The 72,089-nt window shown below is 42.6% G+C and overlaps 2 protein-coding genes across 5 annotated transcripts; one reads left to right on the top strand and one right to left on the bottom strand.

Annotated features, from left to right (window-relative positions):
• Positions 1-24,444: 24,444 nt before the first annotated feature.
• On the top strand, positions 24,445-44,838 carry rnft1 (ring finger protein, transmembrane 1). The gene is made up of 9 exons (XM_021623543.3): positions 24,445-24,879; positions 26,501-26,976; positions 27,071-27,147; positions 28,961-29,061; positions 29,262-29,415; positions 42,678-42,836; positions 42,971-43,036; positions 43,246-43,347; positions 43,547-44,838. The coding sequence occupies exons 1-9, from the start codon at positions 24,854-24,856 to the stop codon at positions 43,679-43,681; spliced, it is 1,296 nt and encodes a 431-aa protein (XP_021479218.3). The 5' UTR covers positions 24,445-24,853; the 3' UTR covers positions 43,682-44,838.
• Positions 44,839-46,595: 1,757 nt separating this feature from the next.
• Positions 46,596-58,205, bottom strand: rps6kb1a (ribosomal protein S6 kinase b, polypeptide 1a). 4 transcript variants are annotated; one of them, XM_090192301.1, is made up of 15 exons: positions 57,942-58,136; positions 57,095-57,138; positions 56,552-56,672; positions 56,375-56,443; positions 54,652-54,799; positions 54,135-54,196; positions 53,935-53,992; positions 53,412-53,603; positions 51,443-51,533; positions 51,186-51,293; positions 50,965-51,027; positions 50,795-50,872; positions 50,565-50,672; positions 50,131-50,243; positions 46,596-49,927 (listed from the first exon to the last, which is right to left on the bottom strand). In XM_090192301.1, exons 7-15 carry the CDS (start codon positions 53,976-53,978, stop codon positions 49,657-49,659), a joined length of 1,068 nt encoding a protein of 355 aa, XP_090048427.1. In that variant the 5' UTR covers positions 53,979-53,992; positions 54,135-54,196; positions 54,652-54,799; positions 56,375-56,443; positions 56,552-56,672; positions 57,095-57,138; positions 57,942-58,136; the 3' UTR covers positions 46,596-49,656. The 4 variants fall into 4 exon arrangements, with proteins under 4 accessions (XP_090048427.1, XP_090048425.1, XP_021479220.1 ...); XM_090192299.1 differs by lacking the exon at positions 54,135-54,196 and adding an exon at positions 57,225-57,289 and having other exon boundaries at positions 57,942-58,087; XM_021623545.3 differs by lacking the exon at positions 54,135-54,196 and having other exon boundaries at positions 57,942-58,205.
• Positions 58,206-72,089: the final 13,884 nt, after the last annotated feature.

Genomic DNA, 72,089 nt, shown 5'->3' on the forward strand with positions numbered 1-72,089 from the left:
GATTATCTAGTGATTATCTAGTGATTATCTTAGTGAGAGAGGAAAACAACTGGTATTCATTCGACTGGTGGTAGACAGGCACATACACACACACACACACACACGACTGTGTGGTCAAAGAAACATCATTAGGAAGTGTGTACTAAACTTCAAATTAACATTCATAAAATATTGTTTGATAATTAAAACAGTTGTTGTGGTTACTTCAGATAAGAGTTACTGCTTTGTAAACAAATGATACTGTGAATGCGGTTGTCATGGTATCCAGTGCGCAATCTGTTTGGCACAGCTATTGCACATGAACAACATGGGACTCTCTTAGGTATTAGTATGCAACTCAGTTGGGAAAATGTTTGATACTCACATGGGACTTGAGTTGAAGTTGTCTTCAAAACAGCTTATCAAAATTTCCACAATCCATCTCCACAAGTATCTTTTTAATTCAGCAAGGCATTAATCAAACACAACAAATTGCATACTTTCAGTTCATATGTAATAAAACAAGTATATTGGCACTGTATTTTGGCACATCAGTATGTACTATGATAATGTTATCAGAGCTGATTAAAATCCAGGTGGAGGAGGATATATCCCCTGGGGGCTTGGGGAGAGAAGCTGAAAAGCCTGTTTATATCATCTGCATCCAGTCTAATCCATCACAGTGTGTGTGTGTTTCGATGTGCGTCGTGTCTGTGCACTCCAGGGCCCTGGGGAATTGGTACTCCTGCCCAGAGAGGGAAGACGCCAAAGTCTGTTGAGTAAACATGTTTTCATTAAACAAAAACAGAGAGAGAAAGAGAGAGAGAGGAAAAGGGAGAGACAGAGGGAGAGAGAGAAGGGGTGAGAGAGGGGTGAAGATCTGTTTAGATGATTTACACTCGCTAGTGTTTGTATTAGGACATGAACAGTCTCCTCTTTTGGTCTTCTTCTCTACGGGTGTAACAGGCATCATATACTCCCTTCACACCGCTGTAAATCCGTACCAACAGAGAGATTACATCATAGTTAGCAGTGGATGTTACTTTAACATAACATATACTGTACATGGGTTTCAGAATAACAGAGGCAAATACACTCCTACATACGACACCTCACTTCCTTTCATCAGCTTTAAAAGCGTAATTATGAGACGTGGATAATAAGAGGGCGAGGTATATAGATAAGCAGTCTGTCATCACACCTCCCTGTCTTGACCTGTCTCTCTTCTCCTCTGGCGGTGCAGCAACACAGTCACCGGATAGGGGTGTAGTGTGTATCTGTACGGCAGCAGGCATCGCTGCTCAGCCTGTTTGAGCTGTGGTCCTCCCACTCCTCTGGGCCTCGCTGGGCCACACAGCACTCATCTGCTGCAGTAATTAAACACAGCTCATCACGCAAACACACACACACATACACACACAATTTCTCCCTCTAGCACACACACACACACACTAATCACAGATAGGAGGATACCCGCCCATTACAGGCCAAATTAAAGTAATCAATTGAGGTGAGTGACCAGTAGTAAGAGAGAAAAGAGAAGACCGCAGGCCACTTCCTACAGTCCAGTCCAGATTACTTCAGTCTGCTATCTGTGTGTGGGCCACGTCAGCGCAAAAACCACACTAGAGCCATTACTATTGACAAGACTCTATCAATCAAGCAGTCAATAACTCACCATGAGAGACATAATCTGCATTCACAAAATCTGCCCCACAACTAACACCCCAGCTAGCACATAACGTTCTGAGAACCATATGTTGAGATATGGTGAGAGTGTAGTTTTTCTATGCTTATTTTGCAATACAACTTTCCCATAACTTTCTGGGAATGGTGCAGGATAGTTGATTGGCTTTGGAACATTCTCAGCACATTTCAAATCAAATCCCCCAAAAATGTATTGGTCACATACACGTGTTTAGCAGATGTTATTGCGGGTGTAGTGAAATGCTTGTGTTTCTAGCTCCGACAGTGCAGTAATATCTAACAAGTAATATCTAACAATTTCACAACATATACCCAACACACACAAATCTAAGTAAAGGAATGTAATTAAGAATATATAAATATATGGACTAGCAATGGCGAAGCGGCATAGACTAAGATACAGTAGAATAGTATGGAATACAGTATATACATATGAGACAAGTAATACAAGATATGTAAACATGATTAAAGTGACTAGGGCTCCGTTTATTAAAGCGGCCAGTGATGTCAAGTCTATGTATATAGGCAGCAGACTCTAGGTGCTAGTGATTGTTACGTTCCCCAGTTTCTGTGTTGTAGTTTGTGTAATTGAGAGTGTTTCAGGAGATGGCTTCCTGAAATCCCCCAGCAGCTGATTGGTCGACTCCACGATTAATTGGAGAGCTGACCCAGCCCCCTCATCAAAAAGCAGCTATCTCCAATTCCCATTCCTTCTGAAGCTATATAAAAGCCAGTGTTCTGTTCAGAAGAGAGATAATTTTGCTGGGAGGTCATTGGAGAGAGATTGATTGTGATCATTGCAGAATGCATTTGCTGAGAGAGGAGGCTGATGGCTGTGGGTAATTTACTATGTTAGTTGTTGGTAGCAGTTGGTATGTTCTGTGTGCGTTTGTTGCTCAGATAGAGCTTATTTGATGTCCTTTGTTTCTTAGGTTGTTTGAGAAATTGTTTGTTCTCCTGTTTTATTTGTTCCCAGGGGGGAAGGGGAAAGCACCTAGGGAGTGCTTAGGCAAGAGGCACGCCGGCATACATATACCCGTAGTATATTCACTGTCTAGGCACACTAGGTAAGACCTGGGCGGACCACCCCCTGTAATTTGGTTAGCGCACAAATTGGTGCTAAGTTAGATAGGTGGTGGGGCTTTGATATTTACTTTCTTTGCTTTGGTTCCGTCCAGACCCTTTTCCCCATATTACCGTGTTAAGGAATAAAATCCTAGTAACTCTTTTGCTTCACAGGGAGTTGAGTTGCAGCAGGGTGCAACACCCTCTTCATAGAGGCATGCGTAACAGTGATGGATATTTAACAGTCTGATGGCCTTGAGATAGAAGCTGTTTTTCAGTCTCTCGGCCCCAGCGTTGATGCACCTGTACTGACTTCGGCTTCTGGATGATAGGGTGGTAATAGTCCTTGATGATCTTTTTGACCTTCCTGTGACATCGGGTGCTGTAGGTGTCCTGGAGGGCAGGTAATTTGCACCCGGTGATGTGTTGGGCAGACCGCACCACCCTCTGGAGAGCCCTGCGGTTGCGGGCAATGCAGTTGCCATGGTGATACAAGTGGTGATACAGCCCGATAGGAGGCTCTCAATTGTGCATCTGTAAAAGTTTGTGAGGGTTTTTAGTGCCAAGCCAACTTTCTTCAGCCTCCTGAGGTTGAAGAGGCGCTGTTGCGCCTTCTTCACCCCACTGTCAGTGTGGGTGGACCATTTCAGTTTGTCAGTGATGTGTACACCCAGAAACTTGAAGAGTTTCACCGTCTCCACTGTGGTCCCATCAATTTGGATAGGGGGGTGCTCCCTCTGCTGTTTCCTGAAGTCCACAATCATCTTTTGTTGACATTGAGTAAGCACCTGGCACCACACTCACAGAGCCCTCACCTCCTCCCTGTAGGCTGTCTCGTCATTGTTGGTAATTAAGAGTACTACCAGTGTTGAGGATCAGCGAAGTGGAGGTGTTGTTTCCTACCTTCACAACCTGGGGATGGCCCATCAGGAAGTCCAGGACCCAGTTTCACAAGGCAGGGTTCAGACCCAGTGTCACGCCCTGACCTGAGATATCTCTGTTTTCTTTATATTTTGGTTAGGTCAGGGTGTGACTAGGGTGGGTACACTATGTTTTGTATTGTCTAGGGTTTTTGTATGTCTAGGGTTTTGTAGGTCTAGGGGTTTTTGTATTCTATGTTGGCCTGGTGTGGTTCCCAATCAGAGACAGCTGTTTATCATTGTCTCTGATTGGGGATCATATTTAGGTAGCCATTTCTCTTTTGTGTTTGTGGGATCTTGTCTATATGTAGTTTCCTGTCAGCACTCGTTTGTACAGCTTCACGGTTCGTTTTGTTATTTTGTTAGTTTGTTCAGTGTTTCATTCTTTAAATAATAAGAATGTATGCATACGACGCTGCGCCTTGGTCCGATCCTTATAACGAACATGACAGAAGATCCCACCACAAAAGGACCAAGCAGCGTGTACAGGAGGAATGGACTTGGGAGGAGATCCTAGATGGAGCAGGACCCTGGACGCAGGCGGGGGAGTATCGCCATCCGAAGGAAGAAATCGAGGCAGCGAAAGCGGAACAGCGACATTACGAGGAGTTATACAAACGAGGCAAGCACGAGAGGCAACCCCAAAACATTTCTTTGGGGGGGCACATGGGGAGATTGGCTGAGTCAGGTTGGAGACCTGAGCCAACCCTCGTGCTTACCGTGGGGAGCGTGTGACTGGTCCCCAGTTCGCATTCATAGCCCGGTGCGCTCTATTCCAGCTCCTCGCATTGGCCGGGCTAGAATGGGCATCCAGCCAGGACGGATGGTGCCGGCTCAGCGCTCCTGGTCTCCAGTACACCTCCTTGGACCAGGATATCCTGCGCCGGCACTGCACACTGTGTCTCCGGTGCGTCTGCACAGCCCAGTGCGTCCTGTGCCTCCTCTCCTCACTAGCCCTGAGGTGCGTGTCATCAGCCCGTCTGCCACCTGTGCCGGCACCACGCATCAGACCACCAGTGCGCCTCCACAGTTCACTACGTCCTGTGCCTCCTCCCCACACTCGCCCTGAGGTGCATGCCTTTAGCCTGGTACCACCAGTACCGGTCCCACGCATCAGGACTCCAGTGCGCCTCCACAGTCCAGAGCTTCTGGCGACAGTTCCCAGTCCAGAGCTTCCGACGACAGTTTCCAGTCCGGAACCTCCAACGACGGTCCACAGTCCGGAACCTCCAACGACGGTCCACAGTCCGGAACCTCCAACGACGGTCCACAGTCCGGAACCTTCAACGACGGTCCACAGTCCGGAACCTCCAAAGACGGTCCACAGTCCAGAACCTCCAAAGACGGTCCACAGTCCGGAACCTCCACCGACGGTCCACAGTAAATAATAAGAATGTATGTATACCACGCTGTGCCTTGGTCTGATCCTTATAACGAACGTGACACCCAGGGCCTCAAGCTTGATGAGGAGCTTGGAGGCTACTATGATGTTGAATGCTGAGCTATAGTCAATGAACAGCATTCTTACATAGGTATTCCTCTTGTCCAGATGGGATAGGGCAGTGTGCAGTGTGATTGCGATTGCATCGTCTGTGGATCTATTGGGGCGGTAAGCAAATTGAAGTGGGTCTAGGGTGTCAGGTAAGGTAGAGGTGATGTGATCCTTGACTAGTCTCTCAAAGTATTTCATGATGACAGAAGTGAGTGCTACGGCAATTGTAATTTAGTCCAATTACCTTTGCTTTCTTGGGTACAGGAACAGTGGTGGTCATCTTGATATGGAGACAGCATGTGGGGACAGCAGACTGGGATAGGGAGAGATTGAATATGTCCGTATACACTTCAGCCAGCTGATCTATGCATGCTCCGAGGGATGCCGTCTGGGCTGGCAGCCTTGCGAGGGTTAACACGGTTAAATGTCTTACTCGCATCAGACACGAAGAATGAGAGCCTACAGTCCTTGGTAGAGGGCCTTGTCGGGCACACTGTGTTATCCTCAAAGCGGGTGAAGAAGGTGTTTAGCTTATCCAGAAGAAAGATGTCAGTGTCCACAACGTGGCTGGTTTTCCTTTTGTAGTCCGTGATTGTCTGTAGACCCTGCCACATACGTCTCGTGCCTGAGCCGTTGAATTGCGACTCCACTTTGTCTCTATATTGATGGTTTGCCTGCTTGGTTGCCTTGCTTGTTTGTAATCTGCCATATTCCCAGTCACCGTGCCATGGTTAAATGCGGGGGTTCGCGCTTTCAGTTTTGCGCGAATGCTGCAAAAAAAATGCTGCACGGTTTCTGGTTAGGGTAGGTTTTAATAGTCAAAATGGGTACAATATCTCCTATACATTTCTTGATAAACTCAGTCACCGTGTCAGTATATACGTCAATGTTATTCTCTGAAGCTACCCGGAACAGATAAAAACAATCTTGAAGCGTTGATTCCAATTGGTCAGACAAGCGTTGGATAGTCTTTAGCACGGGTACTTCCTGTTTAAGTTTCTGCCTATGGGAAGGGGGGAGCATTTGTGGTCAGATTTGCCAAAAGGAGGGTGGGGGAGTGCCTTGTATGCATCCCGGAAGTTGGAGTAACAGGGATCGAGTGTTTTAGTAGCGCGAGTACTACAGTCGATATGTTGATAGAACTATGGCAGCCTTTCCTCAAATGTGCTTTTTTTAAATCCCCATAAAGCAGTCTCAGGATATGTGATTTCCAGTTCGCATAAAGTCCAGTAAAGTTCTTTGATGGCCGTCGTTTCCCATGCTTGTTCAATGAACCATAAACAATGAACATGCACCTGAGGAACGGTCACCTTAAGGGGGGATATACACGGTTGTGACTATAACCAAAGAAAATTATCTTGGGAGATAATATGGTCGGCATTTGATTATGAGGTATTATGTCGGGTGAACAAAAGGACTTGAATTCCTGTTATCACAACTACACCATGAGTCATTAATCATGAAACATACACCCCCGCCCTGCTTCTTCCCTGACAAATATTTAATCCTGTCAGTTTGATGAACTGAGAACCCAATTGGCTGGACCGACTCAGACAGTATATCCCGACAGAGCCATGTTTCCGTGAAACAGAGTATGTTACAATCCATGATATCTCGCTGGAAAGAAGCCCTCACCCTGAGCTTGTCAACTTTATTATCCAGAGACTGAACATGTACGAGTAATATACTTGGAAACGGTGGGTAGTGTGCGTGCCTCCTAAGTCGGACTAGAAGACCACTCCGAGTATCTCATCTTCGCCAACATTGTTTTAGGTCAGCTTCTGGAATTAGTTAAATTGCCCTGGGGGGTGTGAACAAAGTATCCGCTTCGGGAAAGTCGTATTCCTGGTCGTAATGCTGGTAGTGCTGGTGAGTTACCGCCGCTCTGATATGCAATAGTTCTTCCCGGCTATATGTAATAAAACAAAATAATTCTGGGCTAACAATGTAAGAAATAATAAAACATTTTTAAATACTGCAAAGTTTCCTAAGAGCTGGAAGCGAGGCATCCCTCTCTGTCGGCGCCACTGTAAGAAAAAAACTTGGTTTTCTTTGTATTTCATTTCTTCAACAGAATGTTTCCTAAAAGTGCAAATATGGTTACATTTAATTAACATTTTGGTAATGTTCTAGGAAAGTTCTCCAACTGGTTTGACATTGGGAATGTTCTGAAATATATATATTTACTGAAGAAAAATATCAACAATTTCAAAGATTTTACTGAGTTACAGTCCATGGAAGGAAATCAGCCAATGTAAATAAATGAATTAGGCCCAAATTCATGGATTTCACATGACTGGACAGGGGTGCAGCCATGGGTGAGTCTGGGAGGACACAGGCCCACCCACTTGGGAGCCAGGCCCCCTCACTGGGGAGCCAGGCCCAGCCAATCAGAATGAGTTCTTCCCCACAAGAGGGCTTCATTACAGACCGTTTCATCAGTTGTCCAGGTGGCTGGTCTCCCGGGATCCCGCAGATGAAGAAACCGGATGTGGAGGTCCTGGGCCGGCGTGGTTACACGTGGTCTGTGGTTGTAAGGTCAGTTGGACGTACTGTGTGGGTTTTTATTGTCCCCAGCACAAGGTGCACCTGTGTAATGACCATGCTGTGTAATCAGCTTCTTGATATGCCACACCTGTCAGGTGGATGAATCATCTTTGCAAAGGATATACTGTATGCTAACTAACAGGGATGTAAACAAATTTGTGCAAAACATTTTTGAGAAATCCGCTACTTTTACTTCAGCTCATGAAACATGGGACCAACACTTTGTTCTATTGGTTCTATTTAAAGTCATGTTCTGAAATTGTTCCAAGAACGTTAAGGAAACTTTAATAATGTTCAGAGAACGTTCTACGAATGTTATTTAAAAACATATACATTCCGTTTTCAGGATGAACAAAACTCTCTCTATCCTTTATCTTGTTAAGTATGTTCAGATGTGTTGGCCGCTCCCATTAATTGGCCACACCTGATCTTAATGAGTGCTTGGTTCCTTTGAAATGGGGTCTGTTTGAATAGACAGCTTTGTAAAAAACATGGCATGCTAGCCACCTCCTGGTGGCGCAGTGGACTAATTCCATTACTGAAAAACAGCAGATTATAGGTTGAGATCTCACTGATGCCATGTCACAATAAAGAAATGTGTTTACATAATTCATGTCTAAGTAAATTAATTTCCATGTGTGCTTGGAGCGGGGGAAAAAGTTCAGTAGGTTATTCAAAAACCTCAAAGTAACCTAGAATTTCTGTTCTCATCATAATGTTTCCTACACATTTCTTCATGGTTCTATTTAAAGTAATGCTCTCAAATTGCTCTTAGAACTTTAAGAAAATGTTCCTTAAAAAAACACAAGTAAACGTTAGTAACATTTGGAGAACGTTCTAAGAATGTTATTTAAAAACATATATTCCATTATCAGAACGTTAAGAAACATTCCATAAAAAACATATACATTCCATTTTCAGGATCAACAAAACTCTCTCTATCCTTTATTTTGTTAAGTATGTTCAGGTGTGTTGGCCGCTCCCAATAATTTGCCACACCTGATCTTAGTGAGAGCTTGTTTCCTTTGAAATGGGGTCTGTTTAAATAGACTAAAATGAATAGAGCTAGCTTTGCATGCTAGCTCCATCCTGGTGGCACGGTGGACTAATTCCATGCATCGCAATAATTTATTATTAAAAGTCTTATTGAAATATGTTTAATTACCTTAAAATAACCTATAATTTCTGTTTTCAAAACTTTAAAGGGGAATTTCACATCGTCTCTGCCACAGCATGTAGTCATTACTACAGTATACAACATTAAGTGTTTGTCATTAACATCAACATTATCCAAACCACAAGCTAGAACGAGTGCATTTTCATTTCACTGGTAGAATCGGGAAGTTTCTGTAAGACAAAAAAAAGATAAACTATACTCTATTGCACAGTTTGAATGACAGTTGAACTGTGCCACCACATTAGGGTAGACTAGTCAAACATGCATTCAACCCTTGTCAATTATGTTACATAGCTAGTAAAATGATTTACAGTTGCTGATGTTCCACATTTTCTAGAAAGTTATAAACGGGAGGCCCGGCGCATATTGGGGTGGCAGGGTAGCCTAGTGGTTAGAGTGTTGGACGAGTAACCGGAAGGTTGCAAGTTCAAACCCCCGAGCTGACAAGGTACAAATCTGTTGTTCTGCCCCTGAACAGGCAGTTAACCCACTGTTCCTAGGCCATCATTGAAAATAAGAATTTGTTCTTAACTGACTTGCCTAGTTAAATAAAGGTAAAATAAATAAATAGTATGTGCTAATGTTGCAGGTAAACATAGCTTTAGGTGGCTGTAACATTATAGCTTTCTTTTTAGTAGTCATATTTACAAGTAAAAAGAGAAGAGGTTTTATAATCAAGATACAATAGAGCTCTGATTGTGAAACCTCTTCTATTTATAGTCGTAGGTAGTTGTTTAGCTAATTTAGCTAGCTGGCTACCTACCTAGAAAATAACTAGACTTCCTGCCACTGTAACACAGTAGTGTGTTAGCCAGCAATACACAATATGGGTTTCAGTTGACAAACTAAAGTTAGCTAGATAGGTGGCTTGCAGGAAAAACAACTTACTTAGCTAGCCACCATATTTGTCATCTGCCCTCTTGGTCCTGGCATTAGCTGTAGCTGCGCTTCTAGCTAAATCCCTGTCTGTTCACTATATTCCTGTTGAACAAAAAATGCTCCATCGTCAAATTTGTATTGATGAGAGGAATCACTTGAACATAGTGTGGTCTGGTCAGTTCTTTCAGGTTTGCTCAAAGGATTGTGTTGTTAATGTCCTCCTCCCTTTCAAAAAAGCCTGCCTTGGGGGATGGACATGCCCAGAGCACATCAATACACCGGAAGCCGTCATAGGGTGTATCATTTAGCGCGAAGCCCAGACCTGCCTTTCTCCTGGGTAATTATGTGTGAAACACATCTCACTGACCTAGAAATGCCTCGGACATTATGAAAACAAGCCCAGATTCCCGTACGGTGAAATTCCCCTAACAATAAATTCCAGGAAAACTTCCAGGGAACCATAGTAAAATGTTCTCAGACTCTCCTTGCAACCTAAAAATAAACATTCCCAGAAGAGGTGAAATGTTAACCTCCGTTCTCAGAACATTTAAAAACGTTCCATATTACAGGTCAGGAAACGTATGGCTTCCTTCCCAGAACCAATGGGAACCCAAAAACTTACGTTCCCACAACTTCCAAGGAACCAAATGTGCTAGCTCGGACAGATCTGTACACGCTCTTGCAAGGTGAATTATGTCACACACACACACACACAAGACATCATGGGAAAAACAACTGTGGCAGGAACGTCTACACAAGACTGTGGAAAACCAGCACTTCAGATTCTCAGTCAGAAATCAGCTTCTCAGTCAGTGTTTCCTTACAGTGCTGGTAGGAGAGCTTGGAGTAGAGAATCAATCCAATACCAACATGCCCTGCGTTTTACAAATACATCACACTGATGTCAGTGGGAGCTCTCCTTTCCTCTGGTCTTGCCCCAACAGCTCTCGCCCGCCTCCCGTCCGCCAAGCCAATTGTTGCTCGATCTCTGAATCTGAGGCAGATTAAGGGAAGTGCTGGTTGTTCCGGAATGTGGGGCTGAGGTGTGCGTGCGGTTTGCATGTGTGTTATCCCAGAGCCCAGGTCCTGTATTCACAAAGACTCTCAGAATAGGCGTGTTAAATCATAAGTAATAATAAGAATTATATAGACAGTGGGGACCTGATCTTCGATCAGCACACTGAGATGGTTTTTGAATATAGGCCCAGGATGTTGTAAAGAGGAGCTTCTGGGAGAGGAGGAGCACAAGAAAGCAGGCGAGTTAGGAGAGCCTCTGCTGGGATATACACCATCAACACTACATAATGTAGTGAGTGGCAAACTGAATAGCAATATCAACTGGATAGCAATACCACCTTAGGGTGTGTTCCAATATCCACACTAGCATATCACTTACAATGAAGCAATGTATTGGGCATGCATTCTAGTGTGGATATTGGAACACATCTTAAGGTTTTTTCGAAAGCCTCGTTGTTTACAGTATCTTTCATGCTTAATGACTGCAGAGGGATGGGAGGCACTTTGACTACGCTGTTGCAATACACACATTGACATTGCACCACTGAAGAGAAAAATAACAAAGAATGCAAATCAAGGTTAATTAATAATGGACATTGAATATTCAAGAGGATACTGCTTAGTATTTGTAGGGGACATCGGGGCCAAATAAAACATGGGTCAGTTGTGTTACAATTGTCCCCAGTCTCCCCTACTGTGTGTAGAGCAACAACACTGTCATCACATCACAACAGTAAGAAGTGATGGGGAGGAGTGGAAGCTATGTATGTCCTTACTGCCACCCAGCCCACTAAATGTGATGTCCCAGATACCATTACACACACTGACACACAGACCTACACCTGAAAGCACTTACACACACAGACACAGACATACACACACACACACACACACACACACACACATACACACTCACTCCACAGCGGCTGGGAGGTAGCAGCAGCTTATCCATTACACTTTTAGAAAAAAGGGTTATTCAGCTGTCCCCATAGAAGAATCCTTTTTGGTTCCAGGTAGAACCCTTTTTGGGGTTCATGTACAACCTTCTGTGTAAAGGGTTCTACGTATAACCCAAAAGAGTTGTACCTGGAATCAAAAAGGCGTTCTTCAAAGAGTTCTCATACGGGGACAGCCGAATAATCTTTTTAGGATCTAGATAGCACCTTTTTTTCTAAGAGTGTAGGGGATATTAGAGAGGAAGGTGACTGTTGAGAGAGTGGGTGGCGAGTCAACCAGGAGAAGAGGAAAGCCAGGCTTTGAGTTGAGTAAGAAGCCATGTGTAGGCAGAGATCACAGTGGAATGGTTCTGTTCACCTTGGTGGCCACACTACCACAAGGATCTACCACTACAACTGTAGCACACCATCCAAATGTACATCACTCAACTGTAACAGTGCATGGCTTCTGGACTGACTGCCACACGAACTGTACCCATTTAGACACTGTGCCCCTCGCTAGTCACACGAACCAAATGGGTGTCTGAGAGCCAGGTGACAATTCAATATTCCTTGACAGTTGAATAAAGGTGTGTTCAATATGTTACTGAGGGGAAGACCTACTTCCTTCATATCCCTCTGTTAATTAGTTTCCAGGCTCCAATCTCTTTACATATGGCGCCCTCTCTTGGACGTGGTGCGTAGTGTGTCTACTCTACACCTAATTAATAAATTCAAATGTTCTAATTCCACTGGTTTCATGTTCTTTAGTCTAGGTAATGATGGTAGTGTAAATCAAGAACCAACTGTGAAATAGCTTATAAACTGGCAGTTATTGCTGTGGGAAAGTCAGTTCATTCTAATTTTTAAATTGCTCATTCTAATATTTCAATTTTCTTAATTCCTTTCTTTATATTTTTGGGATTTGCGTGTATTGTTTTGTTTTGTCAGGAATTACTGCACTGTTCGGCGCTAGAAACTTAAACTGTCCCCCAAGGGGACAGCCGAAGAACCATTTTAGGTTCTATACTGAACAAAATTATAAATGCAACATGCAACCATTTCAACGATTTTACTGAGTCACAGTTCATATAAAGAAATCAGACAATTTAAACAAATTCTATGGATTTCACATGACCTACACATCTCTAAGAGAGAAAGAGAGTGAGAGTGTGTGTGTGCGCGCCGTAAAATACATGATTTGATTATTTTTCTGTCCTTGTGCTAAGCTCCAACCCCTGACCCCTCTCCTTTATTTACCCCTGGACTTCAACTAGTCAATAACTAATGTTATTGTGTGTCCAAGGAATGCCTAGAGGCTTGAAACAGACAGTGAAAGTTTTAAGGAAGTTATTCAAAAACCTCGAAATAACCTAGAATTTTCATTAAAACCTCCCAGGAATTTTGTATTTTTTTTAATAAGATTAGATTTTCTATTTTAAAAACAATACAAACATACACATACAAATGACTACATCATACAAAAATCACACTACAAAAATCACACACATACAAATGACTACATCATACATCACACCTGCACAGAACCACTAGCCCCCACCCCTATCTCCAGCGTCCTTATCACTTTCTGCCACATGCCTCAAACTGCATGATTTTGTTTCTCTCCGTCGCCCACGCTCGTTAAATGTTTTGATAATAAAGCATTTGACCTTTCCATTGTGTAAACAACGTAGGTGTCACGTGTGCTCCCTCTCCGGCCTCTAGGTCACCAGGCAGCTCGTTATGGCGCACACCTGTCACCATCGTTACTCTCACCTGCTTGTCGTCAAACTCACCTGGACCTCATCACTTCCCTGATTACGTTCCCTATATATGTCACTCCTTTTGGTTCCTTCCCCAGGCGTCATTGTTTCTGTTTTAAGTCTGTGCATTGTTCGTGGTTTGATTATGTTATGTTTATTTATTAAGACACTCACTCCCTGAACTTGCTTCCCGACTCTCAGCGCACATCGTTACAGAATGACGCCTCACCTAAGGGAAGCTTCAGGGAGTTTTTTTTTTTTTTTGTGTGTCAGTGAGAATGACGTTGTGTCTGGGAGCCGCTACAGGCTCTCATGCCTCACAGCCAGATCGTCAGGCTCCCCTACCTCCGCCGACTCGTCAGGCTCTCATGCCTCAGCCGGATCGCCAGGCTCCCCTGCCTCAGCCGGCTAGTCGGGCTTTCATGCCTTCGCCGGATCGCCAGGCTCCCCTGCTTCCACCGGCTCGTCAGGCTCATGCTTCAGCCGGATCGCCAGGCTCCCCTGCCTCAGCCGGCTAGTCGGGCTTTCATGCCTTCGCCGGATCCTCAGGCTCCCCGGCTTCCACCGGCTCGTCAGGCTCATGCTTCAGCCGGATCGCCAGGCTCCCCTGCCTCAGCCAGTCTGTCAGGTTCCCGCGCCCCAGCCGATGACAGGTTCCTGCGCATCAGCAGGGGTGACCGGTCCGCACCTGATCCCCGGGATTGTCCCTTTGGTTGGCGTCCTGCGGCAGGAGCCGAACGCGCCGGGGAGGGGGTACCGTTACGTGTGCTCTCTCTCCGATGCTCTAGGTCACCATGCTCCCACGTATCAGCCAGATTGACAGGTTTCCTGCGCCTCAGCAGAGGTGACCGGTCCACTCCTGTCATTTTGGTCGGTGTCCTGCGGCTGGAGACGCGCAGGTGTCTTGGTGGAAGAGTGGGGTAACATCTCACAGCAAGAACTGGCAAATCTGGTGCAGTACATGAGGAGGAGATGCACTGCAGTACTTAATGCAGCTGGTGGCCACACCAGATACTGAGTGTTACTTTTGATTTTGACCCCCCCCCTTTTTTTCAGGGACACATTATTCCATTTATTTTAGTCACATGTCTGTGGAACTTGTTCAGTTTGTCTCAGTTGTGACAGTACCCCCTCTCCGACGCACGGCTCCAGCCGCAGGACACCAACCAAAATGATTGCTCTGGCCACATCTGCAGTCCTCATGCCTCCTTGCAGCATGCCTAAGGCACGTTCACGCAGATGAGCAGGGACCCTGGGCATCTTTCTTTTGATGTTTTACAGAGTCAGCAGAAAGGCCTCTTTAGTGGCCTAAGTTTTCATAACTGTGACCTTAAATTACCTACCGTCTGTAAGCTGTTTGTGTCTTAATGGCCATTCAACAGGTGCATGTTCATTATTTGTTTATGGTTCAAGCATGGGAACCAGTGTTTAAACCCTTTACAGTGAAGATCTGTGAAGTTATTTGGATTCTCACAAATCATCTTTGAAAGACAGGGTCCTGAAAAAGGGACGTTTCTTTTGACTTGGCCATTCTAACACCTGGATATGTTTATTTTTGAACCATTCCATTGTAGATTTTGCTTTATGTTTTGGATCATTGTCTTGTTGGAAGACAAATCTCTGTCCCAGTCTCAGGTCTTTTGCAGACTCCATCAGGTTTTCTTCCAAAATTGTCCTGTATTTGGCTCCATCCATCTTCCCATCAATTTTAACCATCTTCCCTGTCCCTGCTGAAGAAAAGCAGGCCCAAACCATGATGCTGCCACCACCATGTTTGACAATGGGGATGGTGTGTTCAGCTGTGTTGCTTTTACGCCAAACATTACGTTTTGCATTGTTGCCAAAAAGTTCAATTTTGGTTTCATCTGACCAGAGCACTTTCTTCCACATGTTTGGTGTGTCTCCCAGGTGGCTTGTGGCAAACTTTAAACGACACTTTTTATGGATATCTTTAAGAAATGGCTTTCTTCTTGCCACTCTTCCATAAAGGCCAGATTTGTGCAATATACGACTGATTGTTGTCCTATGGACAGAGTCTCCCACCTCAGCTGTAGATCTCTGCAGTTCATCCAGAGTGATCATGGGCCTCTTGGCTGCATCTCTGATCAGTCTTCTCCTTGTATGAGCTGAAAGTTTAGAGGGACGGCCAGGTCTTGGTAGATTTGCAGTGGTCTGATACTCCTTCCATTTCAATATTATCGCTTGCACAGTGCTCCTTGGGATGTTTAAAGCTTGGGAAATCTTTTTATATCCAAATCCGGCTTTAAACTTCTTCACAACAGTATCTCGGACCTGCCTGGTGTGTTCCTTGTTCTTCATGATGCTCTCTGCGCTTTTAACGGACCTCTGAGACTATCACAGTGCAGGTGCATTTATACGGAGACTTGATTACACACAGGTGGATTGTATTTATCATCATTAGTCATTTAGGTCAACATTGGATCATTCAGAGATCCTCACTGAACTTCTGGAGAGAGTTTGCTGCACTGGAAGTAAAGGGGCTGAATAATTTTGCATGCCCAATTTTTCAGTTTTTGATTTGTTAAAAAAGTTTGAAATATCCAATAAATGTCGTTCCACTTCATGATTGTGTCCCACTTGTTGTTGATTCTTCACAAAAAAATACAGTTTTATATCTTTATGATTGAAGCCTGAAATGTGGCAAAAGGTCGCAAAGTTCAAGGGGGCCGAATACTTTCGCAAGGCACTGTACATATATTTATTAAAACATTCACTCCCTGAACTTGCTTCCTGACTCTCAGCACACTCGTTACTGGAGAATGGACTGTTTTTTAAAGATAATTGATGAGAAGAGTATTGTTCTACCCATCGAGTATCTATAGTATGAATAAATTCATAAAAATAACGGTTTTAATGAAAATATGTACATCAGTATTTGAATATATTGGTAACCTGTTGTATAAAAGTGACATTGGCCAGGTAGATCAGGAGATCATCTGCAAGTAAATGTAGTTCATATTCATGTTTACCAATACTGATACCTGTTACGTTTGGGTCCTGTCTAATTCTTTCTGCAAGTGGTTCAATTGCCAGTGCAAACAGGAGGTGGGAGAAGTCACATCCCTGTCTTGTGCCCCTTTCTAAAGAAATGTCAACAGATGTATTATTTGTGTACATTTTTTGCTTTCGGACATTTATACAATATTTTTATTAAATGCTGGAAAGTTGAAAAGCTTCCAAATATTTTTATAAAGTCATTTTCGGCATCACCAGCCATTATTGCTAAATCTATATCTTGTTTTATTGCATATTGTATTAAAATGAAACATGTTCTTGTATTTGTTTGCAATTGTCTATTTTTAATTAACCCTGTTTGCTAGATATGTATCAAGTCTGGTAAGACTTTTGCCATTCTATTCCTTATGAGCTTTATTATTGTCACAATTTGTTAAACGTATGGGTCTATAATCAGCAGGGGACTCTCCTGGTTTTAAAATCATTTATATAACTGTTTTATACATGGAATTAGGAAGTACTGAATTAAGTGACGTGTGTTGTCATTTGTGTCAATAGGGGGTGACTTTGTCCCAAAATGTTTAATAGAATTCTATGGGAAAGCCATCCATTCTTGGTGCCTTTCTCTGTGCAAATGTTTTAACAGTATCTAATATTTCTTCTTGGGTGATCTCTGTTTTTCAAGTATTCTTTTTTTGTCTGCTGACAGTTGCTTCAAAGTTGTTGAGTCTAAGAAGACTTTAGGATCCGTCCCACTTTTGTTAATTCTGATTTATACATACTGGCATAGAAATGTTTACAATTGTCATTAATTGCATTGTTTCTAATTACCGCTTATTTTCTTTATATGTTAAAATTATAACTGGTTTAGCATGTATTTGTTTTGTGAGAGCTGCTGGATATTTACCAGGTTTATTTGCCATTAAGTTGTCACAACTTCCGCATAAGTCGGCTCCTCTCCTTGTTCGGGCGGCGTTCGGCGGTCGACGTCACCGGCTTTCGAGCCATCTCCGCTCCATTTTTCATTGATCCATTTGTTTTGTCTTGTTTTGCATTTCCCAATCACACTGCATGTATTTATTCCTCCGTTTCCCCTCATGTCTTTGTGTGATATTGTTTGTGTTACGTGTCATGTTTGATGCGCCAGACTGGTGTTCGTATATTCCGTGTTTTGTCACGAGGTATGTTTATTTGTTTGAACATAAATATTGTGACTGTTTGCGCGTTTTGTACTTTTGCCAATTGGCTGGTGGTTTTGACGCAGTGGCGTCCGTCTGTTAATTTCTCCTGCCTCAATAAAGTGTGCGCCTGTTCACGACTCTTTTCTCCTGCACCTGACTCCGTTACCAGTACGCACACCCTTGACATAAATAGTATGCTTTACTTGAGTTCAACCTGCAGTTGTTGGCTCTCTTCAGAAGTTAAAGATTGTATTCCTGCTTATTTTATTTTATTCTTTACCTTGTAAATATTTTTTATGGGCTTTTCCCCCTAATGTACGCCTTAAAGGCATCCCAAATTATATAGGGGGTTGGCTTTTCTCTGTCCTCTATGTCTACATTTGTAATGGTAAAGTTTATATATATTTTTTTTTTATTCAGATCCAGAAGTTGCGCTCTGACCATTCTCCAAATTGTGTCGCTAAATGTATTTTCTATTGGTGTAATTAAGCATGATACTGCAGAATAATCCGATATCACTATATCATTCATTTTTGAATCCGGTAAATTGTTGTGTGCATTTAAAAAAATAAAAATGTCAATTCTTGAAAAGCTTTTCTTACTTTTAGAAAAAAATGAATAGTATTTTATATTTGGGAATAGTAATATCCAGGTGTCCTGTAAATGATTTATAGAGATGACATTCTTCAGCTTCTTTGGAGGCTCCCTAAATGTGCCGTTTTTATTACTATGCCTGTTAATTTTATCAAATGTATGATTTAGGTCACCTGCTAAAATAATACTTCCTGTCTGGATTTGATTGAATATAGCCTAAATTATATCTACATTTATTTTCACCATGTAAGGTACAGTTCCTCATTAGAAAACAGCTTTCTTGGTCCATATGCTGGGATATAAGGGAAATGTTATTTATACCTCTGCTGTTACTACAATGGGTGGCAGCGTAGGCCTCTCCAACCCGCTCCTCCTTAAATGTATCCTTTTTTTTTAAAGTACACATCTGCTGACAATCTCTTTAGGTATTTGAGAAAACCATGTTTTTTTACCCCATCATAGAGCCCGTGGACATTCCATGTGATAAGTTAGATTTGGTTGGTCTTTACTTGTATAGAATCAAACTTTACCATATCTATTCCATCTATCATTGAAGAACCAAGTAAAACACTTGAACAGACATGACATAAGAGTGGTGGGCATTCCATAGAATGGGAGGATCATAGTATAAATACATAGTATTGTATACATTACATATATAGAGAGCATGTGGGCTGAGCAGACATTTAACAAAAAACACACAAAATAATTATATAGAAAACAAAAAGCTAAGTATATCTATCTGTACTTCAGGTGCAATACCTTTTTAGGGCTTTTTAGCACCTTCTCCTCTCCTAATGTACCCCAAAAAAAGACTGTGGATGCAGACATTGTACATACATTGTACATACTTTTGAAGAAAGACCGACCCTTAAATACTGTGGTTGGTTTATATTACCTCATAAATTAAATCAAAGTATATTGGCTGATGGAGGTCTACTTAGGGTGAGTGGGTCCTCAGAGAGACTGAGATGGGATGAGTGGAGGCCCCACACACACCTCAGAAAAGTGTCTGATGCCCTCCCAGCACCTCATTCCAACCACCCGGATATAGCCCCTCTCCATTCTCACCAATAACCACCATTAAATCTTAATTGTAATGACAAACAAGGAACAATGATGTTTCGACATCCTTTGCTTATCTGTCCAGAACTCTTATTCATTTTACCACAGGTTTACAAGTCATAAAAAAAGAAAACAGAAATACAATTACATTGTAGTATAATTAAGTCCTTCTCTCTCTCTCTCTCCCAAATCAAATCCATCCATCTCCACCTGTTCTCCCTCTTTACCCCACCCAAGCCAAGTTTATCCCCACCTCCCATATTTAATCCCCCTTGCCCCCCAAGCCTAGCTTGCCCCACCCTGCCATCCTTGCCCTCCTTTACCCACCCAGGCCCAGTTTATCCCAACCTCCCATCTCCCCCTCCCCATACAGATCTACACCCCTCTAGACATCTACCCAGTCATCCATTCACACAGAACATACACCCCACATTCACATAGCTACACATACACCCACTTACACCCTCTCACCCACACACACACAACCATAGGACAATTATTGACTTACATGCTATATTTCTTCTTTTATATTATTCTCCCAGGAAAACTTGCAAACAGAAAATAAATGTTCCCAGAACAGGCAACATTTTCACATCTGTTCACAGAAGTTTTACCGGTAAGGAAACATATGGCTTTGTTCCCACAACCAATATGAAAACAAAAACATACGTTCCCACAACTTCCAAAGAACCAAATGTGCTAGCTGGGATGTGTCTATCTGGCCTTGTTGGTCCTACCTTGCATAGTCCACCACCACACTGCAAAATAACAGATTTGGTGTTCCTGTACACAATGCCCTGACAACTGGAGGGTCTCCAGACTGCTGTAAGAGTGACCTCAAAAAGCCACACACACACATATACACACACACACACACACACACACATACATACAACAACAACAACATCTCTACAAACTAACAGGCTATGATCAGTCGTCAACTCTTTTATCTCCTCATGTCAGCGATTCGGTGCAGAGATGTAGCGGAGTCAGGCGCAGGACACAGGTTTGAGCAACACAACTGAGTTAACTCACAAAAATCCAAGCAATATACCAAATAGGAAAATACATACAAACTAACACCTACAACAACCATTAAGACACCAACAATCACGGACAGAACAGAAATGTATGCCAGAGGGTTAAATAAGGAACATGATATGGGAATTGAAACCAGGTGTGTGTAATACAGACAAAACAAAACGAAAATGAAACATGGATCGGTGGTGACTAGAAGCCGGTGACGTCGACCGCCTAACCCAACCCGAACAAGGAGAGGGGCCGACTTCAGCGGAAGTCGTGACACCTCAGCTGCACAAACATAGCTGGATTTGAATTGTCACTGTAAGAGCTGGAGCATGGAGGCTGTGTTTTTTTGCTGCAATAAACAGAGCACTATGACTAGACATGTACTGTGGCGTGTGATCAGCTGAATTACTGTATGAAGATAGAATCAATAACATCATCACCACGTTTCCTTAATTAACAACATACAGAGGTTGAACTACATCATCTTGAAAAACATACAGTGCCTTCGGAAAGTATTCAGACCCCTTGACTTTTTCCACATTTTGTTATGTCACAGCCTTATTCTAAAATGTATTAAAGAATAAAAATCCTCAGCAATCTACACACAATACCCCATGATGACAAAGCGAAAACATATTTGTTTTTTTGCAACAAAAAATTATTTACATAAGTATTCAGAGCCTTTGCTATGAGACTCGAAATTGAGGTCAGGCGCATCCTGTTTTCATTTATCATCCTTGAGATGCCGGAGCCCGGACTTGAACCCGATCGAACATCTCTGGAGAGACCTGAAAATACCTGTGCAGCAACACTCCCCCATCCAACTTGACAGAGCTTGAGAGGATCTGCAGGGAAGAATGGAAGAAACTCACCAAACACAGGTGTGCCAAGCTTGTAGCGTCATACCCAAGAAGACTCAAATCAAATCAAACTTTATTTGTCACATGCGCAGAATACAAGTGTAGACCTTACCGTGAAATGCTTACTTACAAGCCCTTAACCAACAGTGCAGTTCAAGAAGAGTTAAGAAAATATTTACCAAATAAACTAAAGTAAAGAATTTAAAATAATAAAAAGTAACACAATAACATAACAATAACGAGGCTATATACAGGGGGTACCAATACCGAGTCAATGTGCAGGGGTACAGGTTAGTCAACGTAATTTGTACATGTAGGTTGGGGTGAAGTGACTATGCGTAGATAATAAACAGTGAGTAGCAGCAGTGTACAAAACAAATGGAGGGGGTGGGTCAATTTAATAGTCAGGTGGCCATTTAATTAATTGTTCAGCAGTCTTATGGCTTGGAGTTAGAAGCTGTTGAGGAGCCTTTTGGTCCTAGACTTGGCGCTCTGGTACCGCTTGCCGTGAGGTAGCAGAGAAAACAGTCTATGACTTGGTTGACTGGAGTCTCTGACAATTTTATGGGCTTTCCTCTGACACTGCCTATTTTATAGGTCTTGGATTGCAGGAAGCTTGGCCAGTGATATACTGGGCCTTACGCACTACCCTCTGTAGTGTCTTACGGTCAGATGCCTAGCAGTTGCCATACCAGGCGGTGATACAACCGGTCAGGATGCTCTCGATGGTGCAGCTGTAGAAATCTTTGACGATCTGGGGACCCATGCCAAATATTTTCTGAAGGGGAAAAGGTTTCCTGAGGGGGAAAAGGTTTGTTGTGCCCTCTTCACGACTGTCTTGGTGTGTTTGGACCATGATAGTTTGTTGGTGATGTGGACACCAAGGAACTTGAAACTCTCGACCTGCTATACTACAGCCCCATTGATGTTAATGGAGGCCTGTTTGGCCCGCCTTTTCCTGTAGTACACGATCAGCTAGAGGCTGTAATCACTGACAAAGGTGCTTCAACAAAGTATCGAGTAGAGGGTCTGAATACTTATGTAAATGTGATATTTCTGTTTTTTTATATACATTTGCATAAATGTCTAAAAACCTGTTTTTGCTTTGTCATTATGGGGTATTGTGTGTAGATTGGTAAGGGGAATAAAATATTTTATACATTTTAGAATTAAGGCTGTAATGTAACAAAATGTGGAAAAAGTCAAGGGGTCTGAATACTTTCTGAATGCAATGTAACTGTAAGCTGATGGTTCCTTTTCTTACTGCGAGGTCATTGCTAAGCATCTGGGAAAGTTATACATCATTAGCTTAGTCCCATCATAGGCGTTGGCAAAACAGCACAAAGAGACCAGGCTAATTCAATTTGCATTTGACCTAAATATTCATGATGACGTTTGTGACCTGACTTGTGACCTCAACAACATGAGTCAATTCACCACAATGCATAACCAACTGTCCCCAACCCTTCTCTACTCCTACAAAGCCCAGTAAGCCCATGGCAAACATGGTTCAGACTCTTCCGTCAGTGGCAACTCTTGTAGTAAAGATATCAAAGGAAGAAACAGCAGCTGACAAAGTGAACAGAGAGACAGCAAGTGAGTGAGAGAAGAAAAATGAGGGGAGAAGCGAAAGAGACGACATAGATTCTGTCAAAAGCGATGTCAGGTCACTGCTCCCTGCATCTGTTCTCTGGCGAGATGCATTTATCTATCTCCCGGTAGTCAGATAGCAATTTATATGTCAAGTTAACTTCCACAGGCACTGCTGCTCCGTGCTCAGACATCTTCACTGGGGCCCAGGAGTCCTCTGACAATCCTACGACGTAATAACACAATTACATGGCAGTGAGTAGGCAGGCAGGCGGATGAGAGGCAGGGGAACTGGAAGTAGCTCACAGCCACACCACATTAACCTCCTTTCAGGATGATGACTGGGTACAGCTAGCTAGGCTTGCGCTGCAGCTCATATTAGCTTGTGCTTCACTGTAGAGGCAACCCCCGGAGACCTAGAATAAAGAATACAACCTCCCAGAGAAATAAGTCAGAGAGGGATTACAGAGGAAGATATCATCAATCACAGACAGTATTTGTAGAGATTCTTCTGTGGAGGATGCTTATTGAGAAAGAGGTATACTTTAGGACTTTATAGATGGACAACATGTCAGGACAAGTTTTATCCGCTTATAGAGGTGTCATACAGTATCTATACAGTATGTGTATGGCTAGCCTAGGTACAGAATAGAATATGCAGATCATATGTATGATCATACATTAATGATGTGATAAAATCCTTTAAATGTTTTGGTTTTCTACATGAGCTCACATTGTTTGGTGTGTGTTAAATCATTCAAGTCTCTGGAGAATGTGTGGGAATGAACATCTCTAAATAAATCTGAGTATCACTCTGGCAGCTGCCCTTTCTTCCAGCGGGAAGGCCTCATCCATTACACAATGGGAGATCACCTGCCACTGGCCTTAGCTGCAGATGAGCCCCGCACAGCCGGGCCCCGTGCCTGCTGGAACAGATGGCTGGCATGGGGCCCAGCAGCACCTGGGGACCGAGGCTATAGACCCAGGTAATAGAGGAATATTAACAGCCTGTTCAGGTTCAGATGAGATGGGCTTGTTTCCTCTTTTAAATTAACACTGTTGAAGGGGTTTGATCCACTGCACACTGCAGAAGCATAGAGCAAACATACATGCATGATCAGGAAATAACAATACACTGCATACAGAGACATCAATGCTCTTTGTTTCTTGCATGTTAACTTAACATGGAAGGACATCAATGTTCATAGCATCCCAGCCCAGGGTGAAATGTTGAACCCTGCACAGCTATTGCAAATCCTAACATGCTATCATAGCACTTCAAAACACCGCTAAATATGTATAATTAAAGTCACACAGCACCTCAATGTATTTTTTACAATTATTTCCTTCCTGTACATTTGAGAGCTTTAGTCAAGATCATAGGACAGATTATAATACTGTAAAATTTCCATTAGAAAGCCAACCACCAACCAATTAAACAAGCATCAACAGAACAATAACTACATAGGGGGCTCTGAATATGACTCAACTAAGCACTTATCATATTCATTGTAACATCACCAGTTGACAGACTGCCACGGGGGAAATATGCCCGCAATACAACATGTCACTCAGAAATACACTAAGCTAATGTGATGTCTGTTGTCGACTAGCCTACTGCAGCTGGGGACGCTCAAGGTGGTTGCTTATCTAGGATCAGATTACTTCACCTCAGCCCTAAACTTAACCAAAGGGGAAGAAAACATATCTGCCACTGAGTCTGTGACTATAGCCTACCTGTTCTTCTGGCGTAGAGCTTCACGAAACAAAAATTAATTGAAGGGGATTGATTTATGGGATAAATGTTTGTTGCTTAGCCTACATCACATTAGAAGTAAATATAAAAACGATATATTTGTCTATTTCCCATTCACTGACTGCTTCGCTGAGTTGGTTCTCTGGTGTTCTCTTTCGTCTTTGACCAATTTTACGTCAGTTCGCGACGCTGATGCTGCCGCCTGTCGTATTCAAGATGTCTTCCAAACGATAGGCTTATGGCTTAGCTTGTTTTTAGATCGTTTATTTTATTTACATTTTTGGTTAATTTTGCGTATTAGATGGAGAACGGTGGCTTATCATGAAACTCCGGACTCAGTATGACAGGTACTTAAAGCCTTTTTGCTTGCATTGCTAATGAAATGACATACCGTTAGCCTAGCTAGCTGATAGACTTCAAGTGACAAATATTCTCTAACGAACAATATACAGTTAGCTATAGTAACTGCCATTAATCTCATCAGTGTCAACAGCCTCTATTTGCCAAAGAGCTGTCAGTGTCAATTGTAATGTTGATCAGACAGCTTGTCACAAAGTTATGTTTCGCTAGCTAAGTGCTACCAAACGTTAGCTAATTGTCTGTACTTATGTAAACAAAAGAGAAAACAGTTGTTAGACTGGTACAAAAGTGGGTATTGATATAACGTTACTGGTGATAACACAGCCCTGAATCTTTGACTGTAATTTAGCCAGCCCAAGTAACATTAGCTAGACTGCGTTACAATGGTTTAACGTTATTAAGCTGTCAATAACAACCTGTAGCTAGCTAGTAGGGGAGTAACCTAGTAGTATGTGACCGGTAGATCTGCACAATAGTCGGTTGAACGCGGTGAGCAACCTACATTGTCCGAACATCCGAAAGTGATGGTGGAAAATTATGTTTTTAGACAGATATTTTTGCATTTTTTGGGATCGGCTTGCCATTAAATCTAGTTAATTAAGATCTAGTTAAATCTACTTAATTAAGTATGCTTTGTAGCCTGAATGGAGGATGCTTTATGTACGAGCTGGTGCACTGGGGACACCAGTGTATTACCGGGACAGCACATAAATTCGAGATGATAGTGCAGATCTATCTGCCACAAGCAGCTGTCTAGCTAGTAGGGGAGAGTGGGTTACGTTTAGCGATTTTTGTTTTTACATTCAGCATCACTCCATCACAGGGAATATACTGTAGTATTATTTCTAACAACGATATCTACATATATTTCAGGATGTTGTGTATCCCTGGAAATAATCAGAATTAATGTAAACATTACAGTTTTGAGAACATATCCTGTTCAAAAAACTTACCCCAAACACAATTAATCACAATCGCTTTTTTTGTCTGTTAATAATTTTAAGCATCTTTTAACACAGGCTTAATGCCTAACAAACACTTTGTACTTTTTTAAACACTTTTACCATAGGTCAGGCCCTGTTGTTACCTGATATCCCCGGGAAGAAAACACTTCAATTGTTCAACTTGCCCAATGGGCACTGGCTCAACATACCCCAAGGCAAACATTTGACTATCTTAGCCCACACAGCTACAATGATGCACTTTCGTGCTAGGTTTATGACCTCATATGGAAGCTTATAGAGACTCAAAAAGGTTTATAGAACAATCTTACAATTCTGTACTTTGGTTTAGATACAAGCATCATGAAACTACTAACACAATATGTTAATTTGACTTGGTGAAAATCTGTTTTTTGGACCTCACTAGCTTACCACTTTTTCCATGTGGTTACTTCCTTCAGACTCCATGAAATGATGACATCTTCCTAAATATTTGGTTAAATTATTAATTTAGTCTATTGTTTCCTAAAAACAATGTTGTCTCAACTAACCCCACTCTCTCCTAGGCCTAGCTAACTTAGCAAGATTGTTAGCTAGCACCTGCACGTTATAACTAGGCTATATCCTCTGTCTCTCCTCTTTACCTCAAACAATTTATTTGTTGAAGGAGTGATTCCAGAAGAACGTTGAAATCGAGGGAATCACCAACTGTGATGCAACCTAACTCCAGCGAGGTAGGTGCCCATCAGGCAGGAAATGGCTTGTCCCTGACTATACAGCCAGAGCTACTGACCAGGACACCAGCAGGGGCTACCGGGGGCTCTGTCATCCCAGAGGCCAGTGATGAAGTCCGGGTACCTATTCTCTCCAGTGGGCCCGGGGAGCCCAGTGGAGGAGGAGGAGGGGCATCATCCCGTAGGTCCAGAGCCAGTTCCAGAACCAGTTCCCACTCCCATTCACATGGTGGGGGACACCAGCACTCTCACAGTGAGCCCAGTGAGACAGACCCAGCTGATGCTGATCTGGAGTCAGGGGAGCCCAGCACCTCGTTCTCAGAACTGCGCTACCTCTTCCGCTGGGTTCAGAAGAGTCTTCCTTTCATAATCATCCTCGGTGCTAAACTAGTCATCCAGCATGCCCTAGGTAAGTTTCAGGTAATTATAACATATACAGTCAGGAACAATTTTCTATTTATCTAGTAAGGTTATCTGACATCTCTTCCATGACTTTGTTGCAGGTCTAGCTGTTGGAGTTGGCTTGTTTACAACTTTTCTTTATGCGAATAAGAACATTCAAACTCAAGTCTTTCTTCAGGTAAGTCACTAATGGAAGAAAATATATAGTACCAGTCAAAGGTTTGGACACACCTACACATTCAAGGGTTTTTCTTTGTTTTTACTATTTTCTGCATTGTAGAATAATAGTTAAGACATCAAAACTATGAAATAACACATTTGGAATAATGTAGTAACCCAAAAAGTGTTAAACAAATCAAAATATATTTTATATTTGAGGTTCTTCAAAGTAGCCACCCTTTGCCTAGTCTTGGCATTTTCTCAACCAGCTTCATGAGAAATGATTTTCCAACAGTCTTGAAGGACGGCAGGTAGCCTAGTGGTTAGAGAGTTGGTCTAGTAACCGGAAGGTTGCAAGATCAAATCCCCGAGCTGACAAGGTACAAATCAGTTGTTCTTTCCCTGTTCCTAGGCCACCATTGAAAAGAAGAAGATAGATAAATAAAGGTTAAAAATAAGGAAGTTCCCACATATGCTGAGCGCTTGTTTGCTGCTTTTCCTTCACTCTGCGGCCCAACTCATCCTGAACTATTTCAATTGAGTTGAGGTCGGGTGATTGTGGAGGACAGGTCATCTGATGCAGCACTCCATCACTTTCCTTCTTGGTCAAATAGCCCTTAGACAACCTGGAGGTGTTTGTTGAAAAACAAATAATAGTCCCACTAAGCTCAAACCAGATGGGATGACGTATCGCTGCATAATGCTGTGGTAGCCATGCTGGTTAAGTGTGTCTTGAATTCTAAATAAATCACGACAGTGTCACCAGCAAAGCACCATCATACCACCTCCTCCATGCTTCACGGTGGGAACCACACATGCGGAGATCATTCGTTCACCTACTCTGCCCCTCACAAAGACGCAGCGGTTGGAACCAAAAATCAAACATTTTGATTCATCAGACCAAAGGACATATTTCCACTGGTCTAATGTCCATTGCTTGTGTTTCTTGCCCCAAACAAGTCTCTTCTTATTTGTGTGCTTTAGTAGTGGTTTCTTTGCAGCAATACGACCATGAAGGCCTGATTCACACAGTCTCTTCTGAACAGTTGGTGTTGAGATGTGTCTGTTACTTGAACTCTGTGAAGCATTTATTTGGGCTGCAATTTCTGAGGCTGTTAAGTGAACTTATCCTCTGCAGCAGAGGTAACACTGGGTCTTCCTTTCCTGTGGCGGTCCTCATGAGAGCCAGTTTCATCATAGCGCTTGATGGTTTTTGCGACTGCACTTGAAGAAACTTTCAAAGTTCTTGAAATGTTTCTGATTGACTGACCTTCATGTCTTAAAGAAATGGACTGTTTTTTCTCTTTGCTTATTTGAGCTTTTCTTGCCATAATATGGACTTGGTCTTTTACCAAATAGGATTATCTTCTGTATACCAACCCTACCTTGGCACAACACAACTGTTTGGCATCAACACATTCAGAAGGAAAGAAATTCCACAAATTCACTTTTAACAAGGCACACCTGTTAATTGAAATTCATTCCAGGTGACTACCTCATGAAGCTGGTTGAGAGAATGCCAAGAGTGTGCAAAGCTGTCATCAAGGTAAAGGGTGGCTACTTTGAAGAATCTCAAATATAAAATATATTTTGATTTGTTTAACACTTGCTTTGGTTACTATGTGATTCCATATATGTTATTTAATTGTTTTGATGTCTTCACTATTATTCTACAATGTAGAAAATAGTACAAATAATGAAAAACCCTTGAATGAGTAGGTGTGTCCAAACTTTTGACTGGTTCTGTATATTCTCAATTTATACATCCATTGCATTAATTTATACTCAATCCTCAGTCTGAATCTGATCGTCTTCAGTGTATTTCTCCTCAGGATCGTCGGTCAAAAATAGAGTGCGTATGGCTGCTCCTCTTCCTGGCGTCCTCCACACTTCTGCTTTACTACACATTTCTCACTGAGTCACTTTACTATTGGTAAGTTTCCCCTTACTTCACATGCTCACAGCAGACCAGAATAGAATCAAAATAATTATACGCAATATGTGGAAATTTGCCTTTGCTTCACAGCGTGGTATGATTAATACACAAAACTGACAAACATTAACAACATCAGGACTGGGAGCATAATCTGTAATCCACATCCTCTCATCCATCTTTCCCTCTCTCTTTCTCAGCCTAATTTTCCTGAGCCCAGCTGTTGAACCCCTGGGTTTCTGGGAGGTCCTATGGGCGGTGGGTGTCACCAACTTTATGCTCAAGTTCTTCTTCATGGGGTTCAAGTGCCTTATCCTACTCCTACCATCTAACCTGGTGACATTCAGAGCCCAGGTAAGCAAGGAAGGATGCTCTCTCTCCCTCTCCAAGTTTTTGATAAGGCCCAGTCGGGCTCGTTGGCTAAAAATTTACTGGCCTGAACAGAATTTCTAGTGTCCTGGACATGGTGAAGTTAAAATCAGGGCCTAAAACCAACGTTTAGTCCACCACCAACTGTGGCAGGTAGATTTTTAAAAATCTAGCGTCGTCCGAGTTAGTGGAGGGTTTGGCCAATCTAGCCACTCATACAGTATTTTTTTTTTTTACTTGCCAAAATATTTTTCTGCAATAATTACAAAAAAACAAGAAAAGAAACAGATGGACATGCTTTGTAGTGATGTAGTAAATTGCTAAAAACTCTTTTAACCAAAATATCACAGATAAAAATGTCCTGCTCTCCCTTTAAGAGCAGGAGGTTACTGTGGCAATGAGGGAATTCAAGCAAACCATCAGTGACAGTGTGCAGATAGATGTGTCTTCGCTAGCAGTTGAGGCAAACTCAAACATTAAAAAACAACCTAGTTAGTGTAAATGGCCAAGAAACACACAAGGACAAAGTCTCACTTTAGTAGACTTTCAAGGAAATTAGACCATATCAGGGACGTCACTAGACATTCAGAACATCCGGGGCTCAGCCCTGAAGACCTGGGGCTGAATCGCTAGCAGTGAACATTTTGCAGAAACATAACGCTATGTTGCATATCTCGCTGCTTTCTTCCATGCTCTTTGCTCTCCTGATGCCAAATAATTAACACTTTTAATATTAATTAAATGGAATATGGTGTCAATAATATATTTTTTTAAATCTATTAGCAAGTACAAAATACAAGTGCATGACTATATCGTAATTTTCCATGAAGACAAAATTGTTGAAAAAAGTATATAATTTTGTTGCAATGTTTTCATAAACCATGTCCAATATTTGATTGGCAATAACAAAAAAGCCTCATGTTGATGTTGGTCACATTACTGCTAACTAATGTGAGCTAGTCATGCTGTGCGCACTGTGCAGTTCCAAAATAATAACGCAGGCACCAAATAAACTTGAAAATCATGATTTTATCATATTTGTGGTAATAAATCTCAGATTCAAGGTCAATTAGCTACAGGACAATATTTATACAAAAAACAAATAGACCCCCTGCAACACCCCTGTAGTAATAACACTTAACAATTTTACAGACAAAATGAGAAAAAAAATATCCAGATAATCACATTGTAGGATTTTTAATGAATTTATTTGCAAATTATGGTGGAAAATAAGTATTTGGTCAATAACTAAAGTTTATCTCAATACTTTGTTATATACCCTTTGTTGGCAGAGGTCAATGACAGAGGTCTAACGTTTTCTGTAAGTCTTCACAAGGTTTTCACACACTGTTGCTGGTATTTTGGCCCATTCCTCCATGCAGAGCTCCTCTAGAGCAGTGATGTTGGTAAAGTTAATTTTTTATTTTTTTTATTTTTTTTAAATAACACTGAACTCTATCTGAGAAGTAGTTGGTGAACCAGGCGAGGCAGTCATTTGAGAAACCGAGTCTGCCGATAAGAATGTGGTGATTGACAGAGTCTCAATCCTTGGCCAGGTCGATGAAGATGGCTGCACAGTATTGTCTCTTATCGATGGCGGTTATGATATCGTTTAGGACTTTGAGCGTGGCTGAGGTGCACCCATTACCAGCTCGGAAACCAGATTGCATAGCGGAGAAGGTACGTTGGGATTAGAAATGGTCAGTGATCTGTTTTGTTAACTTGGCTTTCGAAGACTTTAGAAAGGCAAGGCAGGATAGAAATAGGTATGTAACAGTTTGGGTCTAGAGTGTCTCCCCTTTAGAAGAGGGGGATGACTGCGGCAGCTTTCCAATCTTTGGGGATCTCAGACGATACGAAAGAGAGGTTGAACAGGCTAGTAATAGGGGTTGCAACAATTGCAGCGGATAATTTTAGAGAGGGTCCAGATTGTATAGCCCAGCTGATTTGTAAGGGGTCCAGATTTTGCAGCTCTTTCAGAACATCAGCTATTGGTTACTGACTTCCCTGAAAAGTTGCATATCGCGGGGGCTATTCGATGCTAATGCAGTACGCCACAGGATGTTTTTGTGGTGATCAAGGGCAGTCAAGTCTGGAGAGAACCAAGGGCTATATCTGTTCTTAGTTTTTTTTTTTTTTTATAATAATGGGGCATGCTTTTTTCAGATTGTGAGGAAAGCACGTTTAAAGAACAACCAGGCATCCTCTACTGATGGGATGAGGTCAATATCCTTCCAGGATAACTGGGCCAGGTCGATTAGAAAGGCCTGCTCGCTGAAGTGTTTTAGGGAGCGTTTGACAGTGATGAGGGGTGGTCGTTTGACAATGGACAGATTACGGACGCAGGCAATGAGGCAGTGATCACTGAGATCCTGGTTGAAGACAGCAGAGGTGCATTTAGAGGGCAGGTTGGTCAGGATAATATCTATGAGGGTGCCCGTGTTTACGGATTTAGGATGGTACCTGGTAGGTTCCTTGATTATTTGTGTGAGATTGAGGGCATCTAGCTTAGATTGTAGGACAGCTGGGGTGTTAAGCATATCCCAGTTTAGGTCACCTAACAGTACGAACTCTGAAGATAAATGGGGGGCAATCAATTCACATATGGTGTCCAAGGCACAGCTGGGAGCTGAGAGGGGTCTATAACAAGCGGCAACCGTGAGAGACTTGTTTCTAGAAAGGTGGATTTTTAAAAGTAGAAACTCGAACTGTTTGGGCACAAACCTGGATAGTATGACAGAACTCTGCAGACTATCTCTGCAGTAGATTGCAACTCCGCCCTTTTTGGGAGTTCTATCTTGGCGGAAAATGTTGTAGTTGGGGATGGAAATGTTTGAAATTTTGTTGGCCTTCCTAAGCCAGGATTCAGACACGGCTAGGACATCAGGGTTGGCGGAGTGTGCTAAAGCAGTGAATAAAACAAACTTAGGGAGGAGGCTTCTGATGTTAACATGCATGAAACCAAAGCTTTTACGGTTACAGAAGTCAACAAATGATAGTGCCTGGGGAATAGGTGTGGAGCTGGGGTCTACAGGGCCTGGGTTAAACTCTACATCACCAGAGGAATAGAGGAGGAGTAGGATAAGGTTACGGCTAAAGGCTATAAGAACTGGTCGTCTAGTGCGTTGGGAACAGAGAATAAAAGGAGCAGATTTCTGGGCGTGGCAGAATAGATTCAGGGCATAATGTACAGACAAGGCTATGATAGAATGTGAGTACATTGGAGTAAACCTAGGTGTTGAGTGACGATGAGAGAGGTTTCGTCTCTGGAGGCACCAGTTAAGCCAGGTGAGGTCTCCGCATGTGTGGGGGGTGGGACAAAAGAGCTATCTAAGGCAAGTTGAGCGGGACTGAGGGCTCTACAGTGAAATAAAACAATAAGAACTAGCCGAGACAGCAGTAGACAAGGCATATTGACATTAGAGAGAGACATAAAGAAATCACAGGTGTTGATCGGGAGAGCTAAGACAACAACGGGTAAATGGCGATGAATGGGCAGAGCGGGTAAGTTAGATACATACAGGACCTGAGTTCGAGGCTGGAGCCGACAGATAAACAAAATGAGGTACCGTGTTATTGAAACAGTCCAGGGGGCATCAACTGTGTAGCCGAGCGATCATAGGGTCCAATGAGCAGCAATAGGTGAGTCAGGGAGACATTCGGTAGGCACTACTACGCTAGGTGAGCGGGAGACACGGCGTTCAGAAAGCTAGCAGGCCGGGGCTAGCAAATGGGTCTTCGGCAACATCGCAACGGAAAAGCCTGTTGAGTCCACATCGGGTGGTTACGTCAGCAGACCAGTCGTGATGGATCGGCGGGGCTCCGTGTCGACAATAAAGGGTCCAGGCCAGTTGGAAAAGAGGTATTGTAGCCCTAGAATTAGCTGGTATATGGGCCTAGTTCGAGGCTAGCTCAAGGCTAACTGGTGCTTGCTTTGGGCCAGAAGCGTTAGCTAACAGTATCCACTCGGTTGTAGCTAGCTAGCTGCGATGATTCTGTGTAATGATCCAGAGCGACAGGAATCTGGTGATGTGGTAGAGAGAAGCAGTCCGATATGCTCTGGCTTGATATCGCGCTGTGCAGACTGGCAGGTATTGTCCGAGCTAAAGCTGGCTGGTGTCCGAGCTAAAGGTGAAGACCGGTAGCCGTGGCTAACAAAGACTAGTTGCTAGTTAGCTGGCTAGCTCCTGATGGAGGTTCTTGACAGTTTTCTAAAGAAAGATAATCTATCTGAAGAAGAGGAGTCTGTGTTCAGGTCTTTACAACTAGAATTAGAACAGACTTACACGGATCTGGCAAAGGGCGCCTTTGTAGGGTCAAGAGCAAAATGGATTGAAGAGGGGGGAAAAAACACTAGTTAATTTTTGCACTTGAAAAGAGAAACTACAGAAGAAAATCTATAACTGCACTCAACATTAACAATGTTTTATGCAAAGGTCCCATTACAATATCATAATTTGTCGATTCCTTTTATGAAAATCTTTACAGCTCTCAATTTCAGGAAGATGGTTGTGAAAGTTACATTTGCCACATTCAGAATTGTGTCCCTGTAATTGAGGATGATTTCCACTCAGTTTGCGATTCACCTGTTCATCCGCCAATTCCTGGACAGTCTGTGGTGCAACGTGGCATTGGTGGATGGAGCGAGACATGATGTCCCAGATGTGCTCAATTGGATTCAGGTCTGGGGAACGGGCGGGCCAGTCCATAGCATCAATGCCTTCCTCTTGCAGGAACTGGTGACACACTCCAGCCACATGCGGTCTAGCATTGTCTTGCATTAGGAGGAACCCAGGGCCAACCGCACCAGCATATGGTCTCACAAGGGGTCTGAGTATCTCATCTCGGTACCTAATGGCAGTCAGGCTACCTCTGGCGAGCACATGGAGGGCTGCTCTCCTCCTGCTCCTCCTTGCACAAAGGCGGAGGTAGCGGTCCTGCTGCTGGGTTGTTGCCCTCCTACGGCCTCCTCCACGTCTCATGATGTACTGGCCTGTCTCCTGGTAGCGCCTCCATGCTCTGGACACTACGCTGACAGACACAGGAAACCTTCTTGCCACAGCTCGCATTGATGTTCCATCCTGGATGAGCTGCACTACCTGAGCCACTTGTGTGGGTTGTAGACTCCGTCTCATGCTACCACTAGAGTGAAAGCACCGCCAGCATTGAAAAGTGACCAAAACATCAGCCAGGAAGCATAGGAACTGAGAAGTGGTCTGTGGTCACCACCTGCAGAACCACTCCTTTATTGGGGGTGTCTTGCTAATTGCCTATAATTTCCACCTGTTGTCTATTCCATTTGCACAACAGCATGTGAAATTTATTGTCAATCAGTGTTGCTTCCTAAGTGGACAGTTTGATTTCACAGAAGTGTGATTGACTTGGAGTTACATTGTGTTGTTTAAGTGTTCCCTTTAATTTTTTGAGCAGTGTATAAGACAAATTCTTCATTCACAAAACCAACTTACACCAAGAGGAAAGTTTTTCTGGAACATGCTTATTCCTGACATTGTCTGGAAAAATGCATGGTTAAGACCTTACAAATACTGTATACCAAACAAAGTTAAGGAAGTGCACTTCAACATTTTGCATAAGATATATCCATGTAATTCTATGATTTCCAAATTTGTGGCTATTGATGATATCTGCGTTTTCTGTGAAAAAGAAGGTGAGAATCTGTCTCACTTGTTCTTTGAATGTAAATTTCTGTCCGAATTTTGGGAAAAGCTTGCTTAAGTACTTATTTACCATTATGAACACTGCCTATAATTTTAACATGAAATATATAATATGTTACTATTGCAATGATAACAAAACCACTGAAATTATTGTTAATTTTTTCTGATTGAATTTAATTATCTTATTAAAACACTAACCCTAGTGAATAACAAAAATAATAACATCTTCATGAATCATTATAATAAGATATTTTCAGAGTAAATATAATTGCACCTAAATTGTTTCTTTTTTGTATTTTATTTTTATTGATATTTTTTCTATGTTTGAGCATTGTTAATACCTGTGTTTGGTTTGCTAGACATGTTGGATGTACAGTGCCTTGCGAAAGTATTCGGCCCCCTTGAACTTTGCGACCTTTTGCCACATTTCAGGCTTCAAACATAAAGATATAAAACTGTATTTTTTTTGTGAAGAATCAACAACAAGTGGGACACAATCATGAAGTGGAATGACATTTATTGGATATTTCAAACTTTTTTAACAAATCAAAAACTGAAAAATTGGGCGTGCAAAATTATTCAGCCCCCTTAAGTTAATACTTTGTAGCGCCACCTTTTGCTGCGATTACAGCTGTAAGTCGCTTGGGGTATGTCTCTATCAGTTTTGCACATCGAGAGACTGAATTTTTTCCCATTCCTCCTTGCAAAACAGCTCGAGCTCAGTGAGGTTGGATGGAGAGCATTTGTGAACAGCAGTTTTCAGTTCTTTCCACAGATTCTCGATTGGATTCAGGTCTGGACTTTGACTTGGCCATTCTAACACCTGGATATGTTTATTTTTGAACCATTCCATTGTAGATTTTGCTTTATGTTTTGGATCATTGTCTTGTTGGAAGACAAATCTCCGTCCCAGTCTCAGGTCTTTTGCAGACTCCATCAGGTTCTTCCAGAATGGTCCTGTATTTGGCTCCATCCATCTTCCCATCAATTTTAACCATCTTCCCTGTCCCTGCTGAAGAAAAGCAGGCCCAAACCATGATGCTGTCACCACCATGTTTGACAGTGGGGATGGTGTGTTCAGCTGTGTTGCTTTTACGCCAAACATAACGTTTTGCATTGTTGCCAAAAAGTTCAATTTTGGTTTCATCTGACCAGAGCACTTTCTTCCACATGTTTGGTGTGTCTCCCAGGTGGCTTGTGGCAAACTTTAAACAACACTTTTTATGGATATCTTTAAGAAATGGCTTTCTTCTTGCCACTCTTCCATAAAGGCCAGATTTGTGCAATATACGACTGATTGTTGTCCTATGGACAGAGTCTCCCACCTCAGCTGTAGATCTCTGCAGTTCATCCAGAGTGATCATGGGCCTCTTGGCTGCATCTCTGATCAGTCTTCTTCTTGTATGAGCTGAAAGTTTAGAGGGACGGCCAGGTCTTGGTAGATTTGCAGTGGTCTGATACTCCTTCCATTTCAATATTATCGCTTGCACAGTGCTCCTTGGGATGTTTAAAGCTTGGGAAATCTTTTGTATCCAAATCCGGCTTTAAACTTCTTCACACCAGTATCTCGGTGTTGTGCGGGTGAGTGAGGACCCAAAAGCGGTTTAACAACAACAGAGTCTTTTAATGTAAACACAGGGAAGACATAGATCCTCTTCAGATGTAGATAATGGAAAAATAGGCAACCCGCAGAGAGGGCGACAAATGAAACAAAAAGTCCTGATAATTACAAAAGAGCCCCCTTCTTAGCAGCAGAGGAGAATAGCTGGGTTAGCGGCGACAGGCTGCAGGTCTCTCTGGGTAGGCGCGGGTTGTAGAGGAACAGTGGTACCTGATCTCACGTAGCATCAGATGAACTGGACACAGTACAAACGACAAGACAGTTAGCTGAGTACAGGATGCACTTGCCAGGCGGATTCCGACAGGACGGGACAGGACAAGGGTGAAGCAAACGAGACGATAGTTTGTTTCTGGCATGAGAAACACAAACGAGAATCTGACAAAGAAAGAAGCAGGAACAGAGAGAGAAATAGAGACCTAATCAGAGGGAAAAAGGGAACAGGTGGGAAGAGGGTGAACGAGGTAGTTAGAGGAGATGAGGAACAGCTGGAGGAGGAGAGAAAGAGAAGGTAACCTAATACGACCAGCAGAGGGAGACAGAGTGAAGAGAAAGAACAGGAACAAGACATAACATGACAAGACATGACACTCGGACCTGCCTGGTGTGTTCCTTGTTCTTCATGATGCTCTCTGCGCTTTTAACGGACCTCTGAGACTATCACAGTGCAGGTGCATTTATACGGAGACTTGATTACACACAGGTGGATTGTATTTATCATCATTAGTCATTTAGGTCAACATTGGATCATTCAGAGATCCTCACTGAACTTCTGGAGAGAGTTTGCTGCTCTGAAAGTAAAGGGGCTGAATAATTTTGCACGCCCAATTTTTCAGTTTTTGATTTGTTAAAAAAGTTTGAAATATCCAATAAATGTCGTTCCACTTCATGATTGTGTCCCACTTGTTGTTGATTCTTCACAAAAAAATACAGTTTTATATCTTTATGTTTGAAGCCTGAAATGTGGCAAAAGGTCGCAAAGTTCAAGGGGGCCGAATACTTTCGCAAGGCACTGTAAGTTAATTTTTGTATTATGAATAAAATACATTTATTTAAAAAATATATATATAATAATAATAATTTACATTTTTTTTAAAAAGGGTTCCAGTTAATTAAGGAATAAAAATAGAATATTCGTACCACATTGGGTGAGGCAGGTTGCAGGAAAGTATATTTAGTTCGTAGATAGATAGAAAGTGAGATTAAAATATATTTAAAAAAACAACTATTTACACGGGATAAGGCACGGGATAAGACAAAGACAAAAACACGTCCGGCTGCTACGCCATCTTGGAATGATAGATTGGCAGGCTTTCTCTTTGTATTCAGCTAGTAAAAGGCTACATTTGGTTATTTTATTTAGAAATCTTTGTAATATAATCTAGCAATGTCATTAATCTAGCAAAGTCATTACTCTATTCTTTAGAATTACATTAACTGCATTCACTTTTGTTTCTAAAGTATGTCATTTTGGGAAGATTTTTGTTTGAAATAGATATTGCGCTGGTTCAATTATGTATTTAAACCCTGGAATGCTGATGCTATGTATTGGCCATTGAGAGGCTTTGAAGTCGACCATATTGGCACTCCCCAATAGGAGCAGTTCTCCATAGGAATGAATGGAATTCTACATTATTTCAATTAAATATTTCAAGGAGAAAATGACTTATTTGTAGTTGTTGTAGTGGGGATAGTAACATTAGCCATCTCAAAAAAATTATGCTTTAAGGAAAACTATGCAATATACTTTTTTATTTTTATGTTTAGCTCACAAAAGTATGCATTAAGGTATCTGTAATAAAATAAATGTGGCAAAAATGAATGTAGAAAATAATACATGAATGTACAGTCGTATGAAAAAGTTTGGGCACCCCTCTGAGGCTGCATAATAATTTACTCTGTCGTCACAGAAAATGATCACAGTGGCATGCCATTCATTTTCTAATAAAAGCTGAGTACTGGGGTATTGTCCAGACAGAGATTTTTAGTGTGGCAATATTAAGTTGTATGAAATTAAATGAGATGTGAAAAATAGGCTATGCAAAAATGTGGGCACCCTTGTCATTCTGTTGATTTGAATACCTGTAACTACTTAGCACTGATTAATTGGAACACACAATTGATTTGGTGAGCTCATTAAGACTTGAACTTCATAGACAAGTGCATCCAATCATAAGAAAAGGTATTTAAGGTGGCCAATTGCAAGTTGTTCTCTTTGACTCTCCTCTGAAGGGGCGGCAGGGTAGCCTAGTGGTTAGAGCGTTGGACTAGTAACCGGAAGGTTGCGAGTTCAAACCCCCGAGCTGACAAGGTACAAATCTGTCGTTCTGCCCCTGAACAGGCAGTTAACCCACTGTTCCCAGGCCGTCATTGAAAATAAGAATTTGTTCTTAACTGACTTGCCTGGTTAAATAAAGGTAAAATAAAAAAAAATAAAAATAAAAAAGAGTGGCAACATGGGGGCCTCAAAACAACTCTCAAATTACCTGAAAACAAAGATTGTTCAACATTATGGTTTAGAGGAAGGCTACAAAAAAGCTATCAGTGTCCACTGCGAGGAACATAGTGAGGAAATGGAAGACCACAGGCACAGTTCTTGTTAAGGCCAGAAGTGGCAGGCCAAGTAAAATATCGGAGAGGCAAAGGCGAAGAATGGTGAGAACGGTCAAAAACAGTCCACAGACCACCTCCAAAGACCTACAACATCATCTTGCTGCAGATGGTGTCACTGCATCGTTTAACAATTCAGCGCACTTTGCACAAGGAGAAGCTGTATGGGAGAGTGATGCGGAAGAAGCCTTTTCTGCACACACGCCACAAACAGAGTCGCTTGAGGTATGCAAACGCACATTTGGACAAGCCAGCTTCATTTTGGAATAAGGTGCTGTGGACTGATGAAACAAAGATTGAGTTATATGGTCATAACAAGGGACGTTATGCATGGCGGCAAAAGAACACAGCGTTCCAAGAAAAACACTTGCTACCCACAGTAAAATTTGGTGGTGGTTCCATCAAGCTGTGGGGCTGTGTGGCCAGTGCCGGTACTGGGAATCTTGTTAAAGTTGAGGGTCGCATGGATTCCACTCAATATCAGCAGATTCTTGGGAATAATGTTGACGAATCAGTCACAAAGTTGAAGTTATGCCGGGGCTGGATATTTCAACAAGACAACGACCCAAAATACTGCTCAAAATTTACCCGGGCATTTATGCAGAGGAACAAGTACAATGTTCTGGAATGGCCATCCCAGTCCCCAGACCTGAATACCATTGAGAATCTGTGGGATGATTTGAAGCGGGCTGTCCATGCTCGGCAACCATCAAACCTAACTGAACTGGAGAAGTTTTGTAAGGAGGAATGGTCCAAAATACCTTCATCCAGAATCCAGACACTCAGAGGCTATGGGAAGCATCTAGAGGCTGTATTTTTAGCAAAATGAGGCTCTACTAAATATTGATGTGATTTTTCTATTGGGGTGCCCAAATTTATGCACCTGTCTAATTTTGTTTTGATGCATATTGCACATTTTCTGTTAATCCAATAAACCTAATTTCACTACTAAAATATTACTGTGTCCATCACTTATTTGATATATCAAAATGAAATTGCTGATCCAAACACCCAATTATTTATAAATGGAAATCATGGAAATTGTCAGGGGTGCCCAAACCTTTTCATACGACTGTATATAGCTCAGGATTTCCGTAAACCAGTAATAGCCGGCTTTTGGACAATTTAAAAACTAAATACATGTCAAAATATAATTGGCACTAGTCAATTGCGGAAGAAAAAAAAATCCTAATCCCATAAAGCTTTTTAGCCTATTCGTTGACGGAAATACCAGTTGATGTAAATACATTTGATCCATCATGGTTTGGTCTCCTGAGTGGCGCAGCGGTCTAAGGCACTGCATCTCAGAGCAAGGGCTGTCACTACTGTCCCTGGTTCGAATCCAGGCTGAATCACATCCGGCTGTGATTGGTAGTCCCAGTGTCGTCCAGATTTGGTTGGGGTAGATGTCATTGTAAATAATAATTTGTTCTTAACTGACATGCCTAGTTAAATAAAGGTTAAATACAATTTAAAAATGCTAATTGCTCTATGGGTTAATTTGCATAATTTTGTTAAATTAAATGTGTATATTCGTTATTTATCTCACGCACAGCATACAGATACAGAGCATTTAGGCAGAAAATCTGTCAGACAGCGCTTTTATAAGCCCAATCATTGCGCAACAATTCTAAATGCAATCGTGTGTTTAAAAATGGCTTTTTTTTCTCAACTGGTAATTGAAGCATACTTCCTATTCTCCATTCATATGCATATGTGCGTCACATACCACTTTGCAATGAGCTGGAGGCAGTATGCATTTTGAGGACATATAGCCCTTAATTGTTTGAAACAGGAACATTTTACTACATATTATGAGGCATGTTTTACCTTGCTTCAAAGTAGCCTAGGCAAAATCCGTCCATATCCGTGGAGGCAATTATTTTATAAAGACTTCCACATGCCATTGAAACCAGTAGCTTATTTATCTCATGTTCTATGGTTTTCAACTTTCTTTGATTGTCCGGTAGCCAAATGGACATTCACGCGTAGCCTACTGCCTTGTGCGCATTGCTGCGCTAATAATGTTAAGAAATAAAAGTTTATCAACATTTTAAGCTAAAGGTTCTGATCTGTTACATCAGACTCATTGCTTTAAAAAAAATGTATATAGCCTAGGCCTACTGGTTGTATGAATTTTGGATCTATTGTCGCACAACTGTACAAGAGTCTGTTTGGGCTATTTATTTTTTGACAAGCTGACTAATAGAATAGGTCAACTTTTCTACTATGGGGGATAGTAGATTGACATAGGCTCATAGGCGGCGTGCCCATAAAGCTAGGGGAAGCTATGCTTTCCCTCAGTAAATTGAATTAAATTGCCAAAATTATATAGCCTAATTAGCTTACTCCTGTCAATACAGAAATAAATACAAATCATTCAAAAAATGCTACCAAATCATTATTTGGCCAGAGAGGATCATAAGCTTCCCCTAGCCTTAAAATAATCTTTTTTTTAAATTGTTTTATTTTTTTAAATCACATTGCCTACAGTCGGAGGGAAAGGCTGCACACACTGCAAATACCAAATAGATGATTGTTGAGTTGCGACTGTCTGTGAAAAGAGGCCCAGCCAGGCATATCACAATATTTCAAAATTAAATTGTGGAAAAACATAGTTTGGAAAGAAAATTGCTATTGCTGTAAAGAGAAAACAATGAAAAGACTAATCTGTCTTTTAGTTATCAAAATTGGCAATTGAGCGAACAATAGTCTATCTTATTGGCACCAGAGGAGAGTATCGGTCATATCCCTAGTGAGTGCACACTGTACATATTCACTCTTTATCATTGTTGGGTCAATGCCACTTAAAAGTTAGTTTTTTGGACAGTAATTTACTAGTGATTTTGCTGTTCTTTACTCTTCTTTATTGTATACAGCATCCAAAATATTTTTTACAATGGTGGGGGAGTGCTACGATGGAGGTGAGGTGGCATCAAAACAGAGCCTAGTGTATATATAAATCAAGAATGCTAGGTGTTTATTTTTATTTTTTACATTTTCCTTTTGCAGACTATCAAGAGTAGCCACTAGCCAGCCTATTGTTAGTATGTTCACCATTTAACTTTTGTGAATCAATTTCCCTTAAATGAATAAGCTCAGTGAGTGGATTGATGAGCGCTTCTTTTTACTCTGGACAGCTTGCGTGTGCTGTGTGAACGCGCCAATTTATGTACTGCTCCGTTGCTCGAGAAGTTGTGACTGGTGAGGAGCGCGGTTGAATGAACAGCCAATCATATTGTTCAAATACAAAAAGCCTGATTTTTGGTGTGGTCTTTCACCATTTTGGAGGGGATCAACAGCGGGAAAGCATTGATTCACTCATGACTCGCTGTCCCCAGGGGCGGTGGTACATGCTGATTGAAGAGGTGGGCCAGGTGTACCAGTCTGTAGCCCCCATCCCCCTCTGGTTCCGCTACCTGATCACCTACCAGGAGGTGGATGGCAACACTGGCCTCACCCTGGGAGTCCTGCTGGCTCTGGTCTACTTCATACTCAAGGTGGCTGACCTACAACTGTACCACATATCATGGATCAAATATGGATGCTTCAAAATGGCTAATTTAGTAGAGGAAATTCTTTGTTATTTACACATTTTGTTTAAATGTACTAAACTCTTACTTTTTCAATTCAGCTTTTAGGATTGTATGGACAGTGGGGGTCTTTCCAGAAAACTGTGAGGCTATTTCTCAGTGGCGAGGTACAGTACTTTAAATAGATCAACATGTGAAAAATGTTCTTAGTGGTGGTATGTGGGTTGCCTGACAAGTGACTACTTGTCTTGAACATGCTGAAAAGCTTGTTCATGTATAGATCATGTCAGTATAATGTGGACCCTTGTAAGTAGTTTGGATCTGTGTTGTTTGTTGACTGTGTGGGATGGTAACATGTGTTGTTGTTCCTCCTCAGCACACGGGGGCAGCAGCCACCAGGAGCCAGTGCAGTGAGGCTGGGGACATCTGTCCTATCTGTCAGGCAGAATACAGGAACCCTCGAGCCCTCCTGTGTCAGGTAAGATACACCACCACATTAATAGAGAAAAAACATTGCAGACTTTTTTGAACTTGTACCTTTTTACTCTTTAACCAGTTACCAGGCACTAGAAACCTGATATCTGAGGCTACACACACATACAGTACTGCCTGTGTGTGCTTTATTGTAGCATGGTTTGATTGAGGATGCTTGTTTATTTTCTCTCTCTCAATAACAGCATATTTTCTGTGACGAGTGCATTGCTCTGTGGTTTAACCGGGAGAAGACGTGTCCACTCTGTCGCACGGCCATCACAGACAAGGTCCACAAGTGGAGGGACGGGGCCACCACACCTTACCTCCAGATCTACTGACCGAAAGAGATGATGGAAAGTGGAGAGCCTATGACTTATGGACACTGTTTGCGATGTGTGAATGACAGTTGTATTGACCGCAATACTCCACTCCTCATTGGCTTGTGAAGCTGATGACCATGCTGTTCCTCCATTCATTAAGGGCTGTGCCCACTACTTGCCAACGTCAGTAAGGTCACATAAAATGTGTGATTGGGATGCATTCAGCACCGTGGCATGTTACTGCAACTCCCTCTCCAACCATCTCTTTTCTACACAACTAACTGACTGACTGAAGTTGGTTCTCTCTCTGCATGGCCCCTTTTGCTGTTTTTAGTTGATTTGATTTTCAAACATGTATCTTTTCTTATCATGATCTGATTTAATCATGTTTTGTTTTGACGGCCAGCCTAGAAGAACAGAACAGACAGCCTCTGTCTTTATTAGACAGAGCTGTCAGGGAATAGCCTGATCCCAGATCAGTTTGTGCTGTTTTGCCAACTCCTACCTTTATTGTCAATGTCACGACAATGACCATAGAGGGCGGCAAGACAACACAAACAGATCTGGCACCAGGCTAGTCAGGGAATACCTGGAGGTTCCTTCTACCGGTAAATAGGGGTGGGGTGAGGGATATTTAAATGATAGTAGTATTTTAATCAGATGTATTATGTCACTCCCTTCAAAGTTAGAACAAATGTGGATCACACGTGTTATGTTTTGTGGTTGGTAGATACCCAGTCTTTCAAACACTTCTCTCTTTGAGTTGCAAAGGTTCCAACATGTTGCAAAGGGATTCCATTCTGTGTCTGAGAGGCAGTCTGGATAGACCGAGGTGGTTAAAGAACTAAATGTACTCTCCTCGTTGGGAAGCAATTACAAACACAAAGGTTGATGATATTTAAAAGTTATTAATTTGGGGGGCTTCTTATTTTCAGATTAAGTCTGATATCTCTGCTTTTTAAGATTTGTTTTCCAGATGACAAATATGCAACACAACTGATTGTTGTGAGATTGGTTTGATCCATAAATTATTTTTCTAAAGTGATGATGCAGTTGCATTCTTCCACTCTGGTTTTTAAAAGGATGTATCTATTTTACTACCATATTTCATTATGTAGTGAAACCATTTCATGTTTTTCATCCATAAAGTCTTTCCATCAACAAATTAAATAAAATATGAAATGCTTTTTTATTATTTTTATTTCCTACTAATAATTGGCCCTGAGCATTTACACTAATTATATAATACATTAACCTGTTTAAGCTTATGAACCAACTTTGTTTTTCAGTTATTTACATCCTATTTGTCTTTAGAATGAAGAGTGCAGAGGTCTTAGGGACACACAGAAAAGCATAAATCTATCCTCTTCCTACCATCCATTGGCTGTTCTTAGTATTAACTATTGTTCCATTTGGACTGTCATATAAGTGGACTGGAGGCATATAGTTGGGCGAGTCCATATCTATACAGGTGAAGGAGACCACAGTGAGTGTCAGCTAAGTTTGGATGTTCTCAAACACAACCATGTTTTCTAAGCTCTCAGAGGCACTGCAGTCAATGGCTGTTTGAGAGCATCAATACTGTGATGTATGATGGGAAAATTGTGACCGACTGTTCTACAAATAATATTGACTAGTTATTTAGGATGCAAGATGATTCGTAGTCAGGGATTTGCAGTCAGTCTCAACTCACCTCTAAAGTTGGCTGCAATGTCGAACGCGCCCAGTAACTTGGATCAGGGCAACCAAGGGCTCTATCAGAGGTTATGGACATACTGACAAGATACATGTCTCTAAGCAATAGCCGTGGGGAGTAGCGGTGCTGAGGGGGCTGCAGCACCAAATATTTTCACTGGACCGATATAGACCTCTGCAGCGCATTAATGGAGATGGTAAATGCTGCATATCCGTTTACATTTCTAACGAGCAATCTGTAACGCTTCAGAAATACAGATTGAATTGAGCCCCTAGTCAGTACAAAGTAAACAATCAAATATTATTTTAGCCGCCTCCCGAGTGGCGCAGTGGTCTAAGGCTGTGCCATTAGAGATTCTGGGTTCAGCCTCTGTCGCAGCCGGCCGCAACCAGGAGACCCATGGGGCGGCGCACAATTGGCCCAGCGTCGTCCGGGTTAGTGGAGGGTTTGGCCGGCATGTCCCATGGCGCACTAGTGGCACCTGTGGCGGGCCGGGCGCATTGCACGGTAACACGGTCGCCAAGTGCATGGTGTTTCCTCCGACACATCGGTGCGGCTGGCATCCGGGTTAAGTGGGCATTGTGTCAAGAAGCAGTGCAGCTTGGTTGGGTTGTGTTTCCTTCACCTCTCCGGAGTCCGTACGGGACTGGCAGCGATGAGACAAGACTAACTACCAATTGGATAACATGAAAAAGGAGTACAAATATATGTTATATTTTAGCCAGCCACCACAGCAGGAATAACACATTAAATAATCGATCATGTCACCAGAATACTACCCTCGATATTTATTGGAAAAGATCATCAAGATCGCCGTTCACTTTCACCATCCTGTGAAATTAATCATATTTTTTTTCTTCATCTGTAGCCTAATAAACTGCATGGTTTCCCGAGTCATAGTGGGAGGACCATACACCGTGTCATCCCGACTCGCAGTTAACTTCGATATGGTTACTATATCAGTTGCGCATAATTAATTTTACAGACACAAAAATATTTAGAATTTTCGGTTTTTGTGGCATTTTGTCCAACTGTAACAAACTACCTGTTTGATTCACAGCTGTCCTGTTTTTTTTATGTGGCATGACTTTCTTTTACCTGCATAAAAACTGGATGGAAACGTGGTTACTGTTACCTCAAGTCATTGTCTTCTGGACATTCCTGGCAACCGTTATGAGAGTTGACCAGTAACTTTGCATAATCATTCCAGGTTGCACTATAATCACTCTCACAGGCTTCAAATCAGCAACACATTTTATTTTGTTCTCATCCATCCACTTACATTATATTACAAATCAACATCCCAGGTCATGGAATAAATACAGGGATGAAATAGACTCAGATTAAATGTTTGCAGCAGTCTTCTAATGAGTTGATTAATCAAGTTATGTTCATTTGTATACTTTTCAAAGGCCCTCAAGCTACAAACCACTTGAAATGAATCCCACTCAGATCATTTCGATCATTTTAGTATTTAACAGGTTAGAGGAGCATCATTTAGAGACTACACTACAAGAAAGAAACACATGGTCCAATTATCTTCCTGTCTCAATAGCATTCCATACACATCTGCAATTATTTTAAAATCTCTCCCTCTCTCTCACACACACACACACACACACACACACACACACACACACACACCCCATATTTCCAACACTCGACAGGCATCTTAAAGTTCAAGTTCAGAATTAAAAGAACCAGGTAAAAGTTATCAAAAAGTTACTTTCTGAACATGTCCATAGCACAATATAATTCTATTGTAGTACAATAAATATACTAAAACATTTAGGACATTGTAGTTTGGAATAAAGAATTAACTGCTGCATTTGAGGTTTCTCAAGAGAGATATTCATATGATAACCATATGCACATATCTACAAATAAATAAAAGGAACAAAATAAAGTTATCATTTACAAAAGAGCCATGCGCGCCAAACATACAATTGACTATGCAATAAATACATTTTTTGCATAGTGGAACTGATGCAGTAAGGGAAAAAAATAATTCACCATAGAAGTTGTTGATTGTTAAAAATGTATTCAAAGCTAAGCCATGGTCACTATGGAAGTTGCTCTGAAGCACAGCAGACATCCTCTCCAATGGAACCTGAAGATGGAGTGTGCCAAGTGCTTTATTGACAAGCACACATGAGGGGGGGGGGGTGATGATAATATCTATTTTAATAAACCTCAGCAGTCTTGGAATAGGAAATCCTCTGTCAGGATACACATTCACCCAGATTATTTTTGTTTTGACCCATCCAATTGTTTTTGACCGATCCAATTGTTTTTGACCCATCCAAATTGTAGGTTTGTAAGAGGGGTTCACGCCACTCAGTCATGGAGTAGGTCCCAACATTATTCTTTTTTTTTTTTTTTTTTTTACCTTTAACTAGGCAAGTCAGGTAAGAACAAATTGTTATTTACAATGACGGCCTACACCAGCCAAACCCGGATGATGCTGGGCCAATTGTGGGTCGCCCTGTGGGACTCCCAATCATGGCCGGTTGTGATACAGCCTGGATTCGAACCAGGGTGTCTGTAGTGACGCCTCAAGCACTGAGATGCAGCACTCAAGCACTGAGATGGCTGCGCGACTCAGGAGCACTTCTAGAGAACAACCCAAATAAACTGCCTGGTTCAAAATTTAACAGAATAGTACAACTGTTTGCTTATTGAGTGAGTTTTTAAAAGTACGTTTTTAAAAAGAAAAATGTTAACATTTATCAAATAACAGACACATTTGGTTAAGTATGACCATTCTCCTGGTCGTGTGAACACTGCCTTCAGCTAGATGGAACCTTATAGTTGGGATTATTATTCTTCATTTGACTAAGTTTCATGTTTGGGGAAGAGGATCAAATGGCTTTTCTCCAGAGGCGCACAGTTAAAGACCACATACATACAACACCTTCAAGTCACCACACATTTCAAACAATCCCTAGTTCAAATGGAACCAGCATAGCGGTACAGCCCTACTGATATCACCAAGGGTTCAAAAGACTGAGGGAAGAATCCGCGAAGCACCTAGGCAGGTGCATTAGACAAACGTAACCTGGCGATAAGCTAAACACAAAAGGCAGTGATGAGAATTTGGCCTTGATGCTTTCCTTCTTTCAATTCAAAAGACGAGCCCTCGGTTTATATCTGACAATAACACATCTCCTGGATTCCCAAAAAGAATAGGTCCATAATATTATAATAAACCTGCATGCATCTTAACCGTGAAGGGAACTCATGTGGGTCATCTGAGTAAGTGACACTCGAAAAGGCATTTTGAGTCAGTTTACATCCGATGTACTACATGCAGAGACAGACAGAAAGGTTTTGTATCTACCGAGAGATCCAGTCAGAAGACAGATGGTGCAGGAGGTGTTGCATTCAGCTGAAATAGCATACACCGTGTTTTTCTGTCTGCTTCTAGCTGCACCTCCTCCATCAATGACACCACACTAGGGTCATGTTCAGTAAGGCTCATGGAAATCTGTTCTCATTGGACGAGTTCAGATTGCACCTTCCGGTTTAATTCAGTTTCAATACTGGTTCTACCTACTGAACACAGGATTTATCCTGACAGGATGTGACAAAGCAGAAAAAAAGGCTTTGTGGATTCCATCTTTTTTTTAATGGAACAATGTAGCCTAATATACTATAGCATGAGAACTGTAGAGAATATTGTGTTCATTGTAATTTTCTCCATCTATACTGTATCCTGTAAAAAGGAAGCAGAGGCATTTAAGGGGGAAATCATCTCCACCCGTTCAGCCTTAAAGTCTATTACACGGCTTCAGAAATCAATAACGTCTCACTCCTGGTGAGAAAAATCATTGCTGCATGAGTAACACTGTCTGTCCCCACTCACCCAAAGTACAAAGCACCAGTATATCATATGAGAAGCTATCCCAGTGGAGCACACAAGAATCAGGAAGCAGCACTGCTCTCGTCTCTTCCTGCAGCTACACCCTACTGGGCATTAGGAAGTAGTCAAGACCTTTCGTTGTCTGACTAAAGTTCTAATTGGTGGGAGGGAGTTCTCTCCCTCGTCTCCCTAACAGGAGACTGCTATAGTTTGTTTATATCTGCTAGGGTAGAAAGCCCCATGTGGCTCCCAAGCTGCTCAAAAAGGGAAAGATAGGAGAGGGAGGCAGAGATGGAAGGTGCATCTGGAGGAGCTGGTGATTGGTGCTGATGGTCGGCGCTCCGTCAGTCATTTCTTTAAGGCTTTTAAAACAAACAAAAATAAAAAAAGGGGGAGGAGGAATTAGAAAAGAGGAGTTCTAGATGGAGCTGGGCGTCATAGATTCATCCGGAGGTGCTCGGGACGTTTGGACATCAGGGGGTAGGACTGCTTCTTGAAGGGGCCGCCTGTGGTGGTGTTGCCAGAGGGCTTTTTGATGGGCAGTGGGGCAGACACCTCAGTAGCTTTGGAGCTCACATCCATCTGCTCCACACCAACCTCCATGGGCTGGTCTCCAGACCCAGAGCCCCCAGGGGACAGCAGGGATGAGACTCTAGCTTGGGTGGGGGCCCGGGGCCAGCAGTCCCCCCCAGCAAACTTCACTGGGCTGAGGGAACAGGACATTTGAGTACCGACAGGGGCAAGGTAGACCATTAGAATAGTGACATTTTAACAGTGAGGATAAATCCCAGTAGAAGTGAGTACCAGAATGATACTGGATTCAACAACTGCTGGGCAGGACAACTTCATGTAAAAATGCAAGTTCTACACAAACCTAAAGGAACATGAGACAAAACAAAAAGCACTTACCTCACTGGTGTTCTTGGGCTTCCCAGAAACCTTCTTGGTGAGCGGACCTTTTGCTCAAAGGGGAATTTCTCCTTGACGTTTTCAAGCACAGAAGGGGCTACATACGTAAAGCCCTGTGGGAAGGAGGTCACAGGGAAGATTATTTTCAGGCTCATCAAGGTCCATTACAACACAGAACAGAGGAGATGAGCAATGACGCTCATTAAACTACATCATGCAATGTGGCCAGACAGTCAACGGTTTCCAGTAAAAAATAAAAAACAGATGCATTACCCATTTCTCGTAAGAAGAATCTTTTTTTGTCAAAAATTTAAAATTAGAAGAAAAAAAACCACTAGCTTATGCCTAGACGTGTGCGTGCAGCCATGCACACAGTAAAACACACATGCCCACAAAAACAAAACCAAATGGACTGAGCACAGTAAGCAGCCTACCAGGAAGACTTGATTGGCACTTTCACTGAGCGTGGAGTCGTCAGGGCTGTCAACAGGAGTCTGGCTGGTGAACTTGGAGTCAAACTGGCTCACGTCATCAGCTGATTGCTACAATGGAAGGAAAGGAGGAAACCTGTTGACCTCCAGTCTCTGTGGGTCATGGAGGACTTGGGAAGCACAGGCGTTCTTCTTCACACTGAAAATTCTATGAATAAGGAATGATGGCTCACCAGAACAGGCTTGAATGGAGGCTCCACTTTGCGAGCGAGAAGTTCGTCCCATTTAATATGCCTGAAGAATGGGTGGGACTGGAGACGAGAAAAAAGCTACATTAGAGGGTGTCCCTCTTCACCAACATTGTAATAATCCTGCAACAGGTGCCATGTTTTAACTGTATCACCTGAATTTCTGAGGCGTCTCCTGGGCCCGCCCCCAGGCGTAACGAGGCGTTGCGTTTTAGCAGCTGGAACAGAGAGTTATGTTAGTCTGCTCCTTTGTTTTCATTTGACCCGACTTGTGTTACATTTGACAATCAGAAGATGGAGTGTACCTGAAATGCCACCCAAAAATGAATTTATTAAAACTGGAAGAGTTTAACATCTAACACAGTGAAACGCTTACCTTTTTGAGAAGGTCCCTGGCTTCTTGTGTGAGGTAAGGTGGCAAGTTCAATTTACACTTTAAGATTTTGTCAATGGTCTTCTTCCTGTTTTCACCAGTGAATGGTGGCTGTTGAGTAACAAAAAAAAGTATGTTCCACAACAATAACCATAATGTCCCCAAGGTTAAATATCAAAATAATATTCAAAATGTAAAAAGATGATGTAGTCTTGTATGCAGGCTATATTATGTGTATTTCTTGGAGGAATTGTACTCACTGCTCCTGTCAGCATGTCATACATGAGAGCTCCCAGGCTCCACCAGTCTACAGCCCGGTTGTGTCCACTCCTCATCAGGATCTCTGGGGCCCTGGAGTGACAGAGGGGAGAGGAATGGGTAGGCCTATCCATTGTTAAACCAAACCCTAAACAATGTAGAGGTCGACCGATTATGATTTTTCAACACCGATACCAATTATTGGAGGACCAAAAAAAAATCTGATACCGATTAAAATTGGCCGATTTTTATTTATATTTGTAATAATGACAATTACAACAATACTGAATGAACACTTATTTTAACTTAATATAATATATCAATAAAATCAATTTAGTGTCAAATGAATAATGAGACATGTTCAAATTGGTTTAAATAATGCAAAAACAAAGTGTTGGAGCTAACGTTTAAGTTCCTTGCTCAGAACATATGAAAGCCGGTGGTTCTTTTTAACATGAGTCTCCAATATTCCCAGGTAAGACGTTTTAGGATGTAGTTATTATAGGACTATTTCTCTCTATACCATTTGTATTTCATATACCTTTGACTATTGGATGTTCTAATAGGTACTTTAGTATTGCCAGCCTAATCTCGGGAGTTGATAGGCTTGAAGTTATAAACAGCGCAACGCTTGAAGCATTGCGAAGAGCTGCTGGCAAACGCAGGAAAGTGCTGTTTGAATGAATGCTTACGAGCCTGCTGCTGCCTACCACCGCTAAGTCAGACTGCGCTATCAAATCATAGACTTAATTATAATAACACACAGAAATACGAGCCTTAGGTCATTAATATGGTCAAATACGGAAACTATCATTTCGAAAACAAAACGTTTATTTTTTCAGTGAAATACAGAACCGTTCCGTATTTTATCTAACAGGTGGCATCCATAAGTCTAAATATTGCTGTTACATTGCACAACCTTCAATGGTATGTCATAATTATGTAAAATTCTGACAAATTAGTTTGCAACAAGCCAGGAGGCCCAAACTGTGCAATGAACGCAAGAAAAGTGACACAACTTCCCTAGTTTAATATTGCCTGCTAACATGAATTTCTTTGAACTAAATATGCAGGTTTAAAAATATATACTTCTGTGTATTGATTTTAAGAAAGGCATTGATGTTTATGGTTAGGTACATTCGTGCAACGATTGTGCTTTTTTCCCCCGCAAATGCGCTTTTGTTAAATCATCCCCCGTTTGGCGAAGTTGGCTGTCTTTGTTAGGAAGAAATGGTCTTCACACAGTTCACAACGAGCCAGGCGGCCCAAACTGCTGCATAAACCCTGACTCCGTTGCAAAGAACGCAAGAGAAGTGACACAATTTCCCTAGTTAAAAGAAATTCATGTTAGCAGGCAATATTATCTAAATATGCAGGTTTAAAAATATATACTTGTGTATTGATTTTAAGAAAGGCGTTGATGTTTATGGTTAGGTACCCATTGGTGCAATGACAGTGCTTTTTTGGCAAATGCGCTTGTTAAATCACCCGTTTGGCGAAGTAGGCTGTGATTCAATGATAAATTTACAGGCACCGCATCGATTATATGCAACGCAGGACAAGCTAGATAAACTAGTAATATCATCAACCATGTGTAGTTAACTAGTGATTATGTTAAGATTTATTGTTTTTTTTAATAAGATAAGTTTAATGCTAGCTAGCACCTTACCTTGGCTCCTTGCTGCACTCGCATAACAGGTAGTCAGCCTGCCACGCAGTCTCCTCGTGGAGTGCAATGTAATCGGCCATCAGTGTCCAAAAATGCCGATTACCGATTGTTATGAAAACTTGAAATTGGCCCCAATTAAATCGGCCATTCCGATTAATCGGTCGACCTCTAATACAATGTGCAACCAAACTCACCCATTTCTCCTACCAAGAGTATGTACAGTAGTGGATAAAGAAGTTTACAACAGACTAGGAGGCTGATATTAACTTTTCATTATTTTAATGATTAGGACCGTGACTTACATGTATTCTATGGTGCCACAGAAAGTGTGAGTAACCGTGCCGTCGTGGATTGATTCTTTACACAGTCCAAAGTCTGTGAGCTTGATGTGACCGTTGTTGTTTAGCATGATGTTTTCTGGCTTCAGGTCTCTGTAGATGATGCCTTTCTGATGCAAGTGTCCCAGAGCCATTGAAATCTCTGCCAGATAGAAGCTGCAGAACAGAAAACAGACATCTATACAGTTACAGGAAGTATGACGAAAGAAATCTATCCGTAAAGCATCAATAGCATTTTGGAAAAATGTATCCTTTCAGATTCACCTTTCATTGCCCTCTACATTCAAACCTAAGTGTTGTGCTTCCAACATCCTAACATTTGTCTGCTTCTAAAAATAGATCCAAAACACACCCCTACTGACCTTATGCTATGTAATCAAATCTCACATCTGTTGACACAACATTTGAGTGAGGACTACAGGTTCCAGACACTCATATCTATTCTACACATTTCAGACAGATATCTCCAGCATGACAGATCACTTACCATGCTTTGTCTTCCACAAGGATCCCCTCTCGCTCCAATTGCATAAACAGCTCCCCACCTGCAAATCACAAATACAGCATTTAAATATGCACTATGCAGAAATTGCTCATGGTTGCTAAAAGTAGTTTAGTAGTCTAGTAGTTCGCTTAATTTCAGTTAATGTGAAAAACAAGCAAGTATATTGTAGAAAATCATTGTACCATCTAAACCGTTGTGATATTTTCCATAACCATTTTCAGCTGTTTGAAGCTGGTGTACAAAACTGAAAGTAAAAGACAAAAAACTAAACTTAAGAACAGGAAGTATAGATATAGTGCACATAGAACATATCTACAGCTTCTTAGATTTGCTTTCGATGCAAATTACAGATCTATAACTGACATTTCTATGTGAATTTGGTCAGGTCACCCAAAAAGTTACATATTGCAGCTTTATTTTAACTTAGGCCATAGTGTGTATGTTACGCTGTGTTGTGTGGTTTGTGTGTCTGTATGATGTGTGTGCGCCCACACAGTGCCCCAGCCACTCACCCGAGTGGTACTCCAGAATGAGGTAGAGTACAGCTTGCCACCTGTCTGGAAGGCATAGTTGCAAGGGTGTATGTATGCATGCGTGTGTGTGTGCGCGCGCGCATATATATATATATATATATATATATATATATATATATATAAATAAATAAAAGGTGCGTGCACACACCGTGCCCCAGCCGCTCACCAGAAAGGTACTCCAGGATGAGGTACAGCTTGCCCCCTGTCTGGAAGGCATAGATGAGGTCCACTATGAATGGGTGCTTCACCTCCTCCAGGATGTTCCTCTCTGCCTTGGTGTGTGCCGTGTCCTTAGCGTTACGCACTATCATCGCCTGGAGGCATCAAACAAGGCATGGATTGTCAAGCACTGTCAGCATTACAACAATGGTAGCACTTTACATTTACAACAGATAATAAAGGGGAAATAACCTGGTAATAGTATGGTAACAAGTTATTCACTCCAAATGAAAAATTATAGAAAAATAGAAACTGAGGTATGATATGCATTTGAAAAGTAACACTAGAGTACATTCTTTGTCAAGCAGGACACACTATGGTAGGTAACGGACAACAGGTTTGCGACGGTCTGACAACATAACAAAAACCTAAAAGGAAATGTTCATTTGCCATCTGGTTTCGATGATTATTTCTCTGCGCTCCCTTTTCCCCAGCCCAGTGAAAGAAAGTAAAGGAACGCCTCTGCTCTGAGCCATGTCATTAATGCCGTTATTGTTGCCCTCAGGTCCAGAACACGTGCAAATCTTTTGCTCAAAGAAATCCAAAACATTCAAACTATTTCAGCTGTCGCGAACAATACTAGATCTGTTTCAGTTGGATAAAGCCTGAGCCCAGTGGCAGAGCCAGAAGCCACAGTATGAGAGCAGAGCAGTCGGTCATGAGCGTGAGGCTCTGCTGCCTGCCGTGCTATAGAGACACTTACAACATGCACACAGTGCTGGGTTATGACATGGCCGGTTAAGTTCACCATGCTAAACACCAGTGCTGGGGCAAGTCTGCTGCTTTTCAACAGTGTTACACTAGCATATATACACCCTTATGTTATACTAGGGAAATTGTGTTTCCATAGCTAGGGCTGACACTGAGGACTTGTGAAAAGCAGAATCAACAAACTATGCATTATCAAAACAGTTGCTTTGTGAGAAGGTGTTAAAGTTCAGTTAGCCAATTGTTATGTAAATGCAAGCTGAAAAGTACCAGGGGCTTTACTTTGACCACAAGTGAGAGCAGGTCCGCCAGAGCCGTGGCCCATGGAAACAGAAAAGTCTGAGCCTTTTCGTTCAAACACTGGGGTAAATCCTGTATGTAAAAGCCATATGAGCTTCCAAGATGTGAGGGGAAGAGGGGACCCTGGTGTTTTATTTGGCAGTGATGATAGCTGCTGGTTGGCTGGTTAAGAGCTCTTAGCTCCTGCATGGTAGCAACAGTAAATACTGGCTTATAAAAAAAAAAACTATAAACAGAACCATTATTACCGAAACCTCTAAGGCTTCTGGGAAAAATTGGTGGATTCTGGGGCCAAGATGCAAACCAGACGGGCAGTCATCAATTACAGAAAGGATGCAGAGCAGATGGAAAGAAACTGTGGAGAACAAACAGACCTGAGGTTTAATGGGAAGTCATTTTAGTTTTTTTGTTATGGGTTAGGTTAGGCGGCCTCTTTTCTGACTGCATGGCTAAATTAATTCACCTGTGTATTCAGTACACTACACTACTGTAACAACTTGGGTCAGTGTCCAATCTGGGCTCATCGTCATGTCAATGGAAATCCTTAAGAGAATAACTCTTAAAAGAATAAATAACACAGACCTTAAGTGTGCAGTTCCTTAGGGGCAAACGAGAGAACAGAAGATAAGTATCTCAACGTCATGAGAATCCAAACAGCCCACCTTCTTCAAGACCTTCATGGCGAAAATCTTTCCCGAAGTAGCACCCGACACCTTACGAACTTGAAAAACCTGAATGTGATAGGGGGAAAGTCAAACCATGAATTTATGCTCTCTATTCTAAGGAGAAGACGTGAATGAATACTTGAACAAGTCCTAGGGTGATGAGGGATAGCTCACCTTTCCATAGCCTCCTTTTCCTAAAACCCGGAGTAACTCAAAGCATTCCGGACGAATCTGCTCCGTTCCTTTGTTGACGCTGTCTTCAGAGATTTCAAACTTTTCACAGTCGTCCATGTTACTTTAAAATAAATGTAAAAAGACAACCATTGAAACATAATTAATTTAATGTCAAATTTCAGCCAGTTGAATCTACCCGAATGACAAAACCAGAAGGTTAGATTAAAGATGGAATCCACAGTAGGGGAAAACAGTCATGCCTGCACAAGCAATCTATCAACTAAAATCACTCATGGTCCTTTCTCTGTTCATCAAGCATACAACATCATAAAAGTGGTCAAAGGTGTTTCTGTAGTTAACAAAAAATGTATTACACAGATTATTAATCCCTTTAGGGCAATTAGATTGACACCTGTGCCCAAACAATAAAACACATAGAATTGCATGTCAAAGAAGCACCCTGTTGTCAAAGATGTTGTGGTGAGTGTGCCACATTAGCTAGTGCTAAAATATACAGGCTGAACCTATGTTGTAAATACCCACAATTCGAAACCGCTGCATTGCTCCGTGCATTCGCTCATTTGGGTCTGGCAAAAAAGAAGAAGAAAAAAGAGAGAACAATTTAACAACAGGATTGATCTTTCCCCATCAGTAGACAACTTCAAAAATATACCTGTTCCAGTGATTATTCAGACGGGACTTTTTTGACTGCATCACACACACAGTCTTGTGAGACTGCTGAAAAAAAGCAAACGATTCTAAAATTAAAGATGTACGAAAGAGTAGCTAGAACAACTTGTTTCACTTGTCCACATCCAACGATGCCGAAATCTGATCATCAGAGGTCAAGTGGTTTCATAGCTATAGTAATCTGTCAATGCGTAACGTTATATCCGTTAACGTTAGCTATGTTTTGACAATCCAACTAAGAATGGATCGTTTATTGAAAAGACAGATGGCTAGGCCTATAGAGCTGGTTAGTTTAGCTTGCCACCAACGTTAAGTCCGCCCTTGGTTCAGCTACCTAATAATAGTTAGTTACTATAATATTAATTAGCTAGCTACCTTCTTACTTACTTACTTACTAACGTTAATCGCTAAGTTAACTAGTTATATATTAGCGGATGTAAGCGTGGGTTATTTTGGACTTGCCACGCACGACTAGCTAACCGGCTGATATGTTGAAGTTATTGACAAAGACAGTCTTAAGCTTCTGACTAACATCAGATTCTTTACTGCAGACAAGTTAGTTTGCGCCTCCCTTCTTCACTAGTAGCTAACGATAGTAGCTAACTGGTTCATGCCAAGGTCGGAAGCTAAAGGAAACTAGCTAGCTAGTAATGTTTTGCTGGGTGGCTAGCTAATTATTGTACAGTAGCCGGCTACTTACCCCATCCCCGAGTTCATCATCAGACACATTTTCGTCCACCTGATCCAAATCAATGTCGAATACCCCCGCCATTGCGTTTGCTTGGTCCCTCTCTCTCACTCAGTCCGAAATAAAGTATCAACTTCTCCACTGCCTCGTGGAAATACACCTCCGACATAACCGGCTACAGTAAATAGAACCCATGCGAGTAGCAGTACCGCTAGCTACCGGCCACACGCAATTTAAAAAACAAAGCCCAGTGTTGAGCACGCGCACTGCTGAAATGAGATAGTAGCTGAGTAGCTTTAATAGTAGCCCAATGTCCATGATGCCCCATACTTTTTCCTTAAATTATTTCGCTCGTTTAAACATGTCATATTTGATCGTAGTTTAATAGTTTAAAAGTGATGTTTGTGTACTATGGCTCAGAAATGAGCTATGATGATGATATTGTAGTCAGTCAAAATCTAATAAAATGTTATTGGTCACATACACATATGTAGCAGATGTTATTGCAGGTGTAGAGAAATGCTTGTGTTCCTTGCAACAACAGTGCAGTAGTATCTATCTAACAATTCACAACATTACACACAAATCTAAAATAATGGAATTAATAAATATATAAAAATTTGGCCCATGGACTGCCTGGCATATTTTTTTGCCACAACAGGTATGATTGCACTATGAAAAAACGTTCACAGGCTTTTGTGTAGTCTCACATGGTTAATTGTGATCTTAGTGTCTTTTGTGATCTAACCTGTAACCAGACTAACTGTTTGTGTGCAGATACCCGTTACTGGCAGTAGATGGCAGTGAAAACAAAGCAATCCTTCTTCGTGTTTCACCCCATTTGGACCTCTGAGTCTTGCAGTGATCGTAAGTGCCAACAGGGGACGCCCATAGGGTGTTACCAAATATGTAGAATAACCCACATAAATGTTCACAGTCACCTTGGGTTGAGGTGGTGTGAGAATTATATGATGTGATGTTTCACATATAGCATCACCATTCCTGTGATGATGACTCATGACTGGGAGCATTTATTCAACACACACACACACACACACACACACACACACACACACACACAAAAAACCCCACCTTACTTCTACTCAGTGCCCTATCTCTGTGAAATCTGTGGTCCTAGATCAAAGGGACTGTGTTTCAAGTTGAACGTTTTTTTATTAGTCGTATGTACGGGATACACATGGAATACGTAGTCCAACAAAATGCTTACTTGCAGGTTCCTTCTCGACAATGGAAACAACAGTAAGAAATAATCAAATATAAAAATACAAATATAAAGTCAATGGCAGTAGAATATATATATATTTTTTGCATATATATAATAAATGGAGGTGACAATTTATAGTTCAATATTTACACGTGTATAGGGGAAGGGGGATGGGGTAAGTGTATAAATTGAGCAATATAATAAGAGTCTTCTGGTAGTAGAAGTTGTGATGTGTGTGTAGCATGAATGTATATAATATATGTGTGTGTCTATGTCTGTGTGGGTATGTGCATGAGGGAGTGCATGTGTGCTAATGAGGGACGAATCAGACCAGGTGGTCAGTCCAGTTCAAGTGTTCAGTCCAGTTCAAGTGTTCAGCGGTCTGATGGCTTGTGGATGGAAACTGTCTCTGAGCCTGTTGGTATCAGTCCTCGTGCTTCAGCTTGTGGCTGGGGTGTGTGGGGTCCTTGATGTGTGTATGTGTGTGTGTGTGTGTGTGTGTGTGTGTGTATACATATATATATATATATATATATATACACGGAGTATACAAAACATTAAGAACACCTGCTCTTTCCCATGACATAAACTGACTAGGTGAATACAGGTGAAAGCTATGATCCCTTATTGATATCACTTGTTAAATCCACTTCAATCCATGTAGATGAAGGGGAGGAGACAGGTTAAACATATTTTTTTTCAGCCTTGAGACAATTGAGACATGGATTATGGATGTGTGCCATTCAGAGGGTAAACGGGCAAGACACAAGATTTAAGTGCATTTTAACGGGGTATGGTAGTAGGTCCCACGAAAAGTACTTCCAGCCAACTTGACACAACTGTGGGAAGCATGGGAGTCAACATGGGCCAGCATCCCTGTGAAATGCTTTGTAGAGTCCCATGCCCCAATGAACTGAGGCTGTTCTGAGGGCAAAAGAGGGGGGTGCAATTCAATATTAGGAAGCTGTTCCTAATGTTTGGTATACTCAGTGTATAATGGGTACAACCTTCAATTACAACACTCTCTGCCTTGCACATTAAGATGTTTTATTCATTAGTGATTCCTGTGTGTAACTGAGACACCTGAGTGATATGCATTCTTTGGCCTAGGCTGTTGGTGCAGGGCAGGGAGAAAGAAAGGAATGAAAAGGGATGAGAGGAAGGGAGGAAATGAGAGAGAAAGGGGAGACAAACATGGACAAATGAATAGACAATATTGTTTTTATTCATGGCCATAGAGAGAGACTGTGGGTATGTATTTGGCTGCAGATGACTTTAGATGATGGTGGCAGATAGAAGCATGCTTGATCTGTAAGTAACAAATGAGCCTATTGGCTCCCTTCTCTCTTCCTCACAGCATGAAACCACAGGAATAGATTCAAAAAGGGGCTTTCTGGTTTTGATGTGTTGAAAGACAGAGAAGACATTTACTTGCAAATGACTGCAAAGGGCAATTTCCAAAATATCTTCAAAGAAGTTGAGAGAACGGGAAAAAGTTGGGCGTTAATTATTGGCTCTTACATGGTTATGTTGTCGGTTTCTTCCCTTAAATAATCATCACGAAAACATGGTAGTGCTTTTTCCAAAGAAAATTAACTGCAAGCGGGCACTCTTTTGTTATGTATTAGTCAGTGACAGGATAACAATCACAAAACATGAAATTATTACAGTTATGTAATCTGTGAATTGGAGTGAATAGAATGTGGTGTGATGAACAGTAGATTTGAACAACGGGACAGAGCAGGACAGGTTGTGCCAGCCAGGTGATTACTAGGGTGTGTCTGTTCTCTTCTGTATGCTCACAGTTCACACATACACACACACACTCTATATCCTGCTGACATTGCCACCTGGCTGGCTTTTGCGGTTAGGTTAAGGGTGAGGCACTCTGCCACACTGGCAATGGCGTGGGTAGGCAGAGGACTGGAAGCTGTTGCTCAAACTGCCCATATCTGACCAAAGGTCAAATAGAATCAGAATTTTAGGAAAACTAAATCCTAACCACTACTGGTCAAATAGTCAAAAATCAAAATAACAAATAATTAAGCAGCAGCAGTAAAATAACAAGTGAGGCGATATACAGGGGGTACCAGTAAATAGTCAATGTGCGGGGGCACCGGTTAGTCGAGGTAATTGAGGTAATAGGTACATGTAGGTTAAAGTGACTATGCATAGATTATAAACAGAGAGTAGCAGCAGCGTAAAAGAGAGGTCTGGGTAGCCCTATGATTAGCTATTCAGGAGTCTTCTGGATTGGGGGTAGAAGCTGTTGAGAAGCCTTTTGGACCTAGACTTGGCGCTCCGGTACAGCTTGCCGTGTGGTAGCAGAGAGAACAGCCTATGACTAGGGCCTACCTCTGACACCGCCTGATATAGAGGTCCTTGTTGGCAGGATGCTTGGCCCCAGTGATGTACTGGGCCGTATGTACTACCTTCTGTAGTGCCTTGCAGTCGGAGGCCGAGCAGTTGCCATAACTGTAGAAACTTTTGAGGATCTGAGGACCCATGCCAAATCTTTTCTGTCTCCTGGAGGGGATTGGCTTTGTTGTGCCCTCTTCACGACTGTCTTAGTGTGTTTGGACCATGATAGTTTGGTGGTGATGTGGACTCTCAACCTGTTCCACTACAGCCCAGACGATGAGAATGGGGGCATGCTCGGTCCTCCTTTTCCTGTAGTCCACAATCATCTCTTTTGTCTTGATCACGTTGAGGGAGAGGTTGTTGTCCTGGCACCACACGGCCAGGTCTCTGACCTCCTTCCTATAGGCTGTCTCATCGTTGTCGGGGAACAGGCCTACCACTGTTGTGTCACCGGCAAACTTGATGATGGTGTTGGAGTCGTGTCTGGCCATGCAGTCATGAGTGAACAGGGAGTACAGGAGGGGACTGAGCACGCACCCCTGAGGGGCCCCCATGTTGAGGATAGCATGGCGGATGTGTTGTTACCTACCCTTACCACCTGGGTGTGGCCCGTCAGGAAGTCCAGGATCCAGTTGCAGAGGAAGGTGTTTAGTGATGAGCTTTGAGGGCACTATGGTGTTGAACGCTGAGCTGTAGTCAATTAACAGCCTTCTCACATAGGTGTTCCTTTTGTCCAGGTGGAAAAGGGCAGTGTGGAGTGCAATAGAGATTGCATAATCTGTGGAGCTGTTGTGGTGATATGCAAATTGGAGTGGGTATTGGGTTTCTGGGATAATGGTGTTCATGTGAGCAATGACCAGCCTTTCAAAGCACTTCATGGCTACAGACGGGGTCATTTAGGCAGGTTACCTTAGTGTTCTTGGGCACAGGGACTATGGTGATCTGCTTGAAATGTTGGTATTACAGACTGGTTGAAAATGTCAGTGAAGACACTTGCCAGTTGGTCAGCGTATGCTCAGAGTACAAGTCCTGGTAATCCGTCTGGCCCTGCGGCCTTGTGAATGGTGACCTGTTTAAAGGTCTTACTGACATCGGCTATGGATATCAAGGACCATATCACCTCCACCCTACCTGACACCCTAGACCCACTCCAATTTGCTTACCGCCCCAATAGGTCCCCAGAGGATGCAATCGCAACCACACTGCACACTGCCCTGTATTGACGCTTTGCCTGTTTGATGGATCATCAGAGGGCATAGCGGGATTTTTTATAAGCTTCCGGATTAGAGTCCCGCTCCTTGAAAGTGGTAGCTCTACCTTTTAGCTCAGTGCGGATGTGGCCTGTAATCCATGGCTTCTGGTTGGGGTACGTACAGTCACTGTGGGGACGACGTCATCAATGCACTTATTGATGAAGCCAGTGACTGATGTGGTGTACTCCTCAATGCCATCGGAAGAATTCCAGAACATATTCCAGTCTGTGCTAGCAAAACAGTCCTGTAGCTTAGTATCTGCTTCATCTGACCATTTTCTTATTGACCGAGTCACTGGTGCTTCCTGCTTTAGTTTTTGCTTGTTAGCAGGAATCAGGAGGGTAGAATTATGGTCAGATTTGCCAAATGGAGGGCAAGGGAGAGCTTTGTACGCATCTCTGTGTGTGGAGTAAAGGTGTTCTAGAGTTTTTTCCCCTCTGGTTGCACATTTAACATGCTGGTAGAGATTAGGGAGAACGGATTTGAGTTTCCCTGCGTTAAAGTCCCTGGCCACTAGGAGTTCCGTCTCTGAATGAGCGATTTCCTGTTTGCTTATGGCCGTATACAGCTCATTGAGTGCAAAATTAGTGCCAGCATCAGTCTGCGGTGGTATATAGACAGCTACGAAAAATACAGATGTAAACTCTCTTGGTAAATAGTGTGGTCTACAGCTTATCATGAGATACTCCACCTCAGGTGAGCAAAACCTTGAGACTTCCTTAGATTTCGTGGACCACGTGTATTCTCTGTTCCCAACGCACTAGACGACCAGTTCTTTTAGCCTTTATCCGTAACCTTATCCTACTCCTCCTCTGTTCCTCTGGTGATGTAGAGGTTAACCCAGGCACTGCAGACCCCAGTACCACACCTATTCCCCAGGCACTATCATTTGTTGACTTCTGTAACTGTAAAAGCATTGGTTTCATGCATGTTAACATCAGAAGCCTCCTCCCTAAGTTTGTTTCATTCACAGCTTTAGCACATTCTGCCAAACCTGATGTACTAGCCATGTCTGAGTCCTGGCTTAGGAAGGCCACCAAAAATTCTGAAATTTCCATCCCCAACTACAACATTTTCCGCCAAGATAGAACTGCTAAAGGGGGCGGAGTCGCAATCTATTGCAGAGATAGTCTGCTGAGTTCTGTCATGCTATCCAGGTCTGTGCCCAAACAGTTCGAGCTTCTACTTTTAAAAATCCACCTTTCCAGAAATAAGTCTCTCACTGTTGCTGCTTGCTATAGACCCCCCTCAGCCACCAGCCGTGCCCTGGACTCCATATGTGAATTGATTTATCTTTAGAGTTCATACTATTGGGTGACCTAAACTGGGATATGCTTAACACCCTGGCCGTCCTACAATCTAAGATAGCTGCCCTCAATCTTACACAAATAATCAAGGAACCTACCAGGTACAACCACAAATCCGTAAACACGGGCACCCTCTTAGATATCATCCCAACAAACTTGCCCTCTAAATACACCTCTGCTGTCTTCAACCAGGATCTCAGCGATCACTGCCTCATTGTCTGTGTCCGTAATAGGTCCGCGGTCAAACGACCACCCCTCATCACTGTCAAACGCTCCCTAAAACACTTCAGCAAGCAGGCCTTTCTAATCGACCTGGCCCGGGTATGCTGGAGGATATTGACCTCATCCCTTCAGTAGAGGATGCCTGGTTATTCTTATTCCTCCCAGCTGCCCACTGCACTGAGGCTAGGAAACACTGTCACCACCGATAAATCCAGGATAGTCTCGATTTCAATTAGCATTTTTCTATGGCTGGCTATGCTTCCCCCGCTTCTCCTTCACCCAAATCCAGATAGCGGATGTTCTGAAAGAGCTGCAAAATCTGGAACCCTACAAATTAGCTGGGCTAGACAATCTGGACCCTCTCTTTCTAAAATTGTCCGCCAAAATTGTTGCAACCCCTATTACTAGCCTGTTCAACATCTCTTTCGTATCGTCTGAGATCCCTAAAGATTGGAAAGCTGCCGCGGTCATCCCTCTCTTCAAAGGGGGAGACACTCTAGACCCAAACTGTTATAGACCTATATCCATCCTGTTCTGCCTTTCTAAGGTCTTCAAAAGCCAAGTTAACAAACAGATCACTGACCATTTCGAATCCCACCGTACCTTCTCCGCTATGCAATCTGGTTTCCGAGCTGGTCATGGGTGAACCTCAGCCACGCTCAAGGTCCTAAACTATATCATAACCGCCATCGATAAAAGACAGTACTGTGCAGCCGTCTTCATCGACCTGGCCAAGGCTTTCGACTCTGTCAATCACCGCATTCTTATCGGCAGACTCAATAGCCTTGGTTTCTCAAATGACTACCTCGCCTGGTTCACCAACTACTTCTCAGATAGAGTTCAGTGTGTCAAATCGGGGGGCCTGTTGTCCGGACCTCTGGCAGTCTCTATGGGGGTCCCACAGGGTTCAAATCTTGGGCTGACTATTTTCTCTGTATATATCAATGATGTCACTCTTGCTGCTGGTGATTCTCTGATCCATCTCTATGTAGACGACACCATTCTGTATACTTCTGGCCCTTCTTTGGACACTGTGTTAACAAACCTCCAGACGAACTTCAATGCCATACAACACTCCTTCTGTGGCCTCCAACTGCTCTTAAATGCAAGTAAAACTAAATGCATGCTCTTCAACCAATCGCTGCCTGCACCCGCCCGCTCGACTACCATCACTACTCTGGACGGTTCTGACTTAGAATATGTGGACAACTACAAATGCCTAGGTGTCTGGTTAGACTGTAAACTCTCCATCCAAACTCAAAGCATCTCCACTCCAAAATTAAATCTAGAATCGGCTTCCTATTTCGCAACAAAGCGTCCTTCACTCATGCTGCTAAACATACACTCGTAAAACTGACTATCCTACCGATCCTTGACTTCAGCGATGTCATTTACAAAATAGCCTCCAACACTCTACTTAGCAAATTCGATGTAGTTTATCACAGTGCCATCCGTTTTGTCACCAAAGCCCCATATACTACTCACCATTGCCACCTGTATACTCTTGTTGGCTGGCCCTCGCTTCATATTTGTCGCAAAAACCGACTGGCTCCAGGTCATCTATAAGTCTTTGCTAGGTAAAGCCCCGCCTTATCTCAACTCACTGGTCACCAGCAGCTCCAGCAGGTATATTTCACTGGTCATCCCAAAGCCAACTCCTCTTTTGGCCACCTTTCCTTCCAGTTATCTGCTGCCAATGACTGGAACGAATTGCAAAAATCACTGAAGCTGGAGACATATATCTCCCTCACTAACTTTAAGCATCAGCTGTCAAAGCAGCTTACCGATCACAGCACCTGTACACAACCCATCTGTAAATAGCCCACCCAACTACCTCATCCCCATATTGTTTTTTTTTGTTGCTCTTTTGCTCTACTTGCACATCATCATCTGCACATCTATCACTCCAATGTTAATGCTAAATTGTAATTATTTCGCCACTATGGCCTATTTATTGCCTTACCTCTAATCTTACTGTATTTGCACACACTGTATATAGATTTTTCTATTGTGTTATTGACTGTACGTTTGTTTTTCCCATGTGTAACTCTGTGTTGTTTGTGTCTGTCACGCCCTGGTCGAAGTATTTTGTGTTTATTTTCATTTATTTGGTCAGGCCAGGGTGTGGCATGGGTTTTTGTATGTGGTGTGTTGGGTTTGTAGCTTAGTGGGGTGTTCTAGTGAAGTCTATGGCTGTCTGAAGTGGTTCTCAATCAGAGGCAGGTGTTTATCGTTGTCTCTGATTGGGAACCATATTTAGGCAGCCATATTCTTTGGGTGTTTTGTGGGTGATTGTCCTTAGTGTCCTTGTAACTGTCTTGTGTTAGTTTGCACCAGTTTAGGCTGTTTCGGTTTTCACATTACGTTTATTGTTTTTGTATTGATTCGTGTTTACGTTATTTTATTAAACATGAATCTCAATAGCCACCCCGCATTTTGGTCCGACTCTACTTCAACCGAAGAAAGCCGTTACAGAATCACCCACCACAACAGGACCAAGGAATTCTGGACTTGGGAGGAGATCCTTGACGGAAGAGGACCCTGGGCTCAGCCAGGAGAATATCGTCGCACCAAAGAAGAACTGGAGGCGGCGAAAGCGGAGAGGCGCCGGTATGAGGAGGCAGCACGGCGACGCGGATGGAAGCCTGAGAGTCAGCCCCAAAAATGTATTGGGGGGGCTCACAGGGAGTATGGCTACGCCAGGTAGGAGACCTGCGCAAACTCCCTGTGCTTACCGGGGGGCTAGAGAGACCGGGCAGGCACGGTGTTATGCTGAGGTGCGCACGGTGTCTCCAGTGCGGGTGCATAGCCCGGTGCGGTACATTCCAGCTCCACGTATCGGCCGGGCTAGAGTGAGCATCGAGCCAAGTGCCATGAAGCCGGCTCTACGCATCTGGTCCCCAGTGCGTCTCCTTGGGCCGGCTTACATGGCACCAGCCTTGCGCTCGGTGTCTCCGGTTCACCTGCATAGCCCAGTGCGGGCTATTCCACCTCGCCGCACTGGCAGGGCGACCGAGAGCATTCAACCAGGTAAGGTTGGGCAGGCTCGGTGCTCAAGAGCTCCAGTGCGCCTGCACGGTCCGGTCTACCCAGTACCACCTCCACACCCCAGCCCTCCGGTAGCAGCTCCCCGCACCAGGCTTCCTGTGCGTGTCCTCTGCCCTGTACCACCAGTGCCAGCACCACGCATCAGGCCTACAGTGCGCCTCGCCTATCTAGCGCTGCCAGAGCCTTCCTCCTCTCCAGCGCTGCCGGAGTCTCCCGCCTATCTAGCGCTGCCAGAGCCTTCCTCCTCTACAGCGCTGCCGGAGTCTCCCGCCTGTTTAGCGCTGCCAGAGCCTTCCGCCTCTACAGCGCTGCCGGAGTCTCCCGCCTGTTCAGAACTGCCAGTCTGCAAGGAGCTGCCAGTCTGCAAGGAGCTGCCAGTCTGCAAGGAGCTGCCAGTCTGCAAGGAGCTGCCAGTCTGCAAGGAGCTGCCAGTCTGCAAGGAGCTGCCAGTCTGCAAGGAGCTGCCAGTCTGCAAGGAGCTGCCAGTCAGCATGGAGCAGCCAGAGCCGCCAGTCAGCATGGAGCAGCCAGAGTCGCCAGTCAGCATGGAGCAGCCAGTCAGCATGGAGCAGCCAGAACTGCCAGTCAGCCAGACTCTTCCAGATCTGCCAGTCAGCCAGACTCTTCCAGATCTGCCAGTCAGCCAGACTCTTCCAGATCTGCCAGTCAGCCAGACTCTTCCAGATCTGCCAGTCAGCCAGACTCTTCCAGATCTGCCAGTCAGCCAGGATATGCCAGAACCACCAGCCAGCCAGGATCTGCCGGATCCAACTACCTGCCTGAGCTTCCTCTCAGTGCTGAGCTTCCTCTCAGTGCTGAGCTTCCTCTCAGTGCTGAGCTTCCTCTCAGTGCTGAGCTTCTTCTCAGTCCCGAGCTGCCCCTCAGTCCCGAGCTGCCCCTCAGTCCAGTGGGGTTCTGGGTGAGGACTACTAGGCCATGGTCGGCGGCGAGGGTGGACTATCCAGGGACGCGAGGAGGAGGGACTAAGACTTTGATAGAGTGGGGTCCACGTCCCGCGCCGGAGCCGCCACCATGGACAGACGCCCACCTGGACCCTCCCCTATGGTTTTTGGTGCGTCCGGGAGTCCGCACCTTGGGGGGGGGGGGTGGGGTTCTGTCACACCCTGGTCGAAGTATTTTGTGTTTATTTTAATTTTTTTGGTCAGGCCAGGGTGTGGCATGGGTTTTTGTATGTGGTGTGTTGGGTTTGTAGCTTAGTGGGGTGTTCTAGTGAAGTCTATGGCTGTCTGAAGTGGTTCTCAATCAGAGGCAGGTGTTTATAGTTGTCTCTGATTGGGAACCATATTTAGGCAGCCATATTCTTTGGGTGTTTCGTGGGTGATTGTCCTTAGTGTCCTTGTAACTGTCTTGTGTGTGTTTGCACCAGTTTAGGCTGTTTCGGTTTTCACATTACGTTTATTGTTTTTGTATTGATTTGTGTTTACGTTATTTTATTAAACATGAATCTCAATAGCCACGCCGCATTTTGGTCCGACTCTACTTCAACCGAAGAAAGCTGTTAGTCGCACTGCTTTGCTTTATCTTGGCCAGGTCGCAGTTGTAAATGAGAACTTGTTCTCAACTGGCCTACCTGGTTAAATAAAGGTGAAATAAAATAAATAACAAAATAAAACCTGCGGTTGTTTACAAATATACATAGTCCGCCGCCCCTTGCCTTACCAGAGGCAGCTGCCGAAAATGATTAAAACCTGCTAGCTGTGTGTTAATCATGTCGTCGTTCAGCCACGACTCTGTGAAACATAAGATATTACAGTTTCTAATGTCCCGTTAGTAGGATATACAGTCCGTGCTCGTAGTTCATCTATTTTCTTATCAATTGATTGTACGTTGGCTAATAGGACCGATGGTACAGGTAGATTACCCTGTCGGAGACGGATCCTTACAAGGCACCCGGACCGTCGTCCACGATACCTCTGTCTTTTCCTCCTGCGAAAGAAGGGGATGAGGGCCCTGTCAGTCGTCCAAAGTAAATCCTTCCCCTCCGACTCGTTGAAGAAGAAGAATTGCTCCAGTTTTCATCATGACAAATCAAGCCTAACATTTAGGAGTTGTGGACTCGAGTCACATGATTTGGACTGGAGTCTGATTTGAGTACAACATTTGATGACTTGACTTGATAGAAAATAAATAACTCAACTTTGACTTGGGACTGATGACTTTAATGTTTAGTCACTCATTTTGTGGCACAGAGTCTTCCTGGATTACTCTACATACAGTCAGAGACCCTTGCAAAAAAAACTGCTACAGTTTTAGTGAAACGCTAACTCAGCGCTCTGATTGGATCACCCAACTCGGAGGTCCAATTCGGGAACTCGGTCCTCTTTCGAGAGCTCCGACTTTCTGACCTGAAAATCACTGACGTCATGATTTGACCTAGTATTTTTTCCAGTTGTTTTGGACTCGGCATAAATCGTATGTCTGTCATTTTTGTTGTGCGTAACAGGATTTCTATGTGCCTATTTCTATGCGCCTCAGTACGCATAGAAGTAGGCTATGTAGTAGGCTAGTAGGCTACGGCCTGCTCTCCACGCTTTGGAGTCAGAACGTTGAATAAGATAACATGATTGTTCCTTGTACGCATGGTGTTGAAATATCATTGTCTGATTAAGATGAATGTACCAATGTAACAATATATGTGGAAATAACCTTTTATGTTGTAGAACCAGTTTAATGGTTGCAATTGCCAATTGGGTAAAGGTATGGTCTCGGGGTGTTTATATTATGTAGGCCTACCCGTTTGAGCTCTTGTTTGATGGATTCGATTTGGTTTCTCAAGGGGAAGCTGTACAGTCTTGCCAGCTACCAGTGTCCGTTTGCCCATTTATATTTGGTTAATCGACTTGTATATTTTGTATGATATGGAGCTTTCACCATTGGAGAGCCAAGTCTAGGTCCAAGAGGCTTCTAAACAGCATCTACCCCCAAGCCATAAGACTCCTGAACATCCATTTGCATTGCCCCCCCCCCCCCCCCCCTCTTTTTCGCAGATGCTACTCTCTGTTATTATCTATGCATAGTCACTTTAATAACTCTGCCTACATGTACATATTACCTCGACTAACCGGTTCCCCCCGCACATTGACTCTGTACCGGTACCCCCTGTATATTGCCTCGCTATTGTTTTTTTACTGCTGCTCTTTAATTATTTGTTACTTTTATTTCTTTTCTTTTTTTAGTTTAATTTTCTTCTAAAAACTGCATTGTTGGTTACGGGCTTGTAAGTAAGCATTTCACTGTAAGGTCTACGTATTCGGAGCATGTGACAAATAAAATGTGATTTGATTTGACCTGTAAATAAATCTGCACTCTGAGCTGGGCTGATGTCATGCCCTTATGACTGCTACATGTCCCTATTTTTCAATTCCATAGGCTAATAAAGACATGTGGTAGACAAAATAATGAAAAGGTCTGTCTGGTAGCCTCGATAAATAGACAAAGAATTGTAGCTGATCAAGTCGTTGTGAGTATAGATTGTTTTTACTTGACTTGAGATTTGACTTAAACTTTTGACTTGACTTGCTCTTAGAATGCACAACTTGGAATTGACTCAAGTCGTGACCCGTTCTACTTGAGACTCAAACCTTTTGACTTGAGACTCGAACCTTTTGACTTGAGACTCTGACCTTTTGACTTGAGAATCTGACCTTTTGACTTGAGACTCAGACCTTTTGACTTGAGACTTGCTTGTGACTCAAATAATAGTGAATTGGGCCCACCTCTGGAAGTTACAAACATTAGAAGCCTTTTTTAACGTTGAATACACTAACATTTAGCATTTACTCCTATGCAGGAATATTCTCAGCAACCAAAGAGTGATCAACTTAAGATCCTACATCTATACAGTCATTCTGAAACAGCATATCTATCAAAAATAGTGTGTCACTATAGCTACACACTCAGATGGACAAAGTTACAAGAACATGAAAACATGCTTTTTGAAGCAGTTGATTAGTTAGATATCTGTAGGCTGTAACACCACAATAAAGGGCATTATTCATGCCATAGCGGTCTGTAGTTTGGTCTGTTCAGAAGTGGTTATTGTGTGCGAGCCTGCATGCATGTGTGATTTTAGAGGAAAGACCCTGAAAGGACACAATGGTCAGTTTGGAAGTTTGTGTGTGTGTGTGTGTGTGTGTGTGTGTGTGTGTGTGTGTGTGTGTGTGTGTGTGTGTGTGTGTGTGTGTGTGTGTGTGTGTGTGTGTGTGTGTGTGTGTGTGTGTGTTTTCAGAGGAACCCAATAGCGTTACTATGGTCAGTTTGGAACAGATGAGGCAAATGTTGTGGGTTTCTTACTCAGAAATTAAGCCCACATGCATATTCAGTAGAAACAGAGACTGGTGACTTGCATCAATGCATGCGGTTTGTGCAGAATGGAGCATGTGAAGATTTTCATCTCTCACTTTAACCCAAAATGACATACAAATGCAAATCACTGATAATGATTTGGTAAATGAGCAATTCATGTCCATTTTACTGTCTCGGCATGCCAGTGGTTGCAAACTAACATTTAAATGGTCAACCCTGTTTCAAATTGCAGTCCAATGAGTGCCCAACAAAACCAGTGTCGACTCATTCCCCCAATCTGTGTTCTCAGCTTCCGAAACGCATATGACTTCTAATTAACTAACACATGAAGTGGGTACTGAGCATATAGGTAGACCACAGCGCTGCCGAGATGTAAGAGCAGCACCCTCAGACTCAGGACCCATCTTCCTCTTCCCCT

The sequence above is a fragment of the Oncorhynchus mykiss genome, chromosome 12 (genome assembly GCF_057628025.1).
Source record: "Oncorhynchus mykiss isolate SJ-2025 chromosome 12, ASM5762802v1, whole genome shotgun sequence".
NCBI classification, from domain to species: domain Eukaryota; kingdom Metazoa; phylum Chordata; class Actinopteri; order Salmoniformes; family Salmonidae; genus Oncorhynchus; species Oncorhynchus mykiss.

Bases quoted from the DNA above. Each gene is read 5' to 3' on its own strand.
- rnft1 (XM_021623543.3), top strand. From the start codon at position 24,854: ATGAAACTCCGGACTCAGTATGACAG. The intron at 27,148-28,960 runs GTAAGTCACTAA...ATTTCTCCTCAG, and splicing joins AAACTCAAGTCTTTCTTCAG to GATCGTCGGTCAAAAATAGA. The intron at 42,837-42,970 runs GTGGCTGACCTA...TTTTCAATTCAG, and splicing joins TGGTCTACTTCATACTCAAG to CTTTTAGGATTGTATGGACA.
- rps6kb1a (XM_021623545.3), bottom strand. From the start codon at position 58,013: ATGGCGGGGGTATTCGACATTGATTTGGATCAGGTGGACGAAAATGTG. The intron at 50,673-50,794 runs GTGAGCCATCAT...CTTCCATTGTAG, and splicing joins CTCCATTCAAGCCTGTTCTG to CAATCAGCTGATGACGTGAG. The intron at 49,928-50,130 runs GTAAGTGCTTTT...CTGTTCCCTCAG, and splicing joins AGCCCAAGAACACCAGTGAG to CCCAGTGAAGTTTGCTGGGG.